Raw genomic sequence first — 72089 nt, forward strand, 5'->3', positions numbered from 1 at the left:
TTTTCTAGTTCCTTTTCTTCCCTTCATACCTGACTGTTGCACACTGTCGTGATACTCAGGAACTGTATATGTTCTTTTTTTCAAAGAAAGAACCTTCCCAAACAGCATGAGGTGTTGAAAGGAATATCTTGGAACTTCCTTGAAAATGAATTGTGAGTATCTTCTAGATGAGAGTTATGATACCGCACCTAAAACATGAGAGTGAATCTCCTAAATCATAGATTGTTAGTGCTTTTCGCTTTTAGCAGCATACTTGACAGATAAAAGGAAGGTATTTATATGTCAACTTTAAGCATATTTGTTAGCTGAAGTATGGAGAAATTACAAAAAATATTATGGAACATGTGAGAAAAGAAATGAGAGTGACTTCTGATGGGAAATCACACATTTGTAGGACACAAACTGTAGTTCCTTGTAAAACTTTCAATAGTGCCTGTGAATGGTGGGCTAGAGCCAAGAGTAACCCTTAACTATTTTATTTATTTATGATTTGCTTATTAACAGACTATTTTTATATTTCAAGTAGTAAAATGAATCTGCTTTCCTCAGTTTACATCAAATGGTGTGGAAGGAAAGCAATTTCCAGAATGTGCTGAGAGAATGGGCAAAGGAAAATCATGCCAAGATTTTAAAACACTCCAGAACAAGGTACAAAGTAAAATTTCTCCTTAGGATAGCAGATGCATTAGCAGTAGGCACATTAAAAGTCTGTTCCCAGTGACAGGGTCTGTTTCTCAGGTATACATCATGAAAAATAGGGAAGAGAATGAACGTTGAAGGAAGTATGGAGAGGAGAACTAACTGTCTATAGGTCAGAGCTTATGAGGAGTCCTTACTCTGGAACTGAGGCTCCTGAGGGAGATATCAGGCCATAGTCTGCAGTTCTCAGAAGTTAAAATGGGGGAAACAGAATCCCAGGTTGCTAAACAACTTTTCCAAGGTCACCCAACTAGCAACGAATCCAGAACCAGTATTAAACTCTTCAGGTGCTTGAGTTTAGTTTTCTTTCCACTCCACACAATGACAACCATAATATTCCATACCTGCAAGTATGACAGTTTTCATTTGTAAGATTTCGAGTCTACATTTACTGTATACACCTAATCCTTAAATCAAAATAGGAAGATAACCTAAAAATAAAACTGACATTATTTCTTATTTCCAATCTCTCTTCCTCCTTTTGCTTTTTGGTCCCTAATTTTTATGCTAAAGACATTTATAGAGAATGTTACATTCTGGAGGAAAATATAATACCTCCAAATCCCTTAGTGAATATTCTTCATCAATTAATTTGGTTTCATAAGCACTCCAGAAGGAATACAAATAGCATCTGTATTTAGAACTGATTTTTTTCCTGCAGTGCCTTGGCAGGAGGGGGAAGTTGAAAGAGTGGGGTTATTTGGTAAAACTCTTTGCCCTTTTCTTTTTGTAAATGTTGTCTTTTTTTGTAAATGTCAAGTCCAAATTATAGGTGAGTATTGGCAGAGTTGCACAGACTATCTGAGACCCATTACAGCCTCTGGCATTTGTGCTGCTAAATTTGTAATGAGTTGCAGGTGTTTGTGATTGAATTTTGTGTTGCCTTTGTGATTGGCTCACTGCTTCACAGTCCATTAAGGCTACGCTTTTTTTTTTTTTCTCTTTGGTGATGTTAAAATTGTGGTGATACAAAAACTCCAGTTAAAAAATAAGGTAGATACTAATAGTTTTAACAGAGAGCAAGGTCTGTATGTTTTAAAACATGTCGATTTTCACAATAATCCATGGGGGCAGTCACCAGTTCAAGAATATATCTCAAATATAATGATAATAGTTTGACATATTTCATTGAGATTGAAGTTGGAAGATATCATTTAGGCCATCTTCTACTCGAGCACTTCTCAGCGCTTCAACGTGGATAAGAATTACCAGGAAGAGATCCTTCTTTAAAAAAGAGGTCTGTTGCCTCCTTTTCTTTCTTTAAGATTTAGACTCAACAAATGTGGGCATAGAGGCCAGCAATCTGTATATTAAAAACCAAGATCTTAGGTCATTCCTAAATATGAGTTTCATATATGATTCTTTCAGAAGCACTATATCTAGCTCATTTCCTTTGCTTTACAGGTGAGGGATGAAGACCAGAGATTATAGAAAAAAAGATCTATTTGTGTTTCCTGAAGATTTCATGGAAGAGGCAAGTTTAGTAAGATAGCATCATTCCCACTTCAGAATTATTGTTGTTTTTCTATTAGTTTAGATTATCCACAGACTTCACTGGGGCTTGTAGAGCTTAGTAATTATCCTGAATTAGTACAGAGGTAGCATATACTATATTTGGTCTATCAAGTCCCTATATATAATCTGAAATATATATTTATATATTTTATAGGTATGGGTGTGTGTAGAGTCGACAAGGCAAATAAGATGATAATATAGAGTAGTTCGTAGAATGTCTGATATAGAAAGGATGTCAAGTGTCATATGCTATTGCAAATATGTAGACTATAACTTTTAGATATATGAATATCTTTCAGGATCTTACCCAGTTTCAGGATTATCACTAATAACACACTACTAATAAGTATTTTATGAACACTTACCATGCTCTTTTGATGAGCATTTAGTATGTATTATTCCAGTTTACTATCACAATAGCCTTATGAAGCTGGTACAATTATTTATTTAACCTTTTTTCGATAGGTGAGAAAATTGAGATTTGGAAAGTTTAAGTAACTTATCCAAGGTCAAAGAGCTAGTAAGGTGTGAAGCTTGGATCTGAACCTAAGAACTCTGATTCCAGAGTCAGAGCCCTTGAGAACCAATGCCCCAATGCCACCCTGCCTTGGATATGTAGAAACATCACTACAGTATGGACCTACAGATAGCTGATTACCAGGGAGTGCTGTTTGATGAAACAAAAAGTAAATAAGCACTATTGTATTTGCCTCATCTGATTCAGTACTGCATTTGTAGATCATGCCAGTGAATGCATAGCTGCTATATATATATATATATATATATATACACACTCATACCTGCAGTTTGATAAGCTGCAGCTCTGAATAAGATCAAGTATAAATAAACCTATTTATGTATGTGGGTATATGTGTATATATCTATTTTCTATTTCCAGAATACGTGTATAAAATTAACAGAAACTCTAACAGAAACACACCAGAACACAAATCATTTGCTGCATGATTTTCTTAACCTGTATTTTAATTTGGTGGTGCTTTACTTTGAATTTTAATTTTGCCTAAAGCTTGCTATCTTATTAAAATAGGACTCAGGTATATATGTCAGATACAAGTAGTGTTGATTGGGTGCTTAGTGCCTGATATACAGTAGGCACTCAATATTTGAAGAAATAAAGCATGTGTTAGAAAGCATAAAAAATGCTCATATACAATATCTGTGTTAGTCATGGTCCTGGCAGGAAACAAATGCTCACCTAAGGATTTAGCTAAAGCTACCCAAGAAAAGGACTATTTACAAAGGTTTGGGCAGTGAGGTATTCAGGCACTAAAAACAGCAGGAAGACATTACTACCTGTGAAATGGCAAGAGGAAGAAATGGAGTTACCAGTGCCTGATAAAAGCTGGGCTAAGAAAAGAAGAGAGCTGCCAGGCAGAAGCTGTTACCATGGTCAGCTAGTGAAGAAACCATAGCCACACAGGGAAAAGGATGGGGACCTGACAGGAAGAGGAAGTTCCTCTCATTGTTGAATCTCAAAGAGAAGCTTAAGGGAAAATGAATCTAGGTGATACATATCATGGATGTCAGGCATGGCCAAGAGTAGAGTGGAGAGGGGTACAAAATAGATCTGGGGTATAAGCTTTATATCATTTCATGCCATCATTTCAACAATAATGTATCTTAGTAATTATCTCCATCACAAATAAAATTTTTATTTATTTTATATTATCAAAATTATGTATTATGTCACCCAATATCTAGATGTTGGGGAAAAATTCACTTAACGGGAAAGTCAAAAGTCCATGCTCTTGCTGAGATTATCTTTTAGAAAATAAGAAGACAGAAAATAAGACAAATGATGGAAAAAAGTCATTTCAGATAGTGGTAAGTGCTGTAAAGACAATGCAATATGGTTTTCCAATGATAGTTACTGGGAGAGGAGTAACTGGGAAAGAGATGACTTTAGACTGGGTGAGAGGAAAGGACTCTCTGATGAGGTACTATTTAAGCAGAGACCTGTAGGATATGAAGAGTCTATCGAGAGGACAGCCTTTTAAAATCTGATAGAAAAGTGCTCCAAGAAAAGGGAACAGAAAGCACAAATGCATAAGACAGGAACAAGCTTGGTGGGTTATGTGAAGAACAGCCTAACAATGGCAGAGAGCCACGTGTTTGGTGAATATGGAGGAGAGTAACACAGGAGGTGGTGGGCAAGATAACACAGGTCCTTGGGATGAGTTCGGATTGCATTTACAGGACAACATAATTCCCTTGGAGGATTCTGAGCATGGAAAAGACGCGATCTGATTTACGTTTTTAAAAGATCCCTCAGGTTGCTGCACTGAGAATAGATTATAAAAAAAAAAAGACAAGAGAACAGGCATGGAGACCTACTAGGATCGTTAGTATAGGATATGGTAAGGAGTCGATAGAAATGAGATGTATTTTTTTTTTTTTAGCGTCAACATTCTTATGCAAATAGTGAAGAAAAAGGGGGGTGGGGAGCAAAATAATCACTACGGCTTTGGTTTGAGTAACTGGGTGAATGACAGTGTCACTTACTGAGAGGGGGGAGACTGAGATGGTCGTGGGTGGGAAAATGAAAAGAATTGGTGCATTTTATGTTTGAGATGCTTATGAGATATCCATGTGGAGTTTAAAGCCATGGAGCTGGATTGGATTATCTAGAGAGAGTGTGTAGACGGAAATGAGAAAGTTGAGCACACAACTGACTCAAAATTAAAGTACTTTTAATACATGGCATTCTTTTGGATACCTGAACTCAAATTGATGGCTAAGAAAGATTTTATTTTTCGCTAGAATGTATTCAGCCTATAAATCAGTGTTTTTCAAATTTATTTATGTTTTTTAGCATCAGAAGTACTTTGCAAGCCAAATCTTGTGAAGGAAAACACTACATAAACATATTGAAATGTTGATTATATAAAGCTGGGTATGTATGGGGGGTTATTGTAATGTTCTCACTACTCTTGAATGTGTTTAAAACTCTCCATTAAAAACAAAAAGCATGAAAGAAACTGAGTGGAACTGTCCTATTTAAAGCAAGGGATGAGAATCTCAGGCCCGTTTCCTCATCTCCTTAGATGCTTTTCTATGGAATCCTTATAATTCCTCAGAATAAACTTTAAAGTTCCTGCCATTGATGAATACTTTTGAAATCTCTATGATAAGTTAATTAATTATGAGTTGGAAATACTGCACAGTCAATTACTATGGAAAACACTTTACAATTGTTATCTTACTAATGTTTAAGACCATCTTATATAATGGGTACTATTAGCATCCCCCTTTTGCAAATGGAGCAACTGTGGCTTAGAGAGGTCATGTAATTGGCTCAAGTTCAAGTAGCTGGTAATTGGAGGAGCTGTGATCCAAGCTCATGCTGCCTAACTTCACATTAATAACTACATTAATTACAGCAGTTGACACTCAAATTAACTTCAACAAAAAAATAACAACCACAAATTCAATCAGTCCTTTATTTAGGATGAGAATTTTCCAGTTAAGAATAGTAAAGATGTTAAATCCTGTCTGTGCATTTCTTCATGAGCTTTCTCTGCATTGTGTTTCTCAGAGCCACAAGTTTTTACTCATTTCTCTTTCTATTTACCAAATATTAAGCATGGAAAATGAATATCAAATAAAGTAACAGTGACTGGCATTTACTCCTAACTTAGTGACAGCAGAATATGGAAGTTCAAAGAAATGATTAATTAACTCAGTAAAGCACCAACCATGTACGGTAACACCAATTTGAAGGCATTTTTACCAGGTTGCTTTTTCTTGACTAGACTATTATCACTTTATTTTAGCTGAGATTTATGTCCAAATCAGGGAAAACTTTGATCCTGATATTTTTTTGGAGATCAAAGTTTCACAAGTAACACTGAGCTTTACAAGGTCTCAATGCAATGCATACTGCTGTAAAGTATTAAACTAATGCAAAAGAATAATTTGCATTGGTGCTGGGAAATGTACCTTAGATATATGCAGGTACTCCAGTGCTCTACTGTAAACAATAATCAAGTTGAAATATGGAAAGAAAAGTGAATCTTGTATGACAATACACCTCAATCCACTCTTTTTCTTTTTTTCTGAGCATTTTGCTCCTAGATTTTAAAAGACCAGTTTGCCTGTTTGTGTAAGTAAATTTGTTTGTGCATTTTATTGTTTTTTCTTAGTATTTGTTGGGGAAAAGGGAAATGTAAAAGCTATTTTCTTGGTCTTTCTTGTTCTTTTGATTGCTGAATGATGCAGAATATATATTACTATTTTTTTTACACAGGCTCAATTCATGTGTATGACATCCAAGCAGATGCTATAAACATTATGTCACTTCCAACCTCATAGGTTCAGCCAGCAGAATGACATTTAAAATCATGGTGATCAGAGCAGAACTTTGATTCTTCACTTGTGAAAGGAGATAGAGAAGCCCTTCCCATCTAAAGTAATTATAACTCTATCTGAACACTGATTTTGAAATAAAACTACATATGAAATGATACCTTTCTAATTAAAACGATTCTGTGGCCCTGCCCTTCTCTCTCCCCCTTTCCCCCTCTCTCTGTCTCTCTCCCTCCCTCCGTTTTCTTCACTCTGTTCCTTTCTCTTCCTTGTCCTCCTTCTATTTCTCTCACCCTATATTTTTCCATCTTTTCTCCTTTTTCTATCTTTCTTCTCTCCATTGTGGTATAAAGTACTGGAGAAGCTTTGACAATTACAATGTTAAGTCTTTCATCAATGTGGTATATGTCTTCATTTATTTAGTTCTTTAATTTTATCAAATGCTTTATAGCTTTCTACATTTATATCTTATACTCTTCTGGTAGATTTATTCTCAGGTATTTGATAAATTTCATGCTATAGTAAAGAGTATCTGTTATAAAATTTTATTTGCTAACTTTTTGTTAGTGGTATATAAAATAAATTGTGTTGAGCAAACTTGTTAAGTTCAATAATTCATTTTAATACTGTGCTTGTGGATTTTTTAAAATTTTCTATACCCACTCATATCTTCTGCAAATAATGAGAGTTTTACTTTTTCCCTCTCTAATCCTTATACCATATGTCAGTTTGCTTGCTTGTTTGTGTTTCTTTACAGCATTACTGGGACCTCAAGTTGAGTATTGAAAAGGAATGGTGGTCCTGGGCACCTTGCTTTTTTTCCCCTAATTGAAAGAGAAAGTATTCAATATATCCAGTTAAATATATGTTATGGATTTTTGGTGTAGATTTTGTAATATGTGATACACATTTTTTTGTAGATTTTTAACCCATATCCAGGAAATTCCTTTCTACTCTTAATTTTGTATGCATTCTCATGTTCAGAAAAATATACCGAATTCTATCAGATGTTTTATCAAGCATCAGAACTGGACTCAGCCTGGAAATTTAAAACCTGATAGAAATTCCTACAGTAGCCACCTGTGCCTCAACTCTTTTTGTGTGTAAATATTCTAAATTAAAGAAACAATTTCTCTAATAGTTGTAAGATTATCCAGATTTACCCTATCTTCTAATTTCAATTTTGTTTATTTTCACTCTTAGGAATGTTTTTAAAATCTACATTTTAAAATTTATTACCATTAAGTTATGTATAATGTCATATTATGCTAGTTTTAGTAACTATAGTATTTTTAGTAATGTCCTTTAAAAATTCTCAATATCAGTCATTTGTATGTACCATCTCTTTATTTTTCAATGATCAGTATTCTTGGGAGCATATCCATTTTATTACTCTTTACAAATATCCAACATTTGTATTTGTTGATTTTTCATTATATACTTTTTTAAATCAGTATTTTCATCTCTATTTCCTTTTTTTTTTTTTTTTTTTGCGGTACGCAGGCCTCTCGCTGTTGTGGCCTCTCCCGTTGCTGAGCACAGGCTCCGGACGCGCAGGCTCAGAGGCCATGGCTCACGGGCCCAGCCGCTCCGCGGCATGTGGGATCTTCCCGGACCGGGGCAGGAACCCGTGTCACCTTCATCAGCAGGCAGATTCTCAACCACTGCACCACCAGGGAAGCCCTATATAAGTTGTTTTGACGTTTAAAATATTTTATACTTTAGCTGTTATTGTTATCTCAACATTCTGAAGTATTTAAGAAATTGTAGTCATTGAATTAAAAGTTGGAGTTTTGTTATCAGAAATTTCCTCAAACATTTGTGATTTGAACATACCCTCTGGAGGCAAATAAATTAATGGACTTTTATATTATTATTTTTAGTATGTTCTTGATTCTTACTTAAAAGTGTCTTCTCCCACCTTGATACTTTCCAAAGAATGCTACCATGTTGCTATTTTTTATTGCTTGGGGTTATTTTTGAAGACTTGGGTATATATTTCTTGGTTGGATCATGGCATACTCAGCTGTGAATGTAATGAGATCAATCCTAGGCATCCTCATATCAGGATCCTCTTTTACAGCACCAGGTGTATTGGGATATCTACTCTACATCCAGACCATACTTCTGGTAACACACTGGCTTTTGATAAACGGATGTTGATAATAGTGAGTGTTGACCTGGGCCAACAATATTATTTTCAGCTAATTTTTTTCAGCTATTTGAACAAGATAAGGATGTGGCCACACATGTGGCCACACATCAACAATAGCCAGAAGGAAAAAGATATGTTCTGTTTCTCACTAGAGTCACTTCAATGAGATGTCAATCAAAGTATGTTAGTCTAGTTGTCAGTACCCACACTAATACTGAAAGAAGCATTAAGCTTTACAAGACAATAAAGACAAGCTGGAGAGGTACCAGAAAGTCATTGGTTTTAATCTTAGTTAGATTAAATATTCATTTTGACAAACTAAAAAAAAAATACATCTTAAAAAAAATAACAGAAAAGCTGTTGATTTTCAGGTCATTTCTCTAAAGGATCAAGGGAGGAGGGACTGGCAACTATTCTCCTTAAATGCTACCTTAGTGTTGGTAGTTTGCAAATATGGAGCATTTATTGTTTGATTTTTGTGCCTTCCTTACAACCTAAGTTTGGCAGAAACCCTACAGCATATTCTCAGGGAAAAAGAAAAAAATTTTAGACATTTCAACCATCTGCCAGATATACCTATCAAATTATTCATTTCTCAGGCTGCTTAAGGTTATTTAAATTCATAGCTTTTCAAACTACTGACAAGGTTTGCACACTGTGAAGAAAATGAATATTGTTAAGGGTTAAATGGACAGCTTCACACTTTAAATGCATTATATATTCACCCCAGGCACTCTCCTACTGATTTTTCTCTTTATTGTTTTATTTTACGATCAGGAACTCTTCCTAATTGTGGACCATGCTGACAATCTGCATGACAATGGAAAGATTCAAACAAAAGTGACCCAGGTATAGGACAACAGTTGCGTTATACCTAAGGAAACAAAATTTCACATAAATTTTAGATATACAAACAGGGCTTTGAGAAAGAAAGGTACACAAAGTTGAATCCACATTCTGCCTTGCTGGGCATATATACCCTACTCTATGCAATTTGCATGACTTGACATGTAGACAGGCAAGATCACCTTTAGAAGTGGTCGTCATTAAAATGCAGACTGTCTATCAAGAGAAATGGTCTCCCAGAAATCAATACCTTAAAAACCCTTGTGGCTAACTGTTCTGCCAGGCACTTTCAAATTTTTATAACACTGAAAATAGTGTAGAGTAAGTAGAGGTTTCATTTCTTTGATTTCTTTTTATCACATTCTGTCAGTCCTCGATCAAATTTCGTAACTCAAAGACATACATTTACCACCAGGGGTAGTTCAAAGGGATGTTGACCTTTGATTTACAAAACCCCTTAGATTTACTCTGTGCTTTTCCTGAGAGGTTCTCCCTTTCCACATACCACCAGAATTTCTTATACAAATAAGAAAAAGCCTGCTGAGTTCAGGACATGGCTAATGGCTGAGCTGGACCTTAGTCCCCCTGGTGGCCAAGGGGTCATACTTCATGATCCTGCTTTTTGTTGACTGGTTTGCAAAACTGGTTTGGGGAGAGATTGCAAAGTATTGTAGTAAACTCTGATGCAAAGGGGCAATCATGCTGTGAGTGTCTGACAAGTATTGCATGTTTGTAAATAATTACACTTGGACCACAAGATTTGGATTATGATGCCCTTATCATAAAACCTTGTTCTTTCCTGTTAGACACACTTGGCAAAAGACATTCTAATCCTCCTTCAGAACTAAATAAATCAGCTTAGGCCAGTTACTTAACTTTTCTGAGGTTTGATTTTTCTTACCTGTAAAATAGGGCTAATAATTCTCTCCAGGTCATAGAATTCCTGGGTACAATAAATGAGAGAATATATTACAAGGACTTGGATCCATGATTTTGTAGACTGTTGAAAATGAGAGCTGTGATATGATCGTTGATATGATGATATCATTTTTCAAAATAATTGCTATAATGATTACTGATAGTTGTAAGGATAGTTCTCATCAGTTTCATGTAAAATAGAGTTACATTCTTAATTTATGAATTATGAATATTGTTCATTTATTAGAAGTCCTCAAGTTCAGATATATAGAAAGTGGGAATTGTTTTTATTTTTCCTTTTGTCCATAGAAAGAAGATTACAATTATGAAGAGCCAAGTCTAGGCAAGCTCACACAAGTCTGAAACTAAAACAATGTCCCTTTGCACTAAAAACAATATAAAACTGTGTGGTTATGATAGCACTCATTAAACCAAAATACTCAAATTTTATATAAAATATGCAGTGTTATATTAGATATTGTTGTTTCAGTAAAATTTGCATTACTTAGAGGATAATAAATAAACAAAAATGAGATTTCTACAAAGATTGGGGACATTTGATTGCTTGCATAGACCTTGCAGTTCAGAGGCAGTAGAGCATACATGGGTTCTGGTGTCAGATGTTCAGAGTTTGAATTCTGGCTCCATCACTTGAAGGCGATTGTGACCAGGAAAAGATTCCTAAATATCTGTTTCCACATCTGCAATAGGGGGATAACAATAGCTTCCATCTTATAAGGCTTTTTAGAGAATTACATAAATTCATATGTATAAGTGTATGAAAGATAACTGACAGCCAATAATAATAATACTACCTAACCCTGTATGTTCTTCCTCCACATGCATTGTCCGATGGATGTTTGATGACATTTTTAAAACTAACGAATATATCAGTTGAATATTCTTAAAATGCTTAGGCCTGGGATTATGGTTACTGATTGATCATCTTCAAGATAATGAGGAAAGAACAAACAGATGTTCTCTTCCACCCTTGAGCCTTAACAATAATCTTGATATAAGGCAATAAGGCTTCTGTTAGATACAAACAGGATTTCCTAAACCTGGAATACCTCGTACACTGAAATGGATTATTGAAGGAAGTAGTAAAATGTATTTCCTTGAAGAACTTAAAAAATGAGTTTGTTAAAGGTGAGAAGGATGCTTTAGAAGTTGATTATACCTGCAGGCCAGCAGATGAAAGATTAGACTATTTTACTTTTCTTTTTACAAGTCATCTTCAGCAACATGGAGCAGACTGAGAAGACTTAGACCCTACACTATTCTCCCCTATATCCTAGGGCAGATACTGTGGACACAGACCTATGTGTAGATTCTGAAAACCAGCAGTCAGAGGAGAATGTATGGAGTGGGGAGCTTTCTCCCTAATGTAACTGGCATTACATGATTGCAGGCTGGAATGGGAAGCAGTGTTTCTATAGTACTTATCCATTTTATCCCTCCTTTATCCTCTCCAAAACTATAAACAGCTTATAAAAATACACTCAATTCAGCAAGATAAAAGCAAACTAAAAATAATTATGTGAGCCTTTCTGGACTTTGGGGAGGTGAATTTGGTAGAGAGTGTCAGGGATGAGATTACTGCAAACAAATATTGGCTGTGTGGTCCTGCATAATTGGTCGAAGTGGATGCTAAATTTTTCTAAAGGCTATCAAAAGGTAGAAAACACAGTTACATAATTCAGGTATCCAAAAAATACAAACAAACAAGCCGATAAACAAAAAATAATGAATTTCAAGTAAAATATAACGATTCCTCTTTCTAGGTTCAAACAGCAGCCTTCTGTTGCTCACAGAAATGGATTTCACAGAGTTGGCTGATTTTTATAATGCCCTTCAGTGTTGGCTAATGGTGGACAAAACAAGTGCAACATAAGCTACCAGGCAAGGGTTGGTCTGTCAGTGAGTACCAGGGCTCCAGTATGTGGCTGGGATCCAGAGGCCACACTCTCTTCCCTGGTTAGGGGACTATGATGAACAAAGCAAAGGTGCAGACCTAATGGCATTAGGGAATTTCTCAGGTGAAAAAATAGGGACTAAGGTAGAGGAAAGAAGACAGAAATCCAGTTATCCAAACTGGGGCACAAAATGAAGATGCTGTCTGAGGAACAATGCCTAATTCCAGTTATAGAGCTGAGAGACAAGGTCAGAGTCAAATCAGAAGTGAGAGATTCAGGATGTGTAGTTCCCAAACAGTTGGCTGGGAAGGATTTATTAAGTCCATTCTGATTCAAGTGAGAGTAGTGCTAGAATAAACTTAGAGGTTGAGGTACAGCAACCCTAGCTGGAAGGCGTGACAGAGTATTATTGTAAGATATTATGAGAGTACTTGTTCTGCCTTTCTTTCGAAACAAACCTAAAATCTCAACAGACTCAAATAGAGAATACTGTAAATGGACATGAACACATTAAAATTTTTCAGAAGGCAATTTGAAGTTATTCCTTTGTCATTAAGCTTGTTTTGACTACTTGTTTTGAGGCTCTAATAACTTTGATACAACTCCAAGATGTGCCACTATTTCAGAAACCCTATAACTTCTTCATTATCTACACTTCTATTATGATTCAATTTGCCTTCTAAAGCCCTTTAGTCTTTCTTTTTGCTATTTCATTGCTTCCCTTCCCTGCTACTTATTCTATAAAGTATTGCTTTTTCACACTTTGACCATATTATTCCTGCTTACAGTATAGGACAATAAAATTTATTATTTAACCCAGGTGAAAATATTACTTCATCTGTTTTCTACCACATTCTATATAGTTATACTCAATATTTTAATTATCCTCTGTTGCTTTAGTGTATTGTGGCAGGCTGTGCAGAAATTAAGTAACACAGCCCAATAGGTACAGCGATAAAGAAAAATAAGTTTATCTAACGTATTGAAAAAATATTTATCTCTTCTGAGGACTGATCTAAAGAAAGCAAAAAGGAAAACTCAAATATATATTTTTAAATTGCTGTCATCACATAGGTGGCACTGGTAGCAAGGGAAATCATTTTGTGCTTTAGAAAACAATGGTCTGCTGCTACTTTTTCTTTCTTGGGTAAGAAAATTCCCCTGAAGGTATACATATGAGGGTGAAGTTCAATAACATTTGGAGTTGCCTGACTTGGTGTCAGTTTGAAATTTCAGATTTCTAAATAAAATTGACAAAGTCATTTATAGAAACTTCACATTTTTATCCTTGGGACTAATAGCAGCAGGGAATAGAAGCATCTAACCAGCAAGATAGAAAGAAAGGTCCTATGATGCTTTGTGATTTTTAAATGAAAATAATAGAAGATGAAAGCAAATCTTTATTTCGTCTTGTTTGTGATGCCTAATAATTATGCTTGAGGGGATAAAAATACTCACTGAAAAAAGAAACATTTAAAAACTTGATAGGCTAAGCTATGCCGATTCAGGCTTGACTACAATTCTTTGTTAATCCTTTTAGAAAAGGACCTTCTGAAAATGGCTTGAGGTTGAGTTATTTTTATTTTCTGGTAATTCGTTTATTCAATATTGAGCAACATTTTACAATTACTATATTCAAGGAAAGCAATGGAAGATACAAGAAAAAGATATGGTGTCTATTTTGTCCGTAAATGAGAAAATATATTCTTACCTTTGTAATCTAAGTACTTAGCATGCTATTTATAAAGTAGGCACCCAAATTTTGTTGAATTTTAATGAAGAATCTCAGTCTGGTAAGAGAAAGGAATAGTTGCAATATGCTAAGAAAAGTCTGTAATAGTATGCATGGAACACAATGGATGCACAGAGAAAGAAGTTCATGCTCTTACTCACAGAAGTCAGCCCAGGTAAGAGGAGAGTTGAGCTGAGTTTTACAGGAGGTGTAGGTGTTTATCCATGAGTTAAGGGAAGGGAAGAACAACCCTTGATACGCAAGATGCTTGTATTGTAAATCCATCTTGTGTTGTTTGTATCACTGACTTTTAAAATTTAGAAGGTATCTTCTAGAATATACATCTACGCGTGGAACAACTCCTACGGAACACCTACTGAACGCTGGCAGAAGACCTCAGACCTCCCAAAAGGCAAGGAACCCCCCACGTACCTGGTTAGGGCAAAAGAAAAAACTAAACAGAGACAAAAGGATAGGGACGGGTCCTGCACCAGCGGGAGGGAGCTGTGAAGGAGGAAAAGTGTCCACACACTAGGAAGCCCCTTCGCGGGTGGAGACTTCGGGAGGCGGAGTGGGGGAGCTTGGGAGCCGCGGAGGAGAGCACAGCAACAGGGGTGCGGAGGGCAAAGCGGACAGATTCCAGCGCAGAGGATCGGGCCGACCGGCACTCACCAGCAAGAGGCTTGTCTGCTCGCCCGCCGGGGCGGGCGGGACTGGGAGCTGAGGCTTCGGCTTTTGTCGGAGCGCCGGGAGAGGACTGAGGTTGGCGGCGTGAACACAGCCTGCAGGGCGTTGGTGCGCCGCGGCTAGCCGGGAGAGAGTCCGGGGAGGGGTCTGGACCTGCCGAAGAGGCAAGAGACTTTTACGTCCCTCTTTGTTTCCTGGTGCACGAGGAGAGGGGATTAAGAACCGTGCTTGAGAGAGCTCCAGGGACAGGCGCGAGCCGCGGCTAAGAGTGCGGAGCCCAGAGACGGACATGGGACGCTAAGGCCGCTGCTGCCGCCGCCAGGAGGCCTGTGTGCGAACACAGGTCACTAGCCACACGCCCTTCCGGGGAGCCTGTGCGGCCCGCCACTGCCAGGGTCCCGGGATCCAGTGACAACTCCCCCGGGAGAACGCACGGCGCGCCTCAGGCTGCAGCGTCACGCCGGCCTCTGCCGCTGCAGGCCCGCCCCGCACTCCGTGACCCTCCCTACCCCCCCGGCCTGGGTGAGCCAGAGCCTCCGAATCAGCGGCTCCTTTAACCGCGTCCTGTCTGAGCAAAGAACAGACGCCCTCCGGCGACCTACACGCACAGGCGGGGCCAAATCCAAAGCTGAGCCCCTGGGAACTGTGAGAACAAAGAAGAGAAAGGGAAATCTCTCCCAGCAGCCTCAGAAGCAGCGGATTAAAGCTCCACAATCAACTTGATATACCCTGCATCTGTGGAATACCTGAATAGACAACGAATCATCCCAAATTAAGGAGCCCTGTGGATGAAAGGCTCTTGGTGCTGCAGCCAGGAGTCAGTGCTGTGCCTCTGAGGTGGGAGAGCCAACTTCAGGACACTGGTCCACAAGAGGCCTCCCAGCTGCACATAATATCAAATGGCGAAAATCTCCCAGAGATCTCCATCTCAACACCAGCACCCAGCTTCACTCACCGACCAGCAAGATACAGTGCTGGACATCCTATGCCAAACAAGTAGCAAGACAGGAACACAACCCCACCCATTAGCAGAGAGGCTGCCCAAAATCATAATAAGTCTACAGACACCCCAAAACACACCACCAGACGTGGACCTGCCCACCAGAAAGACAAGATCCAGCCTCATCCACCAGAACACAGGCACTAGTCCCCTCCACCAGGAAGCCTACACAACCCACTGAACCAACCTTAGCCACTGGGGACAGACACAAAAAACAACAGGAACTACGAACCTTCAGCCTGCAAAAAAGGAGACCCCCAAACACAGTAAGATAAGCAAAATGAAAAGACAGAAGAACACACAGCAGATGAAGGAGCAAGATAAAAACCCACCAGACCTAACAAATGAAGAGGAAATAGGCAGTCTACCTGAAAAAGAATTCAGAATAATGATAGTAAGGTTGATCCGAAATCTTGGAGATAGAATGGACAATAGAATGGACAAATTGCAAGAATCAGTTAACAAGGACCTAGAAGAACTAAAGATGAAACAAGCAACGATGAACAACACAATAAATGAAATTAAAAGTACTCTAGATGGGATCAATAGCAGAATAACTGAGGCAGAAGAACGGATAAGTGACCTGGAAGATAAAATAGTGGAAATAACTACTGCAGAGCAGAATAAAGAAAAAAGAATGAAAAGAACTGAGGACAGTCTCAGAGACCTCTGGGACAACATTAAACGCACCAACATTCGAATTATAGGGGTTCCAGAAGAAGAAGAGAAAAAGAAAGGGACTGAGAAAATATTTGAAGAGATTATAGTTGAAAACTTCCCTAATATGGGAAAGGAAATAGTTAATCAAGTCCAGGAAGCACAGAAAGTCCCATACAGGATAAATCCAAGGAGAAATACACCAAGACACATATTAATCAAACTGTCAAAAATTAAATACAAAGAAAACATATTAAAAGCAGCAAGGGAAAAACAACAAATAACACACAAGGGAATCCCCATAAGGTTAACAGCTGATCTTTCAGCAGAAACTCTGCAAGCCAGAAGGGAGTGGCAGGACATATTGAAAGTGTTGAAGGAGAAAAACCTGCAACCAAGATTACTCTACCCAGCAAGGATCTCATTCAGATTTGATGGAGAAATTAAAAACTTTACAGACAAGCAAAAGCTGAGAGAGTTCAGCAACACCAAACCAGCTCTACAACAACTGCTAAAGGAACTTCTCTAGGCAAGAAACACAAAAGAAGGAAAGGACCTACAATAACGAACCCAAAACAATTAAGAAAATGGGAATAGGAACACACATATCGATAATTACCTTAAATGTAAATGGACTAAATGCTCCCACCAAAAGACACAGATTGGCTGAATGGATACAAAAACAAGACCCATATATTTGCTGTCTACAAGAGACCCACTTCAGACCTAGAGACACATACAGACTGAAAGTAAGGGGATGGAAAAAGGTATTTCATGCAAATGGAAACCAAAAGAAAGCTGGAGTAGCAATTCTCATATCAGACAAAATAGACTTTAAAACAAAGACCATTACAAGAGACAAAGAAGGACACTACATAATGATCAAGGGATCGATCCAAGAGGAAGATATAACAATTGTAAATATTTATGCACCCAACATAGGTGCACCTCAATACATAAGGCAAATACTGACAACCATAAAAGGGGAAATCGACAGTAACACAATCATAGTAGGGGACTTTAACACCCCACTTTCACCAATGGACAGATCATCCAAAATGAAAATAAATAAGGAAACACAAGCTTTAAATGATACATTAAACGAGATGGAGTTAATTGATATTTATAGGACATTCCATCCAAAAACAACAGAATACACATTTTTCTCAAGTGCTCATGGAACATTCTCCAGGATAGATCATATCTTGGGTCACAAATCAAGCCTTGGTAAATTTAAGAAAATTGAAATTGTATCAAGTATCTTTTCTGACCACAACGCCATGAGACTAGATATCAATTACAGGAAAAGATCTGTAAAAAATACAAACACATGGAGGCTAAACAATACACTACTTAATAATGAAGTGATCACTGAAGAAATCAAAGAGGAAATCAAAAAATACCTAGAAACAAATGACAATGGAGACACAACGACCCAAAACCTGTGGGATGCAGCAAAAGCAGTTCTAAGGGGGAAGTTTATAGCAATACAAGCCCACCTTAAGAAGCAGGAAACATCTCGAATAAACAACCTAACCTTGCACCTAAAGCAATTAGAGAAAGAAGAACAAAAAACCCCAAAGCTAGCAGAAGGAAAGAAATCATAAAAATCAGATCACAAATAAATGAAAAAGAAATGAAGGAAACAATAGCAAAGATGAATAAAACTAAAAGCTGGTTCTTTGAGAAGATAAACAAAATAGATAAACCACTAGCCAGACTCATCAAGAAAAAAAGGGAGAAGACTCAAATCAATAGAATTAGAAATGAAAAAGGAGAGGTAACAACTGACACTGCAGAAATAAAAGAGATCATGAGAGATTACTACAAGCAACTCTATGCCAATAAAATGGACAATCTGGAAGAAATGGACAAATTCTTAGAAATGCACAACCTGCCAAGACTGAATCAGGAAGAAATAGAAAATATGAACAGACCAATCACAAGCACTGAAATTGAAACTGTGATTAAAAATCTTCCAACAAAGAAAAGCCCAGGACCAGATGGCTTCACAGGCGAATTCTATCAAACATTTAGAGAAGAGCTAACACCTATCCTTCTCAAACTCTTCCAAAATATAGCAGAGGGAGGAACACTCCCAAACTCCTTCTACGAGGCCACCATCACCTTGCTACCAAAATCAGACAAGGATGTCACAAAGAAAGAAAACTACAGGCCAATATCACTGATGAACATAGATGCAAAAATCCTCAACAAAATACTAGCAAACAAAATACTAGCAAACAGAATCCAACAGCACATTAAAAGGATCATACACCATGATCAAGTGGGGTTTATCCCAGGAATGCAAGGATTCTTCAATATACGCAAATCTATCAATGTGATAAACCATATTAACAAACTGAAGGAGAAAAACCATATGATCATCTCAATAGATGCAGAGAAAGCTTTTGACAAAATTCAACACCCATTTATGATAAAAACCCTGCAGAAAGTAGGCATAGAGGGAACTTTCCTCAACATAATAAAGGCCATATATGACAAGCCCACAGCAAACATCATCCTCAATGGTGAAAAACTGAAAGCATTTCCACTAAAATCAGGAACAAGACAAGGTTGCCCACTCTCACCACTCTTATTCAACATAGTTTTGGAAGTTTTAGCCACAGCAATTAGAGAAGAAAAGGAAATAAAAGGAATCCAAATCGGAAAAGAAGAAGTAAAGCTGTCACTGTTTGCAGATGACATGATCCTATACATAGAGAACCCTAAAGATGCTACCAGAAAACTACTAGAGCTAATCAATGAATTTGGTAAAGTGGCAGGATACAAAATTAATGCACAGAAATCTCTGGCATTCCTATATACTAATGATGAAAAATCTGAAAGTGAAATCAAGAAAACACTCCCATTTACCATTGCAAGAAAAAGAATAAAATATCTAGGAATAAACCTACCTAAGGAGACAAAAGATCTGTATGCAGAAAATTATAAGACACTGCTGAAAGAAATTAAAGATGATACAAATAGATGGAGAGATATACCATGTTCTTGGATTGGAAGAATCAACATTGTGAAAATGACTCTACTACCCAAAGCAATCTACAGATTCAATGCAATCCCTATCAAACTACCACTGGCATTTTTCACAGAACTAGAACAAAAAATTTTGCAATTTGTGTGGAAATACAAAAGACCCCGAATAGCCAAAGCAATCTTGAGAACGAAAGAAGGAACTGGAGGAATCAGGCTCCCAGACTTCAGACTATACTACAAAGCTACAGTTATCAAGACGGTATGGTACTGGCACAAAAACAGAAAGATAGATCAATGGAACAGGATAGAAAGCCCAGAGATAAACCCACGCACATATGGTCACCTTATCTTTGACAAAGGAGGCAGAAATGTACAGTGGAGAAAGGACAGCCTATTCAATAAGTGGTGCTGGGAAAACTGGACAGCTACATGTAAAAGTATGAGATTAGATCACTCCCTAACACCATACACAAAAATAAGCTCAAAATGGATTAAAGACCTAAATGAAAGGCCAGAAACTATCAAACTCTTAGAGGAAAACATAGGCAGAACACTCTATGACATAAATCACAGCAAGATCCTTTTTGACCCACCTCCTAGAGAAATGGAAATAAAAACAAAAGTAAACAAATGGGACCTAATGAAACTTAAAAGCTTTTGCACAGCAAAGGAAACCATAAACAAGACCAAAAGACAACCCTGTGAATGGGAGAGAATATTTGCAAATGAAGCAACTGACAAAGGATTAATCTCCAAAATTTATAAGCAGCTCATGCAGCTCAATAACAAAAAAACAAACAACCCAATCCAAAAATGGGCAGAAGACCTAAATAGACATTTCTCCAAAGACGATATACAGAGTGCCAACAAACACATGAAAGAATGCTCAACATCACTAATCATTAGAGAAATGCAAATCAAAACTACAATGAGATATCATCTCACACCAGTCAGAATGGCCATCATCAAAAAATCTAGAAACAATAAATGCTGGAGAGGGTGTGGAGAAAAGGGAACCCTCTTACACTGTTGGTGGGAATGTAAATTGATACAGCCACTGTGGAGAACAGTATGGAGGTTCCTTAAAAAGCTACAAATAGAACTACCATATGACCCAGCAATCCCACTACTGGGCATATACCCTGAGAAAACCATAATTCAAAAAGAGTCATGTACCAAAATGTTCATTGCAGCTCTATTTACAATAGCCCAGAGATGGAAACAACCTAAGTGTCCATCATCGGATGAATGGATAAAGAAGATGTGGCACATATATACAATGGAATATTACTCAGCCATAAAAAGAGACGAAATTGAACTATTTGTAATGAGGTGAATAGACCTAGAGTCTGTCATACAGAGTGAAGTAAGTCAGAAAGAGAGAGACAAATACCGTATGCTAACACATATATATGGAATTAAAAAAAAAAAAATGTCATGAAAAACCTAGGGGTGAAACAGGAATAAAGACACAGACTTACTAGAGAATGGACTTGAGGCTATGGGGAGGGGGAAGGGTAAACGGTGACAAAGCGATAAAGAGGCATGGACATATATACACTACCAAACGTAAGGTAGTTAGCTAGTGGGAAGCAGCCGCATAGCACAGGGAGATCAGCTCGGTGCTTTGTGACCGCCTGGAGGGGTGGGATAGGGAGGGTGGGAGGGAGGGAGACACAAGCGGGAAGAGATATGGGAATATATGTATATATATAACTGATTCATTTTGTTGTGAAGCTGAAACTAACATACCATTGTAAAGCAATTATACTCCAATAAAGATGTTAAAAAAAAAAAAAAAAGAAGGTATCTTCTAGAATAAAGTGAAAACAAATGACAACTTATCATATTTGGAAAAAGATGAAAGATGTTTAGAAAAAGTAAATGTGGGGCTTCCCTGGTGGCGCAGTGGTTGAGAGTCCACCTGACGATGCAGGGGACGAGGGTTCGTGCCCTGGTCTGGGAAGATCCCATATGCCGCAGAGTGGCTAGGCCCGTGAGCCATGGCCGCTGAGCCTGAGCGTCCGGAGCCTGTGCTCGTAAACGGGAGAGGCCACAACAGTGAGAGGCCCACGTACCGCAAAAAAGGAAAAAAAAAAAAAAAGTAAATGTGCTTAACAAGTAATACAATATTCAAGGCATCAGGAAAACACAAACCAAAACAAATGAGATGGCATTTGCAAGTACTGACAAGACTTTTAAAATCATAAATCCAAGATTGGTTGAAAAAACCAATAAAATGGAAAACATTTCTGGAAGAAATTTTGTCAAGCTAACTCATGACAGACCTTAAACATATTTGACCCAGCAATTCTACTTCTAGGGGTTTATATAACCCAGGTATGTACCAATATTTATATAACAATGGCATCATTAAATACTTATTTATAAAAAAGTAAAAGCACACCAAATATCCAACAATAACAATGGTCAAGAAACTTGAATACGTCATCTAAAGAAATACTACCCAGAACTTGAACAGTATGTCTTTTAAAACATTTGATGTCAGAGAAGGTTGCTGAAAATATAATATTAAGTAAATAAAAAGGATACACAACAGCATATATGTAATGACATTGATGTATTCAAGCAAATGTATCTATTGCAACATCCACTCTATTCAGCCAACAGCAATGGTCTTGATTTTGGATTCATGAGTAAAGATTCAGTTCCCCCAGCAGCAAGATTACCTTGTGTTAAGAAAGGACATAAAACAGGCAACGCAATAAACCCTGTTTACCTGGAGACCAACGATTCTCCCTTCATTCCACAAATTATTTCCCTCCCTCTATGTACATACCATTTCTCCAATCAAGAGGTGGAGATATATCCTTTCTCCTTGAATTGGGCTGAACCTTTAACTGCTTTCTGGTATTCTGGGATTTTGAGTCTAAGCATCATGAAAGCCTGGCAGTTTATGCTTCTTCCTTACTGTGACGTGACTGCTAAGAAGCTACATGGATAGCTTCATGTCATGAATCAAGGTGCCAAGATCATAGCCCCAGCTGAGTTTCTGGGGAATATTAGCATCAGCCATGTGAATGTCAATACTCCATCCCCAGTTGAGCTGTCCAGGCTGATGCTACAAGGAGCAAAGTTGGGCTTTCCTCCTGCCCTGTCCAGATGGCAAATAAATGGTGCTGATTTAAACCACTAAGTTTTGATACACGGCAGTAGAAAAACAAAACAAGAGACAACTCCATAGTAGAGCTGAGATCTGAATTCCCTTCCACGAGACTTTTGAATGTCCCATCCACTTCAACCACTTTGCATTTGGGATCCGCATGGATACAAAATTCTAGACTCATTGGGTATCAACCACCTCAGTTCAGGGATGCTAACAGATCTATGGTGACTTCAGCTTTTGTGCCTTATAGTTATGTAGTCTCTTGAGGAATACATGATTAACTTCCATTTACTAGTACAACCACATTTCATAAATATCATTACTCAATAAACAATCTGGGCAACAAGTTTCAGGTGTTTGGAGATCCTGTACGTGCTACTTTGGACAGCTTCTCATTTTTCTGGGATCTTAGTATATTCCAAAAAGTTCCTTGAATTATCATTAAAAGGAGTATTCAATCAAAGGACAAATCCTCACGAGGTAAACGAGGTAACTGCTGTTTATCCTTTCTTTCCATCTATCTAACTGTATTTATATTGGGCTCCTTCAGGCTTTCACTGAGTGACCTCTCTGTGACAAAAAGCCAGATTCATTTTTTCAGGAGGCAGTCACTTCTTTTTTGACAACTTGTGTCTCTACACTGCAACAGTAAAACCCTATTGGGTTGGTGCCCGGGCTATTCCTCCTATCTATAAATGGTGAATGGGTGACCAGATTGGTAGGTTAGGGAAACATGTCAGGGATGCTTCACACAGCCTTTCTGCCCCATTTCTCTAAAGAGCCAGGAGGACAGCAGGAAGCATTCTGCTCTGCTCCTCCTTGACGGCATTTGTCAGAATAAGCCATGCTACCTGGGAAGGCCTGTGGTGATACATTACTGCCTGTGACTGTATAGACATGTCTGTTTAATTATGGGGTTTCTTATTAGGAAGTCAAATATTGTCCCATATCTAGTCAACATTCTTCAATATAAAATTTATGGGGGTGACCATATATGTTGTTGTCTGTACTCAGAGACTTGAGAATGAGCGATGGTACCAAATAGAATAAACAAGTGTTATTGTTTAGGCAATACCAACTTTAGCACCAATAAAGCTGATATATATATTCTGTCTGATTTGTTCTTGTGGCTTATCACTTAATTGAGTCAGGCCTTATGATGGGAAGAATAGTGTTATTTTTTTGATCCCTTAAAATCCTAAAATTGATAATTTCTATAAATTTTCTAGCTTTCAGAGCAATGCCTTCCAAAAGTGAAATACTTAAACTAGTCAGTGTGAAAAAAAATCTGGAAAATTATACTGTCAATATTGCTTTTCTTCAAAGGGTAAGATTTTAGGCTAATTTCAGTATGAATTAACTATATATATTGAAATTATATATATATAAATATGTATATATATGGAGAGAGATATTCCGTGGTTGAATTTTTACAAGTATTTCATTTTTACAAGTATTTCTTTGATAATCAGGAAAAAGAAATTAAAGAAAAAAGTCTCATGATAAGCAATGAGTATGCTTATTATGTAACAAGCCTTACATTATCTCACTTAATCCTATTAAGAACATATGAAGAAGATCTCATTTCCCTGTCTTATTAATAAGGACACTGAAGTTCAAAGGTATTGTGCCCAGGTAATGATGAAACCAGAATTTGAATTTAGGCCTATTTGGGCCCACAGTCCACGTGGTTAATTGTGGTGTTATGCTGCCTTACTCTTCAGCTCATGATGGCTGATAATTGAGTTGGGAATTGATAGCTCATTTCTCATTTCACTCTATGTTATATGGTTGGTTCCTGTGTGAAGATAAGTGCACCTGAGCTCAGGTCTCAGATCAGCAGTGAGCATTCATTTCTAATTACCAAGAATATCTAGTATCATATTTTCATAGTCATAGAACAATTCCTTCACATCTAACATACACACTCCAATCTCAGTGGAAATTTTACTATGTCTTGCTTTCTATTTAGTCCTCATAGGACTGATTTACATGTCTTGGATATAGCATTTTACATATTTAGCTGTTTCTCAATTTTGTAATATTCAGCACATTGTCTGTTGGTTTTGTTTTGTTTCATAACTTACTGTAGAATCAACAAATGTGTGGATACACATGAGTACAAGATTGATTAAGCACAACGTACTACATTCAATCATGTGTGCTGACAATCGGAATTAAATTTCACACCAAATCTTGTTTTCCATGTAATAGCTCACTTATCTTTTTAAGGGAAAATTTACTTATGCTGAAAGATCAGCTGTGAATTAATTAGATTTAGAGAGGCCAGAATGAAGGCCTATGGAAGTAACTGTGTGATCTTTTACCTATACTACAGATGTTATTCATTCAACTCTAAACATATTCTTCTTAAAAATAGATGAGTTTTATTGAAAAGAAAATGAACCTACACTAGGAAAATATGTATTGATTTTTAAATATTAGTGTTTTAATTGGCATTGGAATACTCTTTGCTTTGGACTCAAAATAGGAAACTGATCTTACTCTGAAGTAAGTTGCTGTGTAGTGATCAGCTCTGAAAGAAAGTAGTGAAAATCAAGAAAAGCTGCTAGGAGGAATGAGGTTGAATGAACGCAATATCAATAACATGAATGCTGCCCATTGGAAGGAGGGCATTTGGGGTGCCTTTCTAGCTTACCTACTGAAATTCTTACTTAGTCATTCTACACCTTGATTTTATCCATTATGAAGTAAAGATGATAATAAGGAATGCATTCCGTAGGAAAACTTTAAAGAAAATAGAATTGTTTTGAAATTTCTTATGATCAAATATAGCACGAATCTTCATAAATATATTGATATTAATTTTTGAAACAGAAATATAATGATAATAGCCATCCAAAGATTGTCCCTTTAACTAATTTGTCTACTAAGTTTAAGTATGGCCAGTTGTTATATATTTTAAAAGTTCACGTAAATTTCCACTAAAGATTATGACTTGCATACTTTGAAATATTATTTTTCTTTAAGTGACAACTTATTTCTCTAGTAAACAGATATTTAATGCACAGAGTACAGATAAAGAGAGTTACTTCTTACCCATAGGAGTTCATTATCTTGTTGGGGGGTATAAGCATCACCCTGTCAGGAAAAAAATGGATTCTTTATGAATGAAAATTGCTTAGGTTCTCTAAGTTGAAGCAAAATGAAATGCTTTTCTTCTAGAATGATTAGGCAACTTGTGAAAAATTGATAAAAGGTTTTTCTCTTGTGCAATTCCTATTTTTAAAAAACTCTAAGTTGCCTATGTTTAATATAAAACATCATATATTAAAGTAGTAAAAGTTCATCTAGTGCCAAACACTTAGAGGTTTACAAATATTTTGGCACAAAGAGCTAGGGAGTAGAGGGTTCACAGCAAGGGGTCAATGCTTTTTCCCCCTTGACTCAAATTGAGTTGGTGTTTATTGTTTAATGTAGAATGTTTTTAAAAATATAATGAAAAAATGAAAGCATTCTCTTTTCCAGAGCATTTTACTTTAGTCTTAGATCTCAACTTTAAAAAAAAACCTTGACATAAAAATTGTATTAATAATTCATGGACTACATTAATGGCTGAGTTAAAACTTTAACAAGTTGGTATTACAAAACTGTCAAAAACGTAACAGCCCTGCCTTCTTTAATTTCAACTGCTTCTGATGAAGCGTAGGGAAATGCCTTATTGGTGTGCAGTGTTACCAATTATCTGACAGAGCCAGAGTGTATTTCCAGCTAATCAGAAATAAGAGTGCAGAATTAAATCTCCCGTGTGAAACTCATCATTTACATATTTATGATTCAGAAATGATAATAAGGCTAATGAGAAACTCACATACTGCCTTTAAAAGTCAAGTCAATCTACAGTTAATTTTCAACAGATAAAGCTCCTCATACATGGTTGCAGAAAGATGATGTCTGTTGATAACAATTTATTTTAATTAAACATTACAAGTTGTATAGACATATCCATACATCATATAAGGAGGTTTGTTTTTTTAACTGCCACCTTTGGGCTAAGACTGAGATACGAGGTTAATGAAAATGGGTGTAACACAAGGAGTTTATACAAATAAAATGCTTTGGGGAAAATGGTGATAAAATATGCCTGCATGCACACACCTAACCCCAGCACTGCTTTATATGTGTCTGCGAGGATCAGAGAGGAGGTGACCAGTTGTAGTTTGTGAGGGCTCTTTAAAGCCGTTGAAAGCTTGGAGCTGTGTGTTGCATACACATTTCTGAGTTGAGGCAATATGTCGTATGCTATGATTATGCTCATTAAGTGACACTATCTTCAGAGCCAAGGCATTTGAATATGCTCACTGCTGCAACATCATTAACAAAAGAGATGACATGCTCCCACCCTTACATCCACTCTCACTAAGAAATTCCTTATACAAGTCATTAATTTGTTGATGCTGGCAGATGACCCTTTCTGTGTATAATATGGGTTTTAGTTCTCTGTGGATGTTCTTATTTGTGCAAGTATTTGGGGGCACTTTAGCAGACCTTATTTTCAAAGCATACTTTTTTCCTTTGAGGTGGCTTTAAAATAAACTTGAATTGAAAAGTTTTAGTACCATAAAGTGTGCTTATTTCTATTTTACTCTCCTTTTAAGCTCATATCCTAAGAATTTTTGCATTGAATAACATTGCCCTGTGAGAAAGAATAGAGACTTAGTGTTTTTCAGCTCTGTTACAGTGCTGTGTAACACCTACTGTTTTCAACATCATTATGATGATAATAAAATAACAATAAAGAATAACAATAACAATAACTTATATAGTCATGGGAACAAGAGAGGACAAATATAGCTCTAGAAAAGGAAAACATCATCATATCCACATTGCTGTATTCGTTTTCTATTGCTGCATAAGAAATTACAACAAATAGTGGCTTAAACAATACACATTTATTATTTCAGTTTCTTTGTGTCAGAAGTCTGAGCACAGGCTAACTTGGTTCCTTGCTCAGGGTCTAACAGGCTGCAATCAAGGTGTCTATTGGACACCTCTGAGGCTCATTGTCTCTTCCAAGATAAAATAGTTATTGGCAGAATTCAGTTCCTTTTAGTTGTAGGACTAAGGCTGTAATCTCCTAGAGGTTATCTACAGTTCCCTTCTATGTGGTCCTGCTCCATAGACAGTTCACATCATATCAGCTTGCTTATTTAAAGTCAACAGAGGAGTCTACTGCTCCAGTCCACTAAGACAGTGTCTTATGTAATGCAACATCATCATAGGAGTGACATCCCATCATCTTTGCCATATTCTATTGGTTAGAAGCAAGTCATAAGTCTTGCTCTCACTCAAGCGGACAAGTTTGTGAATCATTGTGGGTGACCTTACAGTGTGTCCAGTTGTCCATCACAGTCACTGAAAGGCAGCACAGAACACTGTGTTAAGAATATAGACCCTAGCTTACACGTGCTCAAATATCAGCTCTATCATTTACTAGCTACATGACATTTGCAAGGTGCTTAACCATTGTGTGCCTCATTTTTTTCATGCTTAAAAGAAGGCTAATGATGAGATCTGTACCTAATCTTGTTGTGAGGATTAAGTGCATTAATTCATTTTAGACACTTAGAACACTGCCTGGTACATAGTAAGTTCTCGATAAATATTACTGTTGCTGACTATTATAGTGGAGTAAACAATTCTCATTTCCATATTCTTTAGGGAAGACATAACACTACATACATATATATATATGTATATGGAAACTTTCTAGTGAAATGACAAAAGTCATACTTTACCACTACATTATTTCCTTTGTGCCTACCATGATATCTATGATTTTAATCATTGAGTTTATTATTTGTGCTATGCCCTTGTATCTTGACTTTTGGAGGTTACCCCATGAATAAAGTTTATGCCCTGAAACCTCATTTGCTCCAAACATAGCAATGCTAGATAAAATTAAAAACAAACAAACAAAAAACCAACAACAAAAAACAAAAACAAAATTGATCCAAGTGGAGTAAAAAAAAGAAATTCATGCCTAAGATAAAAGACCTGGAAAATGTTAAGCAGCTGTCAAGGAAGAAATGACTCTATAATTAGAAGCAGGAAGAGATACCTAGAGTATGGCTATATGGACCAAAGGTGACTGAAAACATTCTACGTAAAACAGGGCTGAAGCTAGGCTAGGGTCTTGAAACTAGGGACTGAGTTTGGACTTCTGCCAACCTCAACTATGATGGCAGGTGAGGAAAAACAAATCTATTTTTTATATGAGAAATGAACTAAAACATACACAGACACACACACACAAGCTAGACAGGCAAAAGGAAACATGGAGAGACCCTTTCCATCAGAATCTAAAAAAAACTGGCTTGATGTCTCTGTGCTTGAATCTGCAACCTTCCCAATAACCCACAAGGCAGTAGAAAACCTCAACTGGAATTTTAAGGTCTGGTTACGGAAAGGGGGACTGGAAGAACTGTGGAAACAAATGCAGAATCACCTGGCCATTTGGAATAAGCACAGAGGGAAAGAGAGAGAAAAAATTATAAATAAAAACAAAGGCAAATAGCCTCCACCTAAAATGAATTTACAAATAAAAATGTTAAAATACACTTAGAAATATAATACCAAAAAAGATAAGTAGAACATGAATTTACTGCAGCGAAAATTAATTTCACACAAACTTTTTTTTTTTTTTTTTTGTGGTACATGGGCCTCTCACTGTTGTGGCCTCTCCCGTTGTGGAGCACAGGCTCTGGACACGCAGGCTCGGCGGCCATGGCTCACGGGCCCAGCCACTCCGCGGCATGTGGGATCTTCCCAGACCGGGGCACGAACCTGTGTCCCCTGCATCGGCAGGCGGACTCTCAACCACTGCGCCACCAGGGAAGCCCCCACACACAAGCATTTTTAAAAAGTATAAAAAAAGCATTTTATTGTGGCCAGTGAAATAAAAGTAAGACATGACTTCCATAAAAAATACAAAAATTTGAAAAAAAATACAGATAGAAATTAGACTAGAAAAGGTTAATAGAATATGAATTAATTTAAAATATTTGAAAACAAAATTATTTAATTAAATAAAAAATAAAAAGGATAAAATTTAGAGTTAACACAGTAACAAGAAATGAGTGAACTAGAAGGTATACTAAGGCTTTTTAAAGAAAAAATATAAAGAGATTTTAATAAAAGCAAAGAAAGATTTTTTTTAAATACAAAAGAACATTTAAGAGACATGAAGGATAGACTGAGAAACAACAAAATTTGTCTAACAGGAGATTTGGAAATAATGAATGGCAGAAATAATGACAGCATATATTTGAAGAAATAATTATTGAGAGTTTTCTAGACTTAAAGGGAGACATGAATTTCCAGTTTAAAAGTTCATTTCAATTGGAGCTCTATTTACAATAGCCAGGACATGGAAGCAACCTAAGTGTCCATCAACAGATGAATGGATAAAGAAGATGTGGCACATATATACAATGGAATATTACTGAGCCATAAAAAGGAATGAAACTGAGTTATTTGTAGTGAGGTGGATGGACCTAGAGTCTGTCATACAGAGTGAAGTAAGTCAGAAAGAGAAAAACAAATACTGTAGGCTAACACATATATATGGAATCTAAAAAAAAAAAAAAATGGTCATGAAGAACCTAGGGGCAAGATGAGAATAAAGACACAGACCTGCTAGAGAATGGACTTGAGGATATGGGGAGGGGGAAGGGTAAGCTGTGACAAAGTGAGAGAGTGGCATGGACATATATACACTACCAAAGGTAAAATAGATAGCTAGTAGGAAGCAGCCGCATAGCACAGGGAGATCAGCTTGGTGCTTTGTGACCACCTAGAGGGGTGGGATAGGGAGGGTAGGAGGGAGGGAGACAGAAGAGGGAAGAGATATGGGGACATATGTTTATGTGTAACTGACTCACTTTGTTATAAAGCAGAAACTAACACACCATTGTAAAGCAATTATACTCCAATAAAGATGTTTAAAAGAAAAAAATTTCATTTCAAGTACCAAGCTGCATTTTTTAAGGTAAAAGTAAGTCCATACCAAGGAACACTATAGTAAAATTATATAAAGTCGAAAACAAAAGAAACAATCTTGAAGCTGAATGGAAAGGAAAAAAACAAGAGATAACTGAACAAATGGGTATCATTAGCAACAGTAATTTCTAGAAGAAAATGATGTATTTGCTTTAAATAATCAGTTAACTATTTCTTTGGATTTAGTCTGTGTTCTAATTAATCTGTATATCTTTTGATATGGCTACTATTATTATTCCCATTTTACAAATGAGGGAATTGAGGCCCTGAGAAGTTAAGAGACTTTCCTAAACTTATATAGCAGTTAAAAGGTAAAAGATATTTATCTTATGTTTTTATAACCAGCTTAATTAGTATTTGACAGTAAGGACTAAATCAATATTTTCCAAGATCATATAACAGAAAGAATTTAGCACCCTACGTCACTCAAATAACTCTTGGAAATTGCACTTAATTAAGAAGATGAGTGAACCCAGAGAGAATGCACAGGATGTAAGTAAGAACAGAAGCATAGAGCTTGACAAATGATGTCAGTAAATTTGCTTAACTGTAAATTTGATTTACAGTCAAATTTTACTGACTGTAAAGATAATAACTATTTTCTGAATTTAAAAAGGTAAAATAAAAACTCAGAAATATTAAGATGTGTTAATTGGGATGATAGTTATAAAGGAGAGTTAAAGCATAGCAAGTTTTACTGCCATTTTGGGAGGAAGACAAAAATACTGAATAACAGTTGACTTTATTAGATAAATATGTCAAGAATATATATTAAAATTATATTCTAAAAAATATATATATCATAACTTACATATATTATATATTATAAATTCCTGGTAGTATATGGATAAAAGAAGATTATGGGTTGTAGAAAACAGTACTAATAGTGGCAGAGAAGGAAAAAAAAGAAGGGTAAACCCAAAATGCACAATAAAATGGTGGGAAAAGTTAAACAATACCATCACAATAAATGTAAATGGATTATATACACCTACTAAAGTACAAAAAGACTTTTTAATAGGAAAAAACTTATCTAGCTATACCTGCTTTAAAAAAATCACAACACAAATAAAACCACATTGAAATGTTCCTAACAAAAAAATGGCAAAGGATATACTGAACAAAAACTGTTCAGAAGAATGCTATTTGCCAATAAAATAATAGGCAAAATTAAAATTAAGGCAAAACATTAACATAGATTAAAAAGTACATGGCGTAATAATCAAAATAAAATTTACATAGAAGGCATAAAAATTATAAAATTTTACGTACATAACATAATTAAGAAATCAATAAAGTGAAAAATTTATCAGACACCGATAAACCAAGCAGTTAAAGAAAGAAATCGTTAAGCTCAACATATTTTTATACAAAACTGACTATAATTTTAAAGAAATGATTATTCACAAAACACATTTTTAACTGTAAGGCAATTAAAATAGAAAGTAACACTTAAAAGATGGATTTAAAAAATAATTTATGCTTCAAAATTTTAAAAGCTTTCAGAAATAACTTAGTTTCTTTGAAACTTCACTTCCTTGAATGCTTTTTATAAATCTACATGTAGTATTTTATATTCCTTTTCTTTTTTCAGTTTCATCTTGTTAAACACTTGGCCCTTTTGTTTCAACCTGACAAAATCATCTTAGATATTAACTCACTCTATAACCAGTGTAAATTTTATTCCTCCATGATTGGTGTCAGTTTCTATATTAATAAAAATCTCTTCCATACACTCCTTTGAATCATTTATAAAAATGATAAATCAAAAATGAAAAATGTTAACAGAAAGGACAGAGACTTAAACTAATGTATCTAATTAGTGATGGAATAATGCATTAACCCTTTCAGATTATAAAGATTTGTATATTAATTATCTCTTTTTTATTCTCTGATACTGCATAAGATAGGAGTAATATAGCTTCCCTTTTAAGACTGTGCCCAATTATGGCCCTAAACATTTTTACTTATCCATAACATGACCAAGAAAACATTGATTAAAAAGGAAAAAGATTTTGCTAAAGGCTTAAGGGAGCAAAGAAGAAATAGACAATAATACATGCATCTTCTGACATGCAGATATAACTTGTTTTTTGAGGCATACAGATTTTTCTTTGTTGACTTAGGATATAACAACAACAAAAAAAAGAGAGCGAGAGAAAGAAAACTTTCCAGAGTACTGACTTTCCAGTTCCTTATTTCCTTACTTGTAAGATAAATACTAATCATAAATTTCACCTCTAAGGAGTATCCTCAGACATCTAGATCCATTAGTAAAGGTCAAGAAAGAGAGCAATTTTATCCCCCTTACAATTTTGTGACTGATTCTCTAACTTTGTATACCTCATCAAGATAGCTATATTTTAAGAGACCAAAATAACAATAATATTCCAAAAGAGTTCCACTCATATGGTCATGGAGGAAATTATTCCAGAAATACAGTGCATTATTTAGGTGTTAAGGAGCTTAGGTACCAATCCTCACTGGAGTCAAGCACTGTAGTGTGAGTCAGAGCAAGAACAAGATTTTCCCCTCTCTGGGCCTAAGTTTTCTCATCTCCAAATCATGGGGTTGGGCTAATTTAGGTATAAGACTTCTTCTTATTCTAATCTTTTGCTGGGCTATGATCTTCCCCACTGCACCCCATCTGTTCAAAGCTTGGCTCCCCATAAAACTCAGAAAAACATTCTCTCTATATATCTCAGCTATCTAGAAAAATTTCTTCTTCTTCTTCTTCTTTTTCTTCTTCTTTTTGTAAATACCTCTTGGCAGGAATATCTCCATTTTTTCTGATTTAAGCTCATGGTCTTCTTCCTTTAGTGGCTTGGGTCTCCCTTTTCATGGGTGTCCCAATTGTGTATCTGGTTTCTCTGCAGCTATGTTTAGTTGGTTGGCTTTTTTACTTTCTTGATAGAGAATTAATTCCTCTCTGGCCTCTCAGTCTTTGTGAGGCAAATAAAGATTTCCTTTTATTGCTTGAATTGTCATGTAGGATGGTTTCTGCTATTTCCCTAAGCCTCTTGAAGGTAGGTTTTTAGCCAAATGCAATTATTCCCAAGTGCAATCGGCTACATGACCTCAATCTTCTTCAAGCATATCCTTAGCCTACAGTGCTCTGCTGACCCTGCAAAGCTTTTATAATCCCTTCTCTTAAATATGCACTTCCAGAGGTAAATCATTAACTTTCCACTCAAATTGCTGTTATCAACAACTTTTGTTCACATACATTAAAGGACATCAACTACCTGACATAAGCGTTCAAGTCCTTGTTGCAGTAAGGTGATATCCTATGACATCTGTGGAATTTTACTGCCTGGTCATCTCCCTCTTCAGTATGCTATGAATTGGTGGGAAACATAACTAAATCTAAGAAAGTCAACTGTAATTTGGAAGATTTGTACAATAGATTCTAAGTTAATATATTAATAAGTAGCAGCTATTTTTTATTTGCTAGTGAAATACATACCTTGTCTTAGAGGGGTAGTGACATTTTAACTTGTCAATTAAGTGTAATTACACAGTAGAGGGAGAAAAGAATGACAGGATATAGTATGAAAGTAAGAATAAATAGGTTGTGCTTAGAACATGTAGAGAAGTATTACATGATGAGGTTAAAATGACAGGCTGGTATTATCAAAAATATAATCTTAAAGAGTTATAGTGAGGGCTTCCCTGGTGGTGCAGTGGTTGAGAGTCCGCCTGCCGATGCAGGGGACACTGGTTCGTGCCCCGGTCTGGGAATATCCCACATGCCGCGGAGCGGCTGGGCCCGTGAGCCGTGGCCGCTGGGCCTGCGCGTCCAGAGCCTGTGCTCCGCGACGGGAGAGGCCACGGCAGTGAGAGGCCTGTGTACCACAAAAAAACCCACAAAAAACAAGAGTTATAGTGCAAGGCAAACTTTTCCTTTGAGGAGAGTAACATAATCAGGTTTGTGTTCTAGTATGATCATGAAGAGGATAAACTGGAGGGAAAGAGACTAGAGGTGAGATAAAGTTAGGAAATGTGAACTGAGGTAGTAACAGAGGAGAGGAGAAAAAGATGCTTTAGGAGTTGATAATCACCAGATATGGAGATGACAAAGAGATACCTAGAGGAATTGAGAGGATGAGGCCATGTCTTATTGTTTTTTTTTGATTTGAGGTTTCTATTTTATTTTTTAATTGGGGTATAGTTGCTTTACAATGTTGGGTTAGTTTCTGCTGTACAGTGAAGTGAATCAGCTATATGTATACATGTATCCCCTCTTTTTTAGACTTCCTTCCCATGTAGGTCACCAGAGAGAACTGAGTAGAGTTCCTTGTGCTATACAGCACATTCTCATTAGTAATCTGTTTTATACATAGTAGTGTATATATGTCAATCCCAACCTCCCAATTCATCCCACCACCACCACCCCACCACCTCACTTTCCCCCCTTGGTGTCCATATGTTTGTTCTCTACATCTGTGTCTCTATTTCTGATTTGCAAATATATTCATCTGTACCATTTTTCTAGATTCCACATATATGCATTAACATATTATATTTGTTTTTCTCTTTCTGACTTACTTCACTCTGTATGACAGCCTCTAGGTCCATCCACATCTCTACAAATGACCCAATTTCGTTCTTTTTAATGGCTGAGTAATATTCCATTGCATATATGTACCACAACTTCTTTATCCATTCATCTATCAATGGACATTTAGGTTGGCACATGAAAACATGCTCAATATTAGTAATTATTAGAGAAATACAAATCAAAACTACAATGAGGTATCACCTCACACTGGTCAGAATGGCCATAATAAAAAAATCTACAAACAATAAATGCTGGAGAGGGTGTGGAGAAAAATGAACCCTCTTGCACTGTTGGTGGAAATGTAAATTGATGTAGCCACTGTGGAGGTTCCTTAAAAAACTGAAAACAGAACTACCATATGACCCAGCAATCCCACTCCTGGGTATGTACCCTAAGAAAACCATAATTCAAAAAGACACATGCACCCCAATGTTCATTGCAGCACTATTTACATGTCTTAATGTTTAGTAAACGAGTAGATGGTGAAGTTATTAGCATAATTAGAAAATTGAAAAGAGGTGCAAGCTTATGGGAACCAAGGGAAGACATGATTTCAACTTTAGCAGTGTTGAATTTAAAACTGCAAATAAAAATGTGAGTATTAGGAGAAGGCTGAGATGTAGAGGTATGGAGTTTGAAAGGTGGCTGAAAAACAAAGACACTCCATGTTAATAATTGTGTTTATAAAATGAATGACAGTCTTTATGGATACAGAGTTTAGATGTCACTATTATTAGCAAAGTCACTTACATTTACTTCTTAAAACCAAAGACAACTAAGTCTGTAAATGCTGTAATTGTATGTTCATTTGACTCCAAGAATGTAAACTTTTTCTTTAAGATCCATATTATTAAAGTGTCCTCAGCATGCTCCAATAACACATTTGCATGCTTTAAACACATTGCTTAAAATAATAAATATAGTGCGTGAGGGCAAATTACATATTAAAACTATTAGACAACATATAAGACCAAGATACTCTTAATTGCTTATTGTTTTTCAACCAAGAAATTCTGTCTTTAGAAATTTTGATTAAATTTGAAATGTCTTAAGTGAAAAATGTAGTGTTTCTTCCAATATCTGATTTATTTATCTATTTTTAGAGTGGCAAGGAGTTTCTGTTTCTGCAGGGCACCTCTGTGCTTCAAATCCCCACACTCAGTCTTGATGATTTCTTTGAACCTGTGCCTATTCTATTTTTCCACATTTCTTCATTCTGTTAGTTCTCAATTTTTTGCCTTTTATAAGGAGTAGTAGCATAAGACTTGGTGTAAGGTAACTATCTACTGATATTTTTGATATAACAGAAATAACATTACTAGACATGTAACATATTAATATTACTAATATCATTAATTCACACTCTTAAAAATTCCTTTGCGATTCCTTTCCTCAGAAGATTTACAGCACTCATTCTTTCATATAGAATCCTGGTACCACACACTTTTGGTTCATCTTCTATTATCCCGAGCTTGATAAACCATAACCACTCACCCAAAATCATATTCATCATATGTTTATATCAGCCAGAAAAGTATATATTTTTAGCTATCTTTTTTTGTTTCACCTGAGTCTTTCAGGATATACTCAGAGGGCCTCAAGTTCACACCAAATAAGCCCATTAAAATATGTCCGAAAAAGAGAAATTTCCTTCTTAGGAAAAATTCTGGGAATGACCTCTTAAAAATAACACTTTCTCTCCTAGTTCTAACATTACATATTATTTAACAGTCTCATCGTGTGGCAAATTATAGTGAATAAAAATTTTCTCAATCCTATGAAATTCTATTAGGTGGTTTTTCCCCTTAAATATGTTCCAAAACTAAAAAATAAAACATGGGTCACTTAAATGATTCATTTTGTGGGAATGAGATATATTACAAGAAACATTCTCTAAGCAATTGAAAACAAAAACATAAAAGTGGTTATTTCCTTTCAAGAAAAATTCTATGTTCCTTAAAATTGTGATAAAAGATAAAATATTTTGGAGTTGTGACAGAGATGTTTATTTAGGGAATAACACAGAAACAGAAACTGTCTATTAGAAAGTGTAGAGTCCAGGAATAGAGCAGATGTGAGAAATGGTGAAGAAGAATGCACTGAAGAGGGAACAGTCCTGACTAAAATCAGTGGTGCTATTGTACACTGAAAGTATTTTGACTTTGTGCTGTCCCAACCACTTGAAGTATTTTGTGGTAGAAGGAATCAGGATTATACCCTGATGTGAGTACTATTTCCTCTAGGAAAGATGGGGACATCATGGATGAGTTTTCTCAGTATAAGAGGTTTCTGCACCTTGGAGAATCCTGTCAATCTATCGAAGAAAAAATACTAAAGAAGACAAATTTAATGAAGACCAAAACCTCTATGGAGAAATATAATTTCCCAAATCCATAGGAACAATCTAAAAATAAGAGAGAGCCCATTCTCAAAGAAATGATAGCAGCAAGGAATAACCCTGGAGCCTCAAAGATGAAAGCTCAGATAGAAATGGAGTGTCGAAAAACCATTTTCTCACAAGGGGTTATCCATGGTACTGACCACCCCATGGCAAAATCCCTTAGGATTAGAGATCTTAACTTTTCCAGGAAAACTGTCTATTCTAATGCTCATTCTGCTTGGACTTGACTAACTCTAAAACCATCTAGTTTACTTAAAACTTATTTTAATAATATATTCATGTGTTGAGCTCCTATTTTATCTCAGGTATGTATGACTTATTTTTAATTGTCATAATCTTATAAAACTAAGATTATCAATAACAAAATTAAGATTTAGTTTATAAAACTTGCCAAATATTATACAAATACTGACTGTATGCACTGAGATTTGAATCTTGGTCTATCTGAACTTAATCACATAGTCTTTCTTATATGGTACAGCTTGCTTTGCCTTGAGAGAATAGAGAGCTAGGATATAAAAGGAAGGAAAAATGCATTAAGCTAGTCATAAATTTTAAGGTCAATTAAGACTTTCTGTTACGTAATATTTACATTTTCTGCTATATAAGGACTGGAGAATTCCTTCACTCTTAAGAGACTGAGACCATGGATAACTATCACAGTGTGAGATACTCTGGGCAGTGATTTATGCATATGTTTAGAGTCACACTGAGCTCTTGTTTTATCCAGCATTTAAGTCTAGAAGAGACAGTCCACTGAAAAATGGAGAAAGGGAGACACTTTGGGGAGTGAGGGGCAAGCTCAAATGTACATGAGAATGAACCCCTACAGATTCGATGATATCAGCAGTACCAGACACTTTTGAAGGGGAAAAGTAATGGTTTGCTTAGTTGTTTAAGACATGCTTGTTCTCATCTGAGGACATTATTAATAGAACGTCAACTTTTCCCAAAGTTGAAACCTACAGTGGCTAAAGTAATGATTAGTTGTCAAGGTATCTCGAGTATACAAGATTTACCCAGAAATCTTCATATGTAATTCCAATGAGAACTTTTGCATTTTATGATTACAATACTCATCATGATCAAAATCAGTATAACCTGTAACAGTTTATTAAATTAAATATTAAATTATGAAGAGCAAAGCTTGAGTTATATGTATTTTATTGCATTAACATTTCTTAAGGTATATGAATGGTAACAACCTATGTGTTACCTTAAATACTATATATAGCAGGATAGAAGAATTTGTAAAATTTTGAAAAATGTGTTTTTAAGGCAGTTGAGAGATAATCAAATCAATAAGTTCAAAGCATGTTTTTACTTTATAGTTTACATGCATATTCAATCACTCCACATCTAAAAAATTCTTTAAAAATTATTTACAAAAAGATATATTTTCTTATCCTCAACCCTATAGATAGGTGGCCTATTCTTCCTAGTTTGGAAAGTGAAATCATTTTAGGCTGTAATGTATATTTGTGAGGTTTGAATACTTGTTGAAAATAATGTATGTCTAAAATTCTTAAGATAAGGACATAAAGTTTGGTCTATATTAGAGGTTTTTATAATAATTTGATGCTGTATTTCAACACCTAGTACTGTGCTGATTAGCACTCTTTATAGATATTTAACATAATGGGGTGAAGTTAACTATTTTAGAGTAACAATGATTCTTTTATCTTACTGTTATTCTTTTTTAATTTCAATCTGTGTGCTATGGTAAAGTGGAAAAGATATTTTCACTCCTCTAGAAATAAGTACCACATTCCATGGTACCATGAGGCGAATTAGTTCAAAATATTATTTTTCTCTATAAGGTTTAATGCTAAGCTAATAAGCAACCAAATGTCTCGAGTGAGCCATTAAAGTTATTACCCGTTTTATTCATTCACCATGTATAGGCTAGGCAAAGAAAGAGGTCCAGAAATCTGCATAGGTTTCATTGAATCTTTGCCTGGATACAAGTCTGTACAGTGTTGTAAAACCCAACACTGTTGAGTAAGAATAACTTATGGGGAAAGAATACTTAATAGGATTGCTGTATGGAAAACAATTCCCAGAGCAAACACAGAGCAGGTAATCATTTATGTTCCTCCCAAGCCAGAGTGGAGAAACATCACTGACTTTACAGAACAGAAGGCCACATGAAGAAATGGGGATGAATTAGCCTAAGATGAAGACTAAATTTGATCTCCCCAAAACAAAACATTTCAAAATTTGTGAAACATAGCTAAAGAAGTATTTAGAGGGAAATCTATAGCATTTAAAGCTTAAATTATAAAAGGATCATCTTAAGATGGCTGATTTAAAATTTCACCTCAGGAAACTACTAAATAAGGGTATTTTAACTACAAAGAAATAGAAAACACAATTCAATAGGATAAAAATATCCACGACATCAAAAGTTGATTCTTAGAAAAGATCAATAAAACTGATAAATCTCCAGTCAAACTAATTTGGAGGGATTATTTTTAAATCCACAAATTTTAAAAATTAGAAATGGAAGAAGAGACATAGCTATAGACTCTACAGAAATTTTTAAAAAAGTAACAGAGGGAGGAATTAAGAAGGGGCATAAAGAAACTTTTGGGGCTGATGCATATGTTCTTTTTAAAAAACTTTTATAGGAGTATAGTTGATTTACAATGTTGTTTGTTTCTACTGTACAGCAAAGTGAATCAGCTATAAGTATACATATATCCCCTCTTTTTCAGATTCCCTTCCCATTTAGATCACCACAGAGCATTAAGTAGAGTCCCCTGTGCTATACAGTAGGTTCTCATTAGTTATTTGTTTTATACATAGTATCAATAGTGTATATATGTCAATCCCCATCTCCCAATTCATCCCACCGCTCCCGTTTCCCCTCTTGGTGTCCATATGTTTGTTCTTCTGATAACACAGGTATATATGTGCTACAAAACATCAAATTATAAACATAGATATGCACCACTTATTGTATGTCAATTACTTCTCAATACAGATGTTAATAATTTGTTATTCCTATACATAAAAATATTACTGGACATGTGCTGTGGTATGTGTGTACATGCATGCACATGTGTATGTGAGTGTTGTGAATGTCAATAAATATACATTGCAGTTTTACTAAGAATTACTTGTAGCATTTACTTCTGAATGATCTTTCCCTATCATTACCAAGAATACATGCTATCTCCTTAATTATCTTTATCTTATATTACAAGGCAGTGACATAGCTTGGATTTCTAGTTTTCTGACCTGAAAATTATCAACATAATTAATACTGCAGCATATATATGATTAAAACATTAAATTTTTCTTCAGTAAATAGAAATTTCATAACTGCATATGGCTGTTCCAGGGAATAATTTATATTTGTTTTGCATTGACACAAACAATGCTAATTTAATCAATGAAACACCCTTTGAGGTAGTTATTTTTATTATCTGATTTTACAATTAAGGATTCTGAGACTTAGAAAAGTGAAGTAATTGTATGAGCAATTACACATAGCTTATAAATGTTAGCAACTAAGTCTGGTTGACTGAGGGTCTGCATCTTTATTTACCTACCAGCCTATACTGCCGTTACTGCCATGGAGGATGCCTGTAGTTGGGTATTTTAGCTCAGGTTGCAACATGTGAAAAGAAATTAAAATCATGGAGTATTAATGGAAATTGATCACATTCAAGAAACATTTACAGAATGCCTGCTATATTCAATATATTGTGCTATACCAGAGAACCTAGAAATACTGTTTCATCTGGTTAGGCACAGAATGAGTGATAAAATGTTCAATACACATATACACAAAATCTTTGTTATTATTTTATTTGTAAACAGAAGTCAATGTCTGGACTCAGCATGAGGAAGTTTGACATAACTTTTCCTGGTTGCTGGATTTTTTGTTGCCCATTTTCACTGCACGTGTTTTATTTAATTAGTTGATATAAATGTACTTGTATTAAAAATTGTTTCATTTCTTTTCTTTATTGTTATTCTCACCTCTTGGTACTTCTAAATTCCATACTAGTTGTGACTGTCATTTATTTATGAATGTAGTTTCTGCAGTGTCCTCTGATTCCTGCTGGTTCTTGTCATTCATACAGACAGCTCATCAAAATCAGAGGTAAAAGCATTCTTGAATATGTGAGTCAAAGGAAGCATATTTCAAAGTCAGTTTCTGAAGCACCTGTATTAAGGTCTCTTAGGGTGAACACTAAAATGCAGATTCCTGGTAACCTCAAATTGACTGAATCAGAATCTCTGTTTGCTATGGCCAAGGAACCTGGATTTTATCAACCTCCCCAGGTAATACTATAATCAGTGAGGTCCAGGTCAGAGAAGCTGGCCTCAGGAACCAAAACCTACTGACCTCAAAATACAGTTATCAAAAACTCCCTTTTTTCTAAAAGCTACTTCTACGATGCTACCTTTTCAGATCTTGTTTCTAGAGACGTCTTCTCTCTTTCTCTTTTAATATTTATGTCATCTAGATGCAACCCACTCACTCTGCAGAATGCTAACCCAGTCTAATGGCTTTTGTCACTTTTCAGAAATCAAAAGCATTGCCATTAAGTTATAGGTTATTTTTAAAGGCCAGGAGAAAACAAACAGGTTAATTCTCTGAAATCAGGCACTCGAATATCCCTTCATCACTGATCCTCCCCTCTGAAAGGACTTTTCTTCATGAAATTTCACAACCGTGACAGAGAGCCATGAGATCTCAGATTTGCTTTGAACAAGAAACTTTTCCTACAGCTCCTAATTAAAAGGAAGTTTCAAACCTACAAATTAACAGTTTTAATATGCTGTTCCTGGGGATTAACTGCTTCATTTTAACAGGAATTCACTGTTAACACTGCAACTGTTTATTTTAACGGCTTGATTTTTAAATTCCAAGAGGAGTAAAACTAGTTCAAAATGATTCCTGTAATTTTTACCATTGGCCTAACAATCTTTATGTAGAAAATTTTCTTGAATAACATTATTCTCCTTTCAAGAATTTTATCTCCTTTACCTAGAATAGAATAGACTTAGAAGCAATGTCTCTTCTTTTTCCTTTTCTTTTTTTGGACTATACTTTAAAACTACCTTTGCATGTTGCTACACCTCTGACAATTGGGTGAGGAGAAAAGTTTTAATGAAAATCTTCTTTTTAAATCAAACATTTACATATGTATTTTTTTAGACAACATATTGCAGTTTTCAGAAATAAACTTTAAAAATTGAGCCACAATATAACCAATTTATAACAGTATATATAAAAACATGTTATTAATCTCTCAAAAAATCTAAAATAAATACATAAGACAAGCTTTGTAAAAGCTGACTTCTGACTTACAGAGTTTTGCTTATTCAATTGTATCCCGAGAGGACACAGAGTTCCTAATTATCAAGAATGATATCAAATTCACAGATAATCCAAAAAATTCCTCATAGTCTCTAGTTTTAAAGATTTCCTTAAAGAAACCTTTCTTTAAAGCTGCTAATCAGCAGCCAGAGTGACTGACTTAAAATGCATCTCAGATAATTATACCTTACATACTTATACCAAATGTCATTTTCTACTATCCATTCTTTCCCATTTTAATGTTTCCATCATTTTTAACCTGTTTCCACCCACATCCTACAGGAAACCAATCTCATTCATTTCTAGTTTATTCCCTCTGTTTGTTTCTGTTTACTCTTTCTGTTCATTTCTTTATATAAAAATAAGCAAATATATATTTACATATTTATACATATATGTATATGTAATATACGCGTATGTATGTTTATATAATTATACATATATTATACATATATGTTTTATGTTGTATATATTTTCTAATTTCTTTCTTATAAAAAATGTAATGCCATAGATAGTCTTTTGCTGTTTTCCCCTAAGAATATGTATCTGAAAACTTCATATTAAATAAACTTATGGTTATGGGGGGTTAAGGGCGGGGAGGGATAAATTGTAAGATTGGGATTGACACATACACACTACCATATATAAAATAGATAACTAATAAGGATCTACTGTATAGCATGGAGAACTCTACTCAATATTCTGTAATGGTCTATATGGGAAAAGAGTCTAAAAAAGAGTGGATATATGTGTATGTATAACAGATTCACTTTGCTGTCCACCTGAAACTAACACAACATTGTAAATCAACTATATCCCAATAAAGGTTTTTAAAAAATAAAATGTATGTTTATATTAAAAAAAAACTCCTTCATTATCAGTTCACAGACCTATACTGTATACTTTTATATAAATAGTTGCATTGTACTTTGTAATGTGTACTATAGTTGATTCAACCACTTTTCTATGTATGGCCATTCACTTTATTTTCAATCTTTTGCAATTACAAACAATGCTGTAATTAATAACCTTGTGCATATATGTTTCCATATTGTTGGCAGTGTATCTTCATGGTAAATTAAAAAGGTGGAGATGTAGGGTCAAAAAGGAAATGTATGAGAGAGTCCTTCCTACAACTACTCTAACAAAAATTACTAATTTTTAGTGATTTTATCAGCAATTTACATTTTAATTTTTGCCAGTGTGAGGTCTTAGAAATATCTCCTTATAGTTTTTATTTATATATCCAAGTATGACTGAGGTTAAACATCTTTTCATATGTTTATGAGATATATATATATATGTGTGTGTGTGTGTGTGTGTGTGTGTGTATATATATATATATATATAGTAAATTGTTCATGTCTTTGCCCATTTTTTTTTCTGTTGGGTAGGTCTGTTTTTACCTCACTGTGTAAATGTTCTTCATGTAGTAATGATATTAGCTCTTTATATCTGTTATATTGTGCTAAAAATTTCTCCTAGTCTTTCTACTTCCTTTTGCCTTTCTTGACTGTGTGTTTTTGCTATGGAAAGTTTTTTAAAAAAATATTTTATATAGTCAAATATGTCAATCTGTTCATTCATTGAATCTGGATTTTAAATCATAGTTAGAAAACTATCTTCTACACCTATGTCATCAAACAACTCATCTGCTTTCTTTTAGTACTTGCATAGTTTCCTTATTAATATTATTCTACATTTAGATCCCTGATTTATTTAAAGTTTATTCTTGTTTATTATGTGAGGTATGGATCTAATTTCATCTTTTTTCAATGGCTAATCATTTGCCATGACTCTAGCTGTGTTTTTGTTTGTTTGTTTTTTAAGTCCATCTCTACATCAGTGGCATGAGATGTCAACATCATTATATATTAAATATCTATATGTACTTGAGTTTATTTATGGACTTTTTATTCAGTTCCACTCTTTTCTTTGTCTATTCATGCACGAAATAACATACTTTTTCGTTTTATTGCATGTTTTCATGTTTAGGAGGCTAGCATACCATCACAGCTTTTTGTTTCTAGCGTTTACATGGTTATTCTTGAATGTTAGTTTTTCTATGTCAATTTGAGTATCAAAAACTCTAGTTTGAATCAAACTTGTTAGTATTTTTATTTGGATTGAATTCAACTTATAATTAACATAAGGATGACTTTGCATGTGTTATCTCCATGTCTTTCAATCAAGTTTTTCATAAAATTTTTGTGCTCTTACTGTTAAGTTTATATTGAATTATTTAATGGTTGTGTGCTCTTCTTATAAACTTATGATTCGCCTCTGAAGTGGAGGATGGTTTTGTGGGACTGAGCCCCTAACCTTTGGGGTCTGCACTAATTCCATATAATTATTGTCAGAAATAATTAAATTGCAGGGCACCCAGCTGGTGTCCACAAAGAATGAAGAATTGTTTGGTATGATAGTCTCACATATTTGGTGTCAGAAGTGTTTGTGAGGATAGACAAACATAGATTTTCTTTCACTTATATACATGGAAAGTCTAGAGAGTTTTATAGTGCTTCATTTTTAAGTACGAATACAAAGCACAGAACAAAATTCACTTTTAAAAAGCCTCACATAAAAATGACGATAACATAAATAAATGGAGGTAAAACAATGGTAGGGATAGAAGAATATCGCAAATAATTATAATTAATATTCTCATAGAGACAGGAAGATATTGTATCCATGCAATAAGAACAGAAGTTATTGCAAAGGAACAATCAGAGAGTAAAACATAGTCGTGGAAAATTAAAGTATGTAGGCAGAAATATAAAAATTTAATGAACAGTTCAAACTATATGGCTGAGAAATAATCCTAAAATGGAACCAGAAAGGCAAAGGCTGCATAATAGGGCAGAAAAGTGAAAATCAAACAGTCAATGTAGGAAGCACAATATCTGATTAATTGGAGCTAGAAGAAGGAGAAAACAATGCACCTATTAGAAGGTAAATTATCCTTGGAAGTAAATTTCCATACTTAAACACTCTGGGTTTTCAGAATAGAGAACCACTATGATGAATGAAATTTTAGGACACCAGAGATAAAGGTATCTTTAAAAGTTTCAGAGAGAGATTGGATTCATTGCTTTTGGTTGTTTTGTTTTGTTTGAGTAAAGGGAAATGAGAGTATCATGCCACTTTGGTGCTCTGATGACTGCTCTGTCTATATATGTTTCCAATTTTAGGTAGTTCTTACTGTTTGCAGTCCCATGAAGATCTATCCCCCAAATACCTAATATTGCTATGTCCTTTGTCACTTTGGCTCCTAGAATAAGAATTTGAGGCTGTGTGTGTGTCCTGAGTAAAATTACCATGTACATATTATGCTTCCCAAACACAATAGCACACGTATGGGGACATATGGCATTGTGATAGAGTGCAGGCTTAGATTTGAATCTCTGCCCCAATTCTTGCTGAGCCAATTACTTCCATGAATCTCAGAATAATAATACTTTCCATGCCTTAACTCACAAAGCTTTCAAATGAACTGATGACCATAAAAGCATTTTAAAATAATTTTGTATAAATATTCTGTTATTCAAATAATATAGCATATGTTAATTTATCTTAAAAATATTTTCACCTTAAAAGATCAATCCATAATATATAAGATAGGGGACTGCCCTTCCCAAATCCCAAATTAGATGTTTATATTTATACATATGCTGCTTTATCAGCCTGAGTTGTTAGGACATTGTTTTAGTCACCACACTGATTTTTTTTTTCCTCTTTCCATTGCTTTCTGTTCTGTTAACCATTTTTGTAAAATTCAGCTATGCTGGTACTTCCTTATTGATGCTATATATCCTACACTGAGAGGATTTTACCTCATTGTCCCTGACAAGCAGCTAATAGTATGCTTTCTCTTCCTTTTCCCAAATTCTGACCCATTAAAAACAATGAAAAAAGGGCAAAACTATAACATTTTGTTAAGATGAGTCAATTCTAATATTGGAAATGATTTTGTATGAGATAACAGAAAAACTACATATTGGTCTCTGCCTGCTGGCACAAGCTCCTGAAACCCTTATAAATTCCTACGGGATAAGAGCACCAGGAGCATCTTTTGTTCTACTAAGGTGACTCTGGATGGGCTCCTGCATGGGAGCAGCTCACCAGAAAGACCAAGCCATGATTAGAAGCCTGGAATTTTCTGCCCCACTCCCCTATCCTCCAGAGAGGGGAGAGGAGCTGGAAATGGAGTCAATAACTGACCACTCCTAGTTGAGGCAGCCTCCATAAAACCCAAAAACCATGGGGTTCGGAGAGCTTCCAGGTTGGTGGATGCATTCACCCCAGCAAGATGATGCACCCCAACTCCATGGGGACAGAAGCTCCTGCACTCAGGACTCTCCCAGACCTTGCCTATGCATCTCTTGCTCTAACTGTCCGTCTATATCCTTTATCATATCCTTTAATAAACTGGTAAATGTAACTAAGTGTTCCATTGAGTTATGTGAGCCTCTCTAACAAATTAATCGAACCCAAGGATGGGGTTGTTGGAACCTTGTTGGAAGTGCTGAACTATAGCTTCTTGGTCAGAAGTACAGACAATGACCTGGACTTCTGACTGGCATCTGAAGGGGTTGGCTGTGGATGAGGGAAGGTTGTGGTGGGGACACACTTGTGGGACGGAGCCCTTAACCTGTGAAATCTAATGCCATCTCCAGGTAGAAAGTGTCATAATTGAGTTAAAGTCTCGAACACCCTACTGGTGTCACAGAGTTGTTTGTTCTGGGGAAAAACCTCCACAAGCTTGGAGACCAGAAGTGTCAGAAATGAAGTGTTTTGTGTGAGTAGTAAAGGAGACACACAGAGAAGAAACACACAGTGGGGAAGAACTAGGTTTTTCCCTACATAGGAAGGAAAAAGACTGGGTTGTTTTTCTATTACATTTTGTTTGTAGTCTATCCAGAAGCCAAACATATCCTGACATTTTTATAAAAGATTAAGTATAATACAGCTTTAATTTCCAGAAGATCTCAACATGGTCACTGGTTTTTACACTGGTTTGTAAAGTAGACTTTGGCAGCTTGGGTGTTTGTTTTCTTTTCCTCCCTATGGAACAGTTTTCTAGATATTTCTGGATAGTTTCTGTTTTTGATGACATTTACTTGGCCAATAATTATCAGTGTTATTCTTTTTTTTTTTTTTTTTTGCGGTACGCGGGTCTCTCACTGTTGTGGCCTCTCCCGTTGTAGAGCACAGGCTCCGGACGCGTAGGCTCAGCAACCATGGCTCACGGGCCTAGCCACTCTGTGGCATGTGGGAACCTTCCCGGACCGGGGCACGAACCCGTGTTCCCTGCATCAGCAGGCAGACTCTCAACCACTGTGACACCAGGGAAGCCCATCAGTGTTATTCTTGAAAGTGAATGTCTCATATAATGTATTGGCATTGTTTCTACATAGCAATGTTGACATATATCTGATCTAATAAATTAGCATAAGCATATAGCAGGAATATTTGTCAATAAAATGAATTCATATTCTAATGTATGGACTGACATAATTTTTGTAGAAAATATCAGACATTATATTTTTATATTCAAAACATTAAGCCCCAATATCTCCTTTTCTTATTTTCTTATAGCAAAATCTTGATTTATGTTAGAAATTGCCATTCAGTGGGGGAGAAGGAAAGAGTCACAGGAAAATGAAAGGAATGGAACATGAATATCTTTATGATGAGTATGGTAATCTTATATTTTTGACCCAGTTAGGTACAGAAAATTATTACTTAAGTTAAGTTCAAATGATATTTGTTCTCCCTTCTATGAAAACTGAAGTCCATTCTTCCAGAATAAGTTCTCCAAAAACTACTTAAATGATCAAAGTATCAAACATAAAGAATATCTTTATGTTTAAATCTTTTTTCTATAAATATAAAATCTTTTATGTTTATATATCAGCCCTATAAAAATATAAAAACATAATGAACATTAATATTATTACAGATTTACTATTAGATATAGGACAGTTGGGGCTAGATTAAAGGACATAATTTAAAGTTGACTCAGAACTCTCCTTCCTGAGGAAGTAGGTCAATATTCCTATCAGATAGTAAGTACTCAAGAGCAGGGATTTTGGTCTATTTGGTCCAGGGCCCAAAACATTACATAAAACATAGCAATCACTCAATTAACAATTATTGATTTACTAAATCATGAAATCAATGAAACACTGGGATGAATAAATAAAATTCATGGATTACAGGTCAAAACATTAGCAGAACTTACCAATTATCCCGTAATTTGGAGGATCAATACTGGAGCTCTGATTGAGTTAAGGTGAAGGCCTTTTCATTTGGACCCCATTTTCAGAGGGGGTTAACAACACTTGGTGGGATCTGCACCTGTGGTTGAAAGCCAAGAATAACTCTATTGAGCCTAAAGTCCTTGAGTTGCAGAGTTTCCTTTTACATGAAGTTTTTCCACTCTGAATGGCCACATTTTGATTTTTCCCAATTGAGCATAGTCTTCTCTTAATGGAGCAGGCCTTCTCCAGTTAAAGAGGCAACAGCATGAGGGAGAATGCCAGTTTCAGATATGGAGAGACCCAACATAGATCCCAGGTCACACTGACTCAGCAATTTAGACTATCATACAAATAATATGAATCACAAGTACATTTTAATAGCACCAGATTTTCACTATCAGGGAAATGGATGACAACATAGACAATAAGACCTGAAAGATTAAATAATGAGCCAGTATACCAACATGAAAAGGGAGCTATTAGATTTACAGACATATATATTTGTATGAATTTTCTATGTATGTATGCAGAGTTCTTAAAATCCCTTTCCTTCTTCCTTATATTTGCAAATATCTGATTAAGTATTTTCCCCCCAAAACCTCAATGGTTTATTGATAAATTTCTGTACTGAAAATTGTTTAAAAACAAAGTTATGGGGCTTCCCTGGTGGCGCAGTTGTTAAGAGTCCGCCTGTCGATGCAGGGGACACGGGTTCGTGCCCCGGTCCGGGAAGATCCTACATGTCGCGGAGCGGCTGGGCTCGTGAGCCATGGCTGCTGAGCCTGCGCGTCCAGAGCCTGTGCTCCGCAACGGGAGAGGCCACAACAGTGAGAGGCCCGCGTACCACAAAAAAAACACAAAAAAACAAAGCTATAGCCTGTTCTTGGCATCTGGGAATCTGTGTCTGAGTGAAAGCAATTTAAAATTAAGAGTCTAGCAAATCACTTTTGGGAATTCACTAGAGAACATGACTTCATATGCCTGATAAAATACGATGAAACAAGTAATTCTAAAGCATAAGTATTGCATTGACAAGGTAACATTAAGTCAGGTTCTTAAATCTAACAGTAAAACAGGGATCCATCATTTAAGTATGTGCCCTTCAAATTACGAGCCATTGGGCTTCCCTGGTGGCGCAGTGGTTGAGAGTCCGCCTGCCGATGCAGGGGACGCGGGTTCGTGCCCCGGTCCGGGAAGATCCCACATGCCGCGGAGCGGCTGGGCCCGTGAGCCATGGCCGCTGGGCCTGCACGTGCGGAGCCTGTGCTCCGCGTACCAGAGGCCCGCGTACCGGAAAAAAAAAAAAAAAAAAAAAAAAAATTACGAGCCATTTAATATGTAAGCATATTAGTGCAAATGGGACTAAATAGCAAAGGGCTTTGGAAGTGTAAAATCTGTTGGAAAGAAATTTATTTTATATGATGTAGGTGAACTATTGTTAATGTGACAAATTTGCCTGGCATGGAAATATAGCTTTTTTTCTGTGGACATGAATGTAAAATTGGAGGTGCTGCGAAGTTTACCAATAAGCATCTGTAACTATATTGCTGAAACTTTCCAAATATTTCCCATGTCAATTTTTATATTCTTTCTTTTATTGTCCAAATTCATCACTCTGACAAGAGTCAAATAACTTTCTTTATCACTGTCTTTCCAATCTCAAGCAATATATGCATCTGGAAAAGTCAGTCATTCTCACCGACCTATATTCTCTAAAAAAAATCTTTCGCAATGAGGTTGACATTCCCAATACAGATTTTGTAACTACTGTGTAGTCTCTGTGACTTTTCACTGTGAATACCAAAAAATGTTCATTTATAAGCAATCTTTAAGATTAACAAACAAGAGTTGGATTAAATAAGTTACATAAATCTTTATGGGAAAGCAGTGGATTCTTTTGAGAGCTTGACCTGAAAGTGAAAGTAATTTAACTATGTGCATGCATTTCCTTCTACATGGCTGTATTTTTATATATGGCTATACACAGACATTCTCTTTTAAATATATTCTCACAAATGACCAAGGCCTTCTATTTAAACAATTCAGTACATCCATGACCATTCAGGAAATGATAGCCATTTGAGTATTATTTCTTTAAAAAGATTTTTAACTAAATGATCCTTAAGGAGTCTTGATAAACTGCAAAATAAATCAATGAGAAACTACAGGTAAAACTAATTGAAATTGTATAGGCACTAAAATACAAGACGGCTTATTCTATGAAGAAACTATGACTAGATTTTGTTTTGAGTTTTTTTTTTTTTTTTCTCTGAGACAACTGTCCAGAACTCTTGTGAAACAATACAAGTACTCCGTATTCAAAGTGAAGAAAAAGGCTCAAGGAAGCTATAACCATGTAGGCCAGATTCAAGGTAACATCTACAACTAACTTTGAAGCATTGTAAAACTGATTCATAGTAAAAGAAGAGCAAGATAACTGGAGTTGGTATGATTCATTCACTAGTTTAATTCCTTTTGTGAAAATTATTCCTTTCCATTATCATGCTTTATTTTAATTGTAAATAAAAACCATTTAAAATTCAACAAGTATTTATCGTGTTTACCACTTATCAGGCACTATTCTTTGCACTGGTGATACTTTGGTGAAACAAACAGATAAAAGATCTCAGCCCTTGTGAAATTCTGTATTTTCACAAAAGGAGGCAAACAATAAAATACAATGAAGAACCTAGGGGTAGGACAGGAATAAAGACTCAGACGTAGAGACTGGACTTGAGGACATGGGGAGGGGGAAAGGTAAGCTGGGATGAAGTGAAAGAGTGGCATGGACTTATATATACTACCAAATGTAAAATAGATAGCTAGTGGGAAGCAGCTGCATACCACAGGGAGATCAACTCAGTGCTTTGTGTCCACCTAGAGGGGTGGGATAGGGAGTGTGGGAGGGAGATGCAAGAGGGAGGAGATATGGGGATATATGTAAATGTATAGCTGATTCACTATGTTATAAAGCAGAAACTAACACACCATTGTAAGGCAATTATACTCCAGTAAAGATGTTAAAAAAAATACAATGAGTATGGTAAGTGAGATTAGAGTGCCAATGGCTTGGTCATGCACTGAATCCACTTTTAAACAGAAAGGTACAGGTAGGCTACTACTACATTGCTAAATTCACTTATGAGTTCTAGTAGAAAATTGTTTTTGGATTTGTTAGGATTTTCTACATAAACAATGCTGTTATATGTGATGAAGACAATTTTACTTCTTCCTCCTTAATATTCATAACTCTATTTCATTTTCATGCTTATTGTACTGGCTAGAGCCTCCATTATGATGCTGATTAGACATGATGACAGTGGATATCCTTGTTTTGTTCCTGTAAGGGATAAAGATTCAATATTTCACCATTAAGTTGTTGACTCTATGTTTTCTGAAGAAGTTACCTTCTATATTTGGAAAACAATCTTGTTATGCATCTATAATGTTAAATTTTAATGTTAAACTAACCTTGCATTCCTAGGGTAAATCTACTTGGTCATTATGTTTTATATTTTTATGTGTTTCTGGGTTCCATTTGCTAATACACTGTTTAACATTTTTATATCCATGTACAAGAGGGATGCTGGTCTCTGATTTTCTTATCTTGTAATATTTTTGCCACATTTTAGTGTCATGTTTGTGTTGGATTCATAAAAACAGGTTGAAAAATACTTCCTTATTTTGTATTTTTGTAAGAGATTTTGTGAGATTGGCACTATTTCTTAGATGTTTGATAGAATTCACCAATGAAATCATATGGCTTTGTAATATTTTTTATCGAGAGTTTTTATAACGAGTTCAATTTTTAAAAGATACAGGAACATATATGTTTTTACTGCTTTTTATTTCTCTTCCCCTCTAGGGTTTAGCCTTTAGCTAAATTTCCAACGTCCTCAGTTGCACTGTCTGAGAGAAAAGAGAAGGGAAAAGAAAGAAGAGAGAAATAGAAATCATTTTTTTGGTTAGGAGCACAATCTGTGGTAACCTTGACCTTGAATCTCTACTGCCCACCAGCAACTGGAAATAATTTCTTGGAGAACTAGTTCTAAAATCCAAGGACATGTGTTTAATCAGTCTAGCATGGCTCTACAAGTGGCATTCTAGACTTTCTTTATTCAAGACATAAAGAAGATTAGCTAATATGTTTGCCCTCTGTATAGAAGCGGCACAAGGGAGCTACCAGAGATAAGACAGACTCTCACAGATATTTTAATGTTTGTGTAGGATTTATCTTTAAAAGAACTCAGCATATTTAAAATAATGAACCAAAGAAAACAAGCAACCTAAATGGAGATTTAGGTCACAATAGCTGAGGAACTTCATTGAAAATAATCAAACAAGGCTGATCCACATCATGTGCTTTGTGCCTGACTCTTGGGTCTTACTCAAAGCTGGCAGTGCAATTTTTCTCTTCCAAGCTTGACCCACTTGTGCATGGTGGTGATAATTATTTCAGTCTAAATTCCGTATTTTAGAAAGCCTCCCAAATTTTGCATAGTGCTGCATAAGACAATCATTAAAAGAGATACAAGTTTAAGCAATCATTAAAAGAGATACAAGTTTAAGTGTAAACTTTTTATGGGAAATCAAATAACTTATATGATAAAATATCTGTGTTTGAAGTTTGTACTTAAGATGGTCTGGGGCATCCATCAGTTGAAGTGTATGGTCCTTTATTTTCTCAGATTAGCTACTAAGCCAGGAAAAAGTTATGTACCATATTGATTTTTCCTGTAAAACTAGCAAAAATTATTTCTTATAGAGGGTCATTTATTTTTAAATGGGGCATAACAGTTGTTGCAAAAGGCAAAAGTTGACTTTGAAAAACTAAGTGAAAGGAAAAGAAAACTTCCAAAAGCACAGAACTTAAACTACAATTGGGAAACTAAGTTTTCCCAGTTAGTAATTAAAAAGTTATCTACACAGCCCTATATAGTATTTTAAAATCAATATGCCCCCTAATTCAACAGATTAATAAGAATATTGAAAAAGGCTTATTTTAAGTTATTCAAAATTATTTTCTCTGTAACTCAGTAATTATAAACATTACACAAGAATATAGAGCTGTAGCAATAAAATCCAGTGAGAAAAGACATGATATCCATTAGTGAGATAGCAACATAGTGAGTCATATAATGTATATTAAAACTGATCATTGGTTATTGGCCAAAAGTTCAACAGTTTCATTCATTTTAATTCTTTGCTATTAAGAAAAACTGTGCTAAATATTCCAAATTACCGAAGGGTCATTAACTCAAAAGTTATCCATATGATGATTACTAAGAAAAAACTTACTTAATGAATACAGAGACATTTTAATTAAATCCTTTGAAAAGTAGAAATGAGGGATATAAATAATTTAATAGTAGGTAGATGAACTAAGGTAAAGTCAGTGAAAGAGAAAAATGAAATTGGTTATTAAGAGTTGTGTCCTCAACTGACAGGAAGAGTCAGCAATAAAAGCTGATTAGTGTTCTTAAGATTAATAAAATATATTCCCTAGCAAAACTAAAAGGGAAATATGAATGCATGCTATATTGTTCATCATTCCATAAAGTTATTATTTTGGGAAAAAGTAACAATTATGTATAAGTGTTTTATATATATATGAACATATATAGATGCAGGATACATAAAATAAAAAATTGATTCTAATTTGAAAAAGTTAAGATATACACCAAGCAAAAATAAAAATATCTACTAGCATACAAAAGTTCTTTGAAATATTTTATAGGATAATAATAACTAATAAATTATTATTTAAGTAATAGTTATAAAGTTTAATAATTTTAGAAGTGAAGGCCCTAAGACTTTCATGAAACCCATAATTCCTCTGACATACGTATTATTGCAGACAATAATAGATGAACATTTTCATCAAATTAGTAAAATTGTGAAATTAAATATAGGTAAAATTGTACAAATTTGCAAATAAAGAATTACCATTCTCATGGTTTTCATTTTATAAACATATCTTAATGTAAGAATAAGCTAAATAAAATCAGCAATAAATTAAATTTATAGTGAACCATGACCAAAGAAGTTTATTAAACTTTTGAAAAATAATTTTTATTAAGAAAGACAGTAATGTAATTTATATATCTACACTTCATGAGAGAAATAATGATCTTTATAGCGCCTGAACAAACTTCCTGATTAAAAAACAAAACAAAAACAAATTAAATAAATTTTATTGAACCAGGGATGGAAAGATCTTAAACAAAATGAAGAATATCCTCAAAAGACCCAACTTTGTATTTAATAATGAATGAAAAGATATCTTCCCACTGAAACCAGTATCTAGAAAACATTAAAACCCGTATCATGATGACTATGGAGGAAATAATAAAAAGAGAGATTTTGTATACGATAGGGAAAAAATACAGTATTATCAACACACAGATAATTGTTTACTTAGAAAACTCAAGAGGATCAACTGAAAACAAGCTTGAGATATGACAGAATTAAGTAAGATACATAATACAAAGAGGTGAAAGTAGCAAAAAATAAAATGCTGAAAAAGAATATTTTATGTATGGATATTCATTATTTTATATAGCCATAATAACTTAAGGAACAGATCATCAGTGTAAGGATAGAACTATAGATAATTGCAATAAAAAAGAATATCCTCCCCAAATGCCTAATATATTAAAAGGTAGTAAATATTAAAGATATTACTTCAAATAAGTGAGTAAGTCTAGACTATATTTTCAATCAATGGTTGAGAAAATGAATTAATTATTAGGTAAAATAAAGTGATATCTTATTCACACCATACAATGCATTTTCTGGGTTTACTAATTATTTTTTTAATGTAGACATATAAAAAATTAATCCACAAAATATGCAGAAGAAACATAGTTTTTACTCATTTACTATCAAAGTAGTTACAGACTTTCTGACATAAAAGGGAAGAACCTATAAATAAAATATTTTATAGATTTGAAGACACACAATTTAAAAAATTGTGTCCAAAATACCAAAATCAATCAGATGGCAGTGAAAAGTGGGTATTTTTTTCACATGTTAATGGATAATGGCCTTAGAAAATAATGCTAAGGATATGTTTGCCAGTTTGCAAAATAAATTTAAAAAGAGCCAATTATTTGCTAAAAAAAGAAACATTAAAATATGTTGGCATTGTTCTCCTATTAACTTGCAAAGGTAAAAAGCAATAAAAGCCAAAGTTTTCAAGGTATGTAAAACCAGTACTCTCATATTCCTTTTTATCAAAGACTATGATGGTTAAATTATACATTTATCTTATATAATCATCTCATAAAGTCTACCTCTAAAATAGTAATATCTTCATTTTAGGTGAAGGGAAGCAGTGTGGTAGAGTTTAAATGATCTACTCATGGTCACGCAGCAAGATGCAGAACAATATTAGGACCCATGCCTAACTCCAAAGTCCTTACTTTTCTATATGCTTTCCTCCGACCCACGTATTTGTTCTCTTAATTAAAGCACAGGGAGGCAACAATAAAGTGGTAGGGGTTTCTGATTTGAACTACTAACTGTAAACCCTTCTACTTCTTCTTTATTCTAAAATATTCTTTAGAACAATCAAAATAACAAATAAAATAAGGGAGCAAATTCATAACGTGGAAAAACCATGAAGAATGCCATAGTTGGTCAGCACCATAAGGAATTCCTGGAACCTATGACAGTTAATTAGATTTATTCAGAAGCCTATGGAACTGAGGAGGCTCCAACACGATAGAAATAAAATGGGAATTAAAATAAATACAATAAAGTAAAATAATGAGTACTCTCAGAAGAAAAATAGGATATCTTCAGGATTAAAGGTAGCAGGGCATGGTAGAGGAAACAGAGTCATCAGTTAAAGAATTAAAGGGCTATGCATATAAAACAGATTTCTCCTATGTGCATCTAGATGTTAAAACATCAAGCACAGCCAGCTTTTCAAATGAAAGAGGAAATCCTGACCCTGATTACTTTCTGAGGATCTGCTGAGTAGAGAAATGTTAGGTCCAGAGTTAAATAGCAGCCAATACAAAAGACTGAGAGTTTCTTCACTCCCCACACCAGCTAATCTGACACCCTCAAGACTTTTCCTTTGGCCACATATTATGCACTTGCCCCCCAACTTTGCAACCACTAGAATGGGGACCAGGATATCTATTACAGATGTAGCCCTCACTAAGACTGAACCAGGGAATTTCATGTGAGCTTGGGGAAATATCCTCAAACTACCAATATTGATCAATACAGACCTTTACTTTTAAACATGGCACTACAACAAAGAATCACCAAGTTTTTGAGGAAATCAGCATCATGAAAAGGAGAGATAACCAATCACAGAAAAGAGAAAAATTAATATGTGGAATGAGTATATATTAAGGAAATAAAAGATATATGTATGCAATTCAAATCCATTGAGATTATTGAAAGGTTGTCATACGGACAAAAGTAAAAGTTACTATTATACAAAAAAAATAATTAGAACATTGAAAATTAAAAACATAATAGGTGAGATTTTAAAAGTAAATAGACAAAAAGCAAAAAAATTGAACAACATAACTGTAGAAAAATTGAATAAAGGAAATGGAGAAGAGGGAATAAAAAATAAATTTTCCTGAGCTGAAAAAACCCTCAAGCATGGATGTTAGTGGTGGTGCTGAAGGAGATCTACAGACCTAGTGCAAACATTTAAGAATTCCAAAGTTAAAATGCTTCATAGTAGCTTCCTATGAAGAAAGCAGGCAAACAAAAGGTGACTGTTGTCAAAGGGATTAGAATTAGACTAGCATCAGATTTTTGTTTTGTAACTCAGGATGTTTGAAAAAAAATGGAGAAATATTTTTAAATTCCAAAAGAAAATTGTAAATGTAAAACTTTATAGACTTCAAAAATATTATTCACTTTTGGGAGGAAGAAAATAACGTATTCCAACTTGGAGGTTTTAATTGAGGTCAAGAACTACTGAACTCATAAAACACAAAAACGCAGTGTTGAGCAAAGAAGCCAGAAAAAATTAGAGTTGAATATACATAATGGCTGAGATTGTGAGTGTAAACCTTACGACAATCAATAAAATTTACACCTATAAAAGTAGAAGCATATTGAAAATATAATAAAGACCAGAAATTAAAACTCCAAAAGAATTCAACAAAATATGGGATATTGGAAGGAAACAGAGAAAGTGACAGCTTGCAAAAAGTATTTTTATTTGGAAGGAAATGTTATAGTTGCTGATTAGTTCACCATGTTGATAGAGAAATATGTTGAAATATTAAACAAATGTTTAATATAAATGTTACATAAATAATGGTGGAGTCACCATATTAGCACTCCATTACCAACCTCAATATTTTTTTAATATGAGAAAAAATAAGCTGTCTTTTAAAATTACTTATTCTTATATGCAGTAGAACCTCATTCTGACCAACATATTTTCTATCTGGGTGAAAAAAGTAAGCTTATCATTTTTTTTTTTTTTTTTAACATTTGAGATTTTAGCTTCAAATTTCTATTTATTTTTTATGATTACCTTAAGATGTAATAGGAAAACCATAATTCAAAAAGAGTCATGTACCAAAATGTTCATTGCAGCTCTATTTACAATAGCCCAGAGATGGAAACAACCTAAGTGTCCATCATCGGATGAATGGATAAAGAAGATGTGGCACATATATACAATGGAATATTACTCAGCCATAAAAAGAAACAAAATTGAGCTATTTGTAATGAGGTGGATAGACCTAGAGTCTGTCATACAGAGTGAAGTAAGTCAGCAAGAGAAAGACAAATACCGTATGCTAACACATATATACGGAATTTAAGAAAAAAATAATGTCATGAAGAACCTAGGGGTAAGACAGGAATAGAGACACAGACCTACTAGAGAATGGACTTGAGGATATGCGGAGGGGGAAGGGTAAGCTGTGAGAAAGCGAGAGAGAGGCATGGACATATATACACTACCAAATGTAAGGTAGATAGCTAGTGGGAAGCAGCCGCATAGCACAGGGAGATCAGCTTGGTGCTTTGTGACCGCCTGGAGGGGTGGGATAGGGAGGGTGGGAGGGAGGGAGATGCAAGAGGGAAGAGATATTGGAATATATGTTTATGTATAACTGATTCACTTTGTTATAAAGCAGAAACTAACACACCATTGTAAAGCAATAAAAAAAAGAATCATTAAAAAAAAAAGATGTAATAGGAGGTCATTTTCCCCCTCTCATTGTTTATTGTATTCCATTTTCCACTAGATATATATTTCTTGCTAAAATGCATCCTTTAGTAATATTTAAATATCCATTTTCTTTGTATTTCTGAAAAAGACCTGTATTTTCCCCCTCACTATTAATGATAGTTTAGTTACCATTATTTCTATAAATGTATAAAATTTTAAGTTAAATTTTTTTATGACAGTAATTTGAAGACAATGTCTTCTTAAATTCAATGTAACAAATAGGAAAGTTAAGGTCAATATGATTTCTGTTATTTAAATAGTCTGTTATTTCTCATTAGGAAGCTTTCATAATTTTTCTCTTTTACTACAGGCTCTAAAATTTTGCTATGGTATGTATAAGAGTGGTTTTTGTTTATCTGGCTTGGGACTGGTTGTGCCCTTTCCAATGGAGGATTATGCCTTTTAAACAACACATTCTTTTTTTTTTTAATATATCTTTTATTTTTGGTAAGGACAATTTAAGTTCTACTCTCTTAACAAATTTCAATTTTATAATACAGTGTTATCAATTATAACTGATAATTGTAAACAATATATTTTTATAAGATTTATGTTGGAAGAGGGATAACCAATAGGCTTAATTCTTCTTGAACTGGAAGTGCATCACCTATACTTTCAATAAGTGGATATGTGTGCTCAAACTTCCATCTGAAAAATGCTATGCTTTGACTTTGTCCCCAAGTAACCTGAGCTGATGTGGCAAGTAGCCCAACTGTACAAACATAGAAATTCTGAATAATACAACAATTTTCAAAATAAATAACTTCCTTAAAATAAAGTGAAATTCCAAGTGCTGGAAACAAAGAGCAAAATCAAAACCAGTTCAGGAAGTGAGCAGGTAATGCCAATGGCCCTCAGGGGTTTTGGACTTAGCTATAGACCCTAGATCCCTAGAAAGCAAAACACCAGAAAGGAATCCCTAAGATAAAACTTGCAGCTCCAAAGAGCTGGAGCACCTGTGAATAGGGACTGGAAATATTATTCCCTTTCTTGGGAATCAACACAAATTCTTATATCTTTGAGGCACAAAAATCATCTCTGAGGAATCAAGTAGAACCTATTAATATGTAGAAGGAATTGTAAGGTTAAAAAGTAAAATGTAAGTGAAGTCGGGGTCACTGACTCCTTCAGAGTCAAGGCAAATAAAGGAAGTGCACTTTTTATTTCTGGGCAACATACACTTGTATTAAAAGAAAAATAAATATGACCTCACAATAACAATATTAAAATTTAAACAGGAAAAGCAATCAACAGCTGAAAGTTTCAGTAAATACAACAAACAAAAAATTAGTATCCCAGGAATGGAATATCAGAATGTTCTGAAAAAAAAAATCTAAAAATTCAAAGTGATCTTGATGGCTAATGATCTAAAGCATCAGTTTTTTATATTGTTTAGTGTTCAATAATTATAGATCTTCTCCTGTGACAAAATTAAATTTTGTTTTGATCTATAAAAATAAAATAAATTTTCACAATTATTATTTCTTAGAATAGTAAAAAATAATATTAAAATATTGTTAAAATGGCCATACTACCCAAAGAAATCTACAGATTTAATGCAATTCCTACCATATTACTGACAGTTTTCACAGAACTAGAACAAATAATCCTGAAATTTATATAGAACCACAGAAGACAAAGAATTTTCAAAGCAATCCTGAGGAAAAAGAAAAAAGCTGGAAGCATAATGCTCCCAGACTGCAGACCATACCACAAAGCTACAGCAATAAAAACAGCATGGTATTGGCACAAAAATAGACATATAGATCAATGGAACAGAATAGAGAGCCCAGAAATAAACCCATGCATCTATGATCAATTAATCTTCAACAAAGGAGGCAAGAATATACAATGGGGAAAAGAGAGGATCTTCAGCAAGTGGTATGGGCAAAGCTGGAGAGCCTCATGTAAAAAAATGAAATTAGAACACTCCCTCATACCATATACAAAAATAAACTGAAAATGGTTTAAAGACCTAAATATAAAACATGACACAGTAAAACTCCTAAAAGAGAACATAGGCAGAGCACTCTTTAACATAAATTGTAGCAACATTTTCTTGGATCAGTCTCCTAAGTCAAAAGAAATAAAAGCAAAAATAAACAAATGGGACATAATTAAACTTAAAAGCTTTTGCACAGCAAAGGAAACCATAAACAAAACAAAAAGACAACCTACAGAATGAGAAAAAATATGTACGAATGATGTGACCAACTGGGGCTTAATTTCCAAAATATATTGTACAGCTAATACAACTCAATATTGAAAAAGCAAACAATCCAATCAAAAACTGGGCAGAAGACCTAAATAGGTATTTCTCCAAAGAAGACATACAGATGGCCAATAGGCACACAAAAAGATGCTTAACATCGCTAATTATTAAAGAAATGCAGAACTGCAATGAGGTATAACCTCATACTGGTAAGAACGGCCATCATCAAAGAGTCTAAAGATAATAAATGCTGGAGACGGTGTGGAGAAAAGGGAACCCTCCTAAACTCTTGGTAGGAATGTAAATTGGCACAGCCACTATGCAGAACAGTAAGGAGGTTCCTTAAAAAAATAAAATTGGGTTATCATATGATGCAGCAACCCTACTCCTGGGCATATATCTGGGAAAGACAAAAACACTAATTCAAAAAGATACATGCACCCCAATGTTCATAGCAGCACTATTTACAATGGCCAAGACATGGAAGCAACCTAAGTATCCATCAACAGATGAATGAGTAAAGAAGATGTGGTGTACACACACACACACACACACACACACACACACATGCAATGGATTATTACTCAGTCATATACAAGAATGAAATATTGCCATTTGTAGCAACATGGATGGACCTAGAGAATATTATACTAAGTGAAGTAAGTCGGACAGAGAAAGACAAATACATATCACTCATATGTGGAATCTAGAAAATAATACAAATGAATTTATTTACAAAACAGACCCATAGGCACAGAAAACAAACTTATGGTTACCAAATGGGAAGGGGGGCAGGAGGGATAAATTAGGAGTGTGGGATTAACAGATACATACTACTATATATAAAATAGACAAGCAACAAAGATTTATAATAACCTATAATAGAAAATAATCTGAAAAATAATATACATACATACATATATATATATATATATATATATAAATAACTATATCACTCTGCCCTACACCTGGAACTAATTCAACATTGTAAATCAACTATGCTTCAATAAAAAATTAAAATTAAAAATATATTTAAAAATCAATGTGAAGGTGTGGTTCAATCATTTGTAACAAATATTCTTACGCTAAGTAAAACAGAAAATTACAAAAGATTATCTTCATGCTTTTTGTTCCAAGGAAGTGAAAACAATTTTTTTCCTGAAAAGCTTAACATAGTATTCCCACCATCCCCTTTACTAATATATACAAGTAGCTAGATTAAATTATCTGACCATGAATAGTAAATAAAAAATTGCTCTTGAGTCTGAGAACTGGTCACATTTTATGAAACTCCATCAGGATTTTTACAAAGCAAGGATTTTTCCCAAAGATTTAATCACTTTCTGTTTTTCTATTTGGTATGTCATATTTTTGTATATATATGTATAAGTATAAAATACTTAATGATAAAGCAAATTGACATATGAGCAGAGTGGCTTGTATAACATTAGAAGGTATTTAATAAGTGGGAAGTCAATCAGGTAATATATTCAAATCAAATTTTATTTTCTGCCAACAAATTAGTTAAAATATAGATTTCTAAACAAGGTATTTCTATATTTTTCATAAAATAAATAAGGCAAGAATGAATTTGGTTGATTGAAACAGCTAGAATATTCAAATCAGAATTGGTCATATTTGGAGGGTAGCGGGTTGAGCGCCTCCTATTTCCTAAAATCAAGATATACAGAGAGGCTTCCGGGAAGATGGTGGAAGAGTAAGACGCGGAGATCACCTTCCTCCCCACAGATACACCAGAAATACATCTATACATGGAACAGCTCCTACAGAACACCTACTGAACGCTGGCAGAAGACCTCAGACCTCCCAAAAGGCAAGAAACCCCCCACGTACCTGGGTAGGGCAAAAGGAAAAAGAAAAAACAGAGACAAAAGAATAGGGACGGGACCCGCACCAGTGGGAGGGGGCTGTGAAGGAGGAAAGGTTTCCACACACTAGGAAGCCCCTTCGCGGGGAGAGACTGCGGGTGGCGGAGGGGGAAGCTTCGGAGCCGCAGAGAAGAGCACAGCAACAGGGGTGTGGAGGGCAAAGTGGAGAGATTCCTGCACAGAGGATCGGTGCCGACCAGCACTAACCAGTCCGAGAGGCTTGTCTGCTCACCCGCCGGGGCGGGCGGAGCCTAGAGTTGAGGCTCAGGCTTCGGTTGGAGCGCTGGGAAAGGACTGGGGTTGGCGGCATGAACACAGCCTGCAGGGGGTTAGTGCGCCACGGCTAGCTGGGAGGGAGTCCAGGGAAAAGTCTGGACCTGCTGAAGAGGCAAGAGACGTTTTCTTCCCTCTTTGTTTCCTGGCGCGCGAGGAGAGGGGATTAAGAGCGATGCTTAAAGGAGCTCCAGAGACAGGTGCGAACCTTGGCTAAAAGCGCGGACCCAAGAGACGGGCATGAGACGCTAAGGCTGCTGCTGCCGCCACCAAGAAGCCTGTGTGCGAGCACAGGTCACTATCCATACCCCCCTTCCGGGGAGCCTGTGCAGCCCGCCACTGCCAGAGTCCCGGGATCCAGGGACAACTCCCCCAGGAGAACGCACGGCACGCCTCAGGGTGGTGCAACGTCATGCTGGCCTCTGCCGCCGCAGGCTCGCCCCCAGCCTGAGTGAGCCAGAGCCCCCGAATCAGCGGCTCCTTTAACCCCGTCCTGTCTGAGTGAAGAACAGACACCCTCCAGCGACGTACACGCAGAGGCGGGGCCAAATCCAAAGCGGAGCCCCTGGTAGCTGAGGACCAAGAAGAGAAAGGGAAATCTCTCCCAGCAGCCTCAGAAGTAGCGGGTTAAAGCTCCACAATCAACTTGATGTACCCTGCATCTGTGGAATACATGAATAGACAACGAATCATCCCAAATTAAGGAGGTGGACTTTGAGAGCAAGATTTATGAGTTTTCCCCCTTTTCCTCTTTTTGTGAGTGGGTATATGTATGCTTCTGTGAGAGATTTTGTCTGTATAGCTTTGCTTCCACCATTTGTCCTAGGGTTCTATCGATCCGCTTTGTTTTGTTTTCTTTTCTTTTTTAATTTTTTTTCTTAATAATTATTTTTTATTTTAATAACTTTATTTTATTTTAATTTATCTTCTTTTTTTCCTTCCTTCCCTCCTTCCTTGCTTCCTCCCTCCCGCCCTCCCTCCCTTTCTTTCTCTTTCTTTCTTTCTTTCTTTTTCTCTTTCTTTCTACTTCTACTAATACTTTATTTCTACTTTTTCTCCCTTTTATTCTGAGCCATGTGGATGAAAGGCTCGTGGCGCTGCAGCCAGGAGTCAGTGCTATGCCTCTGAGGTGGGAGAGCCAACTTCAGGACACTGGTCCACAAGAGACCTCCCAGCTCCACATAATATCAAACAGCGAAAATCTCGCAGAGATCTCCATCTCAACACCAGCACCCAGCTTCACTCAACGACCAGCAAGCTACAGTGCTGGACATCCTATGCCAAACAACTATCAAGACAGGAATACAACCCCACCCATTAGCAGAGAGGCTGCCTAAAATCATAACAAGTCTACAGACACCCCAAAACACACCAACAAACGTGGACCTGCCCACCATAAAGAAAAGATCCAGCCTCATCCACCAGAACACAGGCACTAGTCCCCTCCACCAGGAAGCCTACACAACCCACTGAACCAACCTTAGCCACTGGGGACAGACACCAAAAACAATGGGAACTACGAACCTGCAGCCTGCAAAAAGGAGACCCCAAACACAGTAAGATAAGCAAAATGAGAAGACAGAAAAACACACAGCAGATGAAGGAGCAAGATAAAAACCCACCAGACATAACAAATAAAGAGAAAATAGGCAGTCTACCTGAAAAAGAATTCAGAATAATGATAGTAAAGATGATCCAAAATCTTGGAAATACAATAGACAAAATGCAAGAAACATTTAACAAGGAACTAGAAGAACTAAAGACGAACAACACAATAAATGAAATTAAAAATACTCTAGAAGGGATCAGTAGCAGAAACTGAGGCAGAAGAATGGATAAGTGACCTGGAAGATAAAAAGTGGAAATAACTACTGCAGAGCAGAATAAAGAAAAAATAATGAAAAGAACTGAGGACAGTCTCAGAGACCTCTGGGACAACATTAAATGCATCAACATTCGAATTATAGGGGTTCCAGAAGAAGAAGAGAAAAAGAAAGGGACTGAGAAAATATTTGAAGAGATTATAGTTGAAAACTTCCCTAATACAGGGAAGGAAATTGATAATCAAGTCCAGGAAGCACAGAGAGTCCCATACAGGATAAATCCAAGGAGAAGTACGCAAAGACACATATTAATCAAACTGTCAAAAATTAAATACAAAGAAAACATATTAAAAGCAGCAAGGGATAAACAACAAATACCACACAGGGGAATCCCCATAAGGTTAACAGCTGATCTTTCAGCAGAAACTCTGCAAGCCAGAAGGGACTGGCAGGACATATTTAAAGTGATGAAGGAGAAAAACCTGCAACCAAGATTACTCTACCCAGCAAGGATCTCATTCAGATTTGATGGAGAAATTTAAACCTTTACAAACAAAAGCTGAGAGAGTTCAGCACCACCAAATCAGCTTTACAACAACGCTAAAGGAACTTTTCTAGGCAAGAAACACAAGAGAAGGAAAAGACCTACAATAATGAACCCAAAACAATTAAGAAAATGGGAATAGAAACATACATATTGATAATTGCCTTAAATGTAAATGGACTAAATGCTCCCACCAAAAGACACAGATTAGCTGAATGGATACAAAAACAAGACCGATATATTTGCTGTCTACAAGAGACCAACTTCAGACCTAGAGATACATACAGACTGAAAATAAGGGGATGGAAAAAGACATTTCATGCAAATAGAAACCAAAAGAAAGTTGGAGTAGCAATTCTCATATCAGAAAAAATAGACTTTAAAATAAAGACTATTAGAAGAGACAAAGAAGGACACTATATAATGATCAAGGGATCAATCCAAGAAGAAGATATAACAATTGTAAATATTTATACAACCAACATAGGAGCACCTCAATACATAAGGCAAATACTAACAGCCATAAAAGGGGAAATTGACAGTAACACATTCATATTAGAGGACTTTAACACCCCAATTTCACCAATGGACAGATCATCCAAAATGAGAATAAATAAGAAAACACAAGCTTTAAATGATACTTTAAACTAGATGGACTTAATTGATATTTATAGGACATTCCATCCAAAAACAAAAGAATACATATTTTTCTCAAGTGCTCATGGAACATTCTCCAGGATAGATCATATCTTGGGTCACAAATCAAGCCTTGGTAAATTTAACAAAATTGAAATTGTATCAAGTATCTTTTTGGACCACAACGCTATGAGACCAGATATCAATTACAGGAAAAGATCTGTAAAAAAAAAAAAACACATGGAGGCTAAACAATACACTACTTAATAACGAAGTGATCACTGAAGATATCAAAGAGGAAATCAAAAAATACCTAGAAACAAATGACAATGGAGACAGGACGACCCAAAATCTATGGGATTCAGCAAAAGCAGTTCTAAGAGGGAAGTTTATAGCAATACAATCCTACCTTAGGAAACAGGAAACATCTCGAATATACAACCTAACCTTGCACCTAAAGCAATTAGAGAAAGAAGAACAAAAATCCCCAAAGTTAGCAGAAGGAAAGAAATAAAAAAATCAGATCAGAAATAAATGAAAAAGAAAAAAAGGAAACGATAGCAAAGGTTAATAAAACTAAAAGCTGGTTCTTTGAGAAGATAAACAAAACTGATAAACCATTAGCCAGACTCATCAAGAAAAAAGGAAGAAGACTCAAATCAATAGAATTAGAAATGAAAAAGGAGAAGTAACAACTGACACTGCAAAAATACAAAAGATCATGAGAGATTACTACAAGCAACTCTATGCCAATAAAATGGTCAACCTGGAAGAAATGGACAAATTCTTAGAAATGCACAACCTGCCAAGACTGAATCAGGAAGAAATAGAAAATATGAACAGACCAATCACAAGCACTGCAATTGAAAATGGATTAAAAATCTTCCAACAAACAAAAGCCCAGGACCAGATGGCTTCACAGGCGAATTCTATCAAACATTTAGAGAAAAGCTAAAACCTATCCTTCTCAAACTCTTCCAAAATATAGCAGAGGGAGGAACACTCCCAAACTCATTCTACGAGGCCTTCATCACCCTGATACCAAAACCAGACACGACGTCACAAAGAAAGAAAACTACAGGCCAATATCACTGATGAACATAGATGCAAAAATCCTCAACAAAATACTAGCAAACAGAATCGAACAGCACATTAAACAGATCATACACCATGATCAAGTGGGGTGTATTCCAGAAATGCAAGGATTCTTCAATATACGCAAATCAATCAATGTGATACACCATATTAACAAACTGAAGGAGAAAAACCGTATGATCATCTCAATAGATGCAGAGAAAGCTTTTGACAAAATTCAACACCCATTTATGATAAAAACCCTGCAGAACGTAGGCATAGAGGGAACTTTCCTCAACATAATAAAGGCCATATATGACAAACCCACAGCAAACATCATCCTCGGTGAAAAACTGAAAGCACTTTCACTAAGATCAGGAACAATACAAGGTTGCCCACTCTCACCACTCTTATTCAACATAGTTTTGGAAATTTTAGCCACAGCAATCAGAGAAGAAAAGGAAATAAAAGGAATCCAAATCAGAAAAGAAGAAGTAAAGCTGTCACTGTTTGCAGATGACATGATACTATACGTAGAGAATCCTAAAGATGCTATCAGAAAACTGCTAGAGCTAATCAATGAATTTGGTAAACTAGCAGGATACAAAAATAATGCACAGAAATCTCTGGTATTGCTATAAACTAGTGATGAAACATCTGAAAGTGAAATCAAGAAAACACTCCCATTTACCATTGCAACAATAAGAATAAAATATCTAGGAATAAACCTACCTAAGGAGATAAAAGACCTGTATGCAGAAAATTATAAGACACTGATGAAAGAAATTAAAGATGATACAAATAGATGGAGAGATATACCATGTTCTTGGATTGGAAGAATCAACATTGTGAAAATGACTCTACTACCCAAAGCAATCTACAGATTCAGTGCAATCCCTATCAAACTACCACTGGCATTTTTCACAGAACTAGAACAAAAAAATTCACAATTTGTATGGAAACACAAAAGACCCTGAATAGCCAAAGCAATCTTGAGAATGCAAAACAGAACTGGAGGAATCAGGCTCCCTGACTTCAGACTATACTACAAAGCTACAGAGAGTATGGTACTGGCACAAAAACAGAAAGATAGATCAATGGAACAGGATCGAAAGCCCAGAGATAAACCCACCCACATAAGGTCACCTTATCTTTGATAAAGGAGGCAGGAATGTACAGTGGAGAAAGGACAGCCTCTTCAATAAGTAGTGCTGGGAAAACTGGACAGGTACATGTAAAAGTATGAGATTAGATCACTCCCTAACACCATACACAAAAATAAGCTCAAAATGGATTAAAGACCTAAATGTAAGGCCAGAAACTATCAAACTCTTAGAGGAAAACATAGGCAGAACACTCTATGACATAAATCACAGCACAATCCTTTTTGACCCACCTCCTAGAGAAATGGAAATAAAAACAAAAATAAACAAATGGGACCTAATGAAACTTCAAGGCTTTTGCACAGCAACGGGAACCATAAACAAGACCAAAAGACAACCCTGTGAATGGGAGAGAATATTTGCAAATGAAGCAACTGACAAAGGATTAATCTCCAAAATTTATAAGCAGTTCATGCAGCTCAATAACAAAAAAGCAAACAACCCAATCCAAAAATGGGCAGAAGACCTAAATAGACATTTCTCCAAAGAAGATATACAGATTGCCAACAAACACATGGAAGAATGCTCAACATCACTAATCATTAGAGAAATGCAAATCAAAACTACAATGAGATATCATCTCACAACAGTCAGAATGGCCATCATCAAAAAATCTAGAAACAATAAATGCTGGAGAGGGGTGGAGAAAAGGGAACCCTCTTGTACTGTTGGTGGGAATGTAAATTGATACAGCCATTGTGGAGAAGAGCATGGAGGTTCCTTAAAAAACTACAAATAGAACTACCATATGACCCAGCAATCCCACTACTGGGCATATACCCTGAGAGAACCATAATTCAAAAAGAGTCATGTACCAAAATGTTCATTGCAGCTCTATTTACAATAGCCCAGAGATGGAAACAACCTAAGTGTCCATCATCAGATGAATGGATAAAGAAGATGTGGCACATATATACAGTGGAATATTACTCAGCCATAAGAAGAAACGAATTGAGCTATTTGTAATGAGGTGGACGGACCTAGAGTCTGTCATACAGACTGAAGTAAGTGAGAAAGAGAAAGACAAATACCATATGCTAAAACATATATATGGAATTTAAGAAAAAAAAATGTCATGAAGAACCTAGGGGTAAGACAGGAATAAAGACACAGACCTAGTAGAGAATGGACTTGAGGATATGGGGTGGAGGAAGGGTAAGCTGTGAGAAAGCGAGAGAGAGGCATGGACATGTATACACTACCAAACGTAAGTAAATAGCTAGTGGGAATCAGCCACATAGCACAGGGAGATCAGCTCGGTGCTTTGTGACCGCCTGGAGGGGTGGGATAGGGAGGGTGGGAGGAAGGGAGACGCAAGAGGGAAGAGATATGGGAACATATGTATATGTATAACTGATTCACTTTGTTATAAAGCAGAAACTAACACACCATTGTGAAGCAATTATACTCCAATAAAGATGTAAAAAAAAAAAAAAAAAGCTCAGCAGGATCTAAAAATAATTGTAAATATATATATATACAGTAAAAGCATGTTTAATTATGATCCAGAACACACACCAACAAACGCACGTACATGAATTGGAAACTGTCATAACACTTTACTTATCCTTATATATATGATACCCTAAAGAATCTTTCTTCTATTCTATTTTATTTTATTATAAATTCTTACATGCTGATTTTAACCACCTGATTGATTTTATGATCTACTAATAGGCCTTAAGAATCTGTTTTAAAAACCACTAATCTGAAGTAAGCTATTCATTTTACAGATAGAAGAATAAAATCTTTGACAAATAAACTCACTGCTTTGAGAACTCATGCCAGAATTCAGTAAAATCCAGTTTTTATTGTTATTTCCTTTATCTTTGTCATAATGTATTATTCTGCTCTGTTTGAAAGCATAACCGTAATATATGTAAGTTAATTTGATCATTATGTGGAAAAATTTCATAATACATTTCTGAAATATAAGGGGCTGACATCTGGCAGATTAATAGTGTAAAACTGCATTTTGTGGAATAGTTAAGTCTTTTGCATTTTGAACTATAGCCAGTTATTTCAGAACAGAGTTGAAGTCACTGAAGGTTACATTCCAGGAAGTCTACAACATCAGAGGTCAAACCATTTGCTCTTTGCAGTTTAAGATAGTATGTCTTAAAGGATTAATCTCCAAAATATACAGGCAACTCATGCAGCTCAATATCAAAAAAACAAACAACCCAGTCCAAAAAATGGGCAGAAGACCTAAATAGATATTTCTCCAAAGAAGATATACACATTGCCAAGAAACACATGAAAGGATGCTCAACATCACTAATCATTAGAGAAATGCAAATCAAAACTACAGTGAGGTATCACCTCACACCAGTCAGAATGGCCATCATCAAAAAATCTACAAACAATAAATGCTGGAGAGGGTGCGAAGAAAGGGGAATCCTCTTGCACTGTTGGTGGTAATGTAAATTGATACATCCACTAAGGAGAACAGTATGGAGGTTCCTCAGAAAACTAAAAATAGAACTACCATATGACCCAGAAATCCCACTACTGGGCATATACCCTGAGAAAACCATAGTTCAAAGAGTCATGTACCACAGTGTTCATTGCAGCTCTATTTGCAATACCCAAGACATGGAAGTAACCTAAGTGTCCATTGACAGATGAATGGATAAAGAAGATGTGGCACATATATACAATGGAATATTACTCAGCCATAAAAAGAAACTAAATTGAGTTATTTGTAGCGAGGTGGATGGACCTAGAGAAGGTCATGCAGAGTGAAGTAAGTCAGAAAGAAAATGCATCCAATATGCCTCAGGGCATGGACAGTCCCCATTACTACTCCTGTTTCATAATGGTTTTTATACTTGATGATAATAAAGAACGATGACAAAAGAATTTATAAGAAATAGATAAAATTAGCAATGGGGATATTACTGAAGATAAAATATTGAGCCTGTCAAATAATGAGTATAATAAAATGACAAAATAAAACTTCAGTACACGTAAGAGTATCACGTTACAGATACAGTAGGAAATCTAAATTGAGAAAGAAAATAAAATAATAAAAAAATGACAGAAATTAACCTATAAATAGGTTGATATCACCTAAGACAAAGAACAATA

The sequence above is a fragment of the Aethalodelphis obliquidens genome, unplaced genomic scaffold (assembly GCF_003676395.1).
Source record: "Aethalodelphis obliquidens isolate GAN/ISIS:26980383/991018 unplaced genomic scaffold, ASM367639v1 scaffold64, whole genome shotgun sequence".
In the NCBI taxonomy this organism is placed as follows: Eukaryota; Metazoa; Chordata; class Mammalia; order Artiodactyla; family Delphinidae; genus Aethalodelphis; species Aethalodelphis obliquidens.